We start from the raw sequence: 72,089 nt of genomic DNA, 5'->3' as shown, positions 1-72,089 counted from the left end.
CTTTCGTTGGGCAATCACTAGCAATTCGAAATGATGATTACAAAAGAACCGTACAGGGAATGCTAATGAAAACTGAAAACAAATACCGACAAAAAGGGAAAAGAACGGAGCGTAGTGTCGGAGCTTTGTTGGCGTCGCACTGAGCGTCGAGCAGCAAGACCAGCAGTAGAAGAGTTCTCAGCTTGATTGATTCTGAAGCTCCTGCCTAGGGCTTCTTTTATATGCTGTTCGCGCTGGATCCCTTCCCGGAATGTGACGTAATTGCTCAAACCAAGATGCTACACGTGGCGGCGACTTGGTGGATAGAATTCGACTTCCGGCGCCGGATCCTTCCGGACCTCCGCGGACCACCTAGTTCCGAAAACTCCCTTTTCCCGCAAAACAAAGTTAGTCCGAGGCAAATGTATATCCTGTAAAGCAGTTGTCAACACGGTTAAAGTTCAACAGATAAATAAAAGAGTATGACTTAGATTCCGTCTTTACGCCGAATCTAGTCACGATCTCGACTTAGACATCCGAAATGGATCTAAGCCGGATCGACGCCTAATGTCCCCTTCCCGGGAACGCGTCCTCACAGTCACTCCACTCCAGTGACTTACCTCACTTACCTGCTAGACGTCCGGTCAGCCCGTCGACCCGTCTGGACTTCTCGCCAAGCGTCCGGTCAGCCCGTCGACCCGCTTGGACTTCTCGCCAGCTATCCGGTCAGCCCGTCGACCTAGCTGGACTTCGTGCCAGACATCCAGTCAGCCCGTCGACCTGTCTGGACTTCTCCTGCACACTCGATCAAAGTGTCAGACAACAACAAAACTAACTTAACCTATTTGTCATTCATCAAAACCTGGGTTAAATCGTTAGTGCTAACCGCACCAACAGTGTGTACAGTCAGCTTTGGGCACGAAGTTAAAATTCAGCACAGCCTTCCATCCTCAGAAAGATGGTCAGACGGAGCGAGTAAATCAGGTACTCGAAGATATGCTCCGCGCATGTGCCCTAGATTTCAGAGGAAGTTGGTGCAAATATCTGAGTCTAGCGGAATTTGCATACAACAACAGCTATCAGGCCACCATCGGCATGGCACCTTACGAGGCTCTCTATGGGTGGAGGTGTAGATCTCCAATCTGCTGGTATGAGAGTGGTGAACAGAAAGAACTAGAACAGAAAGAACTAGAACTTCAGACAGATCTAGTGGCAGATACCACAGCAGGTATACAGCAGATCCGCTAGAGGATAGAGACAGCTCAGAGCCGCCATAAAAGCTATGTTGATACACGGCGCAGACCTTTAGGGTTTTCAGTTGGGGATTCAGTGTTCCTCAGAGTAGCTCCCATGAAGGGAGTAATGCGTTTTGGGAAGAAGGGAAAACTAAGTCCCAAATATGTGGGACCATACCCTATTAGCAGAAGAGTGGGCAAGGTAGCATATGAGTTAGAGATACCCCAGGAAATGTCAGTTGTCCACAACGTATTTCATGTCTCTATGCTGAAAAAGCATATCCCAGATGCCACCCAGGTGATTGAGCCCCAGCAGGTACAAGTCCGCGAAGACCTCAGCTATGACAGTCGGCCTATTCAGACAATAGACCGAGCAGTTAAGAAATTGCGGAACAAGGAAGTACCATTAGTGAAAGTAATTTGGCAAAGTCACACAGCAGAAAAGGCAACCTGGGAGATAGAAGTCAGTATGAGACAGAAGTACCCAGAGTTATTCTAAGTTCGAGGATGAACTTTTTATAAGGTATGGGGGATTGTAATGCCCGAAAATTCTCAAAATAAATTTTATAAATATTCTATGATTTTTCTGGAATTTTAGGATATTTTTACAGAATTTTTAGAGTAGCGGAAGTAACAAAAACAAATAGAAACCGAAAACGGCCTAAGCGGGAATTGAACCCGAGACCTATGGTTTACGGATAATTCTAGTAACCAGTTGAACCCAGCAGGGCCGTGCTGAAAGGAAAGGGAGGCAATTAAATTTATATTAGAGTTGGTCCGAATTAGATCACTTAGCATAAATAAGAAATAATTAAGTGAAGGGTTATTTGGATCGTGATTTTTCCTCTCCTCAAAACCTCACCGCCGCCCACCTCTCTTTTCTTCCTCTCTCGGCGCCAACCACAAGGAAGGCTAGGGTTCCGCCCAAGGGCACCTTCCGGCGATGACTTCGACACGAGGACGCTCCCCTCCGCGAGAGGAACGCGTGGACGCGAGAAGATCGTCGAAAGGATCGTCTCCTTCGGAGATCTAGCGATTAGAATCGTAAGAAAATCCGAACAGGAGGTAAGAAACCCCTCACCTGCAGTATAAGTAGCTTCCGTGTGAATTCCATGATTTAGATAGTAGTATATAGTTTTTTCGGCACAAAGGATGTGAATTAGCACATACCAAGTGTTCGATTAAATTACTAGCACAGCTAAAATACAACTTAGGCATTGTGATAGCTTAGTTAAATGCAATAGGAGCATTTCACAGCTCATATAGTCTTGCTACAGCTTTTACAGGACTAGACGTCCAATGGGTGGGCTCCCACAGTCGCCTCTAGGTTTAGATAACCTAGTTCGGGGTTTAGACAACCTAGTAAAAGTAAGACAAGAATTTATTAGCTTATGTTCAGTATTTTACTTTCTCAGTGGCACTGTACTGGATTAGATATCCATTGGGTTGGACTCCCATAGTCGTCCCTAGGTTCAGCTAACCAAGTAATCCTACTAAATTCGGGACTTGCAAACTCGGGTCTAGTTGGGGATGCGCGCACAGCAAAGTACAGTTGTCGGGCCCAAACAGCAACTTGATTATTATTTTAATCTACTTATGAATATAGTTTTCAAACATCACAAATTAGTCATGTGAGTTCAGTCAGCTTTAGCATCAGATTAGTATTAGCTTAGTTCAGTTTTATATCAGTTTAGTTTTCTGTTGATACAACATGATAGTTTATGATTAGTTCTATTGCTATGATCAGTTTCATTTCTATGTGTTGTATGTCATGCCATGTTTAGCATATTCAGTATGTTCTTTTCAAATAACATGTTTTCAAAGCATGATTTGCATCGATTGAATGTTTTAGTGAGGTACATGGTTTCTTACTAAGCGAAAGCTTACAGATACTTTCTTTTCCTTATACTGCAGATAAAGGTAAAGGAAAGATGGACTAGCGTAGGCTGGAGGTCAATGCAATGATGAAGATGTGTGTGGAAGGAACCTGGAGTAGAGATCTTGGAGAAACTAGCAAACTAAAACTTTAGTTTTATATAACGTTATTTCCGCATTTTTAGTTATTTTGATGCATGAATCATGAAAGACCTGTTTAGATTGTTAGTAATCATGCTTAGAATGCCAGTTAAATGTTGTTAGTATATTTATAGCCATGTTAGAACTCACATGTATGAATTTGGCATGAAACAGTGCTAAAATCAGAGTTCTGGTATGAAATCAGAAACCCCAATCGATCGGTCGATCGATTGGAGGCTTCTCAATCGATCAGCCGATCGTTTGGGGAGTTCGTACCGTGAACAGTAGGCTTCTGGATCGATCAGCCGATCGATCCAGCAAATTCTGTCGCGAACAGTAGGCTCTGGGATCGATCACTGGATCGATTGGCTAGTCTGGATCGATCAGCCGATCGATCCAGAATATTGGCCCGAGCACAGTAGCGTGCTGGATCGATCACTGGATCGATCCAACGTCCCACATAAAGTAGCCATCTGGATCGATTCATGGATCGATCCGGCCATTCCAATCGATCCGTGGATCGATTGGGAGGCCTGACATCAGCAAGAAACTCTTAGTTAAGTTCCTTGACCATTGGGGGATGTAATATATGTCATAAATAGTTTTGATTATACCCCTTAGCACATGTAGAACCAAGAAATGATGATAGTTTAGCAAAATTTTAAATAGTACAGTTCCGCAACTTAGATTTAATGATGGTCATGGAATAGTTAGCACAGCATAATGTGACGATTCGGCCTTACAGCTTAGTTAGTAGAAGGTGGGTCGTTACAATTTTATTTTCCATACTTAGTTCGTTTATTTTATTTTTAGACGTAGTTAATTTTTTATCTAAACATGCAGTGATTTTCAAAAATTTCTTGTCAAGAGTAGACTATACCTCATCGGAACCTTCGAAAACAAGTGCGGACTCGTGGCTTGATTCGGGTTCAGACCCATCTTTTGATTCACTTTCCGATTCTGGTTCGTAAGCCATCAGTGTGAGATAGTTGGTGTGCTTCGATTCGTCACTGTCTGATTCCTCTACGGATGCTTCGTCCCAAGTCATCTTGAGGGCTTTCTTCTTCTTAAGATTTGGACAGTCGTTCTGGTAATGCCCCTTCTTATTGCATCCAAAGCATGTAACGTGTGTCTTATTGTTGGGAGTAGATTTGATCTTCTGCAGATCTCTTTTAGTGAAGTCCTTTCTTTTAGAGAACATCTTTTTTACCAGGTTCACTAGGTGTTCTTCATCATCTGAGTCTGGGTCAGACTCATCTTCTGGTTCTGGTTTAGATCTAGATTTATCTTTTGGCAATCCTATAACAAGAGCAATACCTTTCTCGAGTTTGGTGTTAGTCTGTTCGTGCAGTTCTAATTCACAAAAAAGTTCATCTAACTTTAATTTAGATAAATTCCTAGAAATTTTGTAGGTATCCATGATGAATGCCTACATTGCATTTCATGGAAATGTTTTTAGAGCATACCTGACCAGATCTCGGTTCTCCATCTGATTGTCTGATTGTGTGGAGCACGTTGAGTATGTCTTTTATCCTCGCGTGCAATTGACTGGCGGATTCTCCTTCCTACATGTTAATGTTAAATAATTTATTTAAAAATAAGTCTCTTTTTGTCACCTTTGCATCGTTGGTTCTTTCATGTAGTTCTATGAGCTTGTCTCATAGCTCTTTTACGCGGTTCAAATCCTCCTTTGTTAATCTGCATTGAATTGTGTTGAGGGCCTTGAAGTCGATCTAGGTCCTTGTTGTTGGGGACCGTTGGTGGCCGGCTATCGAAGGGTTGACTAGCACTGCACAAATTAAAATAAATACCCTTCTCGAACTTTTAAAAGAACACTTACATATAATTAAATAAAGAAAGAAACTAAACGAAGAGGCTCACGGATTTGACTTGGTTACAACTGAGAAGGTTGTTAATCCAAGGAATGAATCATACACTAAATATCTCCTTCGGGCGGAGAAGACTTTTACAGTAATGACGTACAAAAAATGAGAAGCTAAACTAGACAAGAGAAGCGCACAAGTGTAGAATATGCAATTACTTGTTGTGTTCTAGCTTCTGGACCAAGGATGTATTTATAGTCTTGATCAGAGCGCTTGGAAGGTTCTAGGCGCCTGGAAGGGGGATAAAATTTTATCCCCTTTGCAACGGATCACGGTCAAACACGATCCGGTCAAAATCGGGTTCCGAGCGCCCGGAATCACTCCAAGCGCTCGGACTGGTCCGGGCGCTCGGACTGGTCCGGGCGCTCGGACTGGTCCGGGCGCCCGGACCACTAAAGTCAACTTAGTTGACTTTTGGTCCAGGCCCTCTGCTTCGATGTTGCTCGCCTCGGTCCGGGTCTTCCTCCACGGCTCTGCTCGCTTGGGTGATTTTAGCCAACCGAAATAAGGCTCACCCAAACCCAATTTCGACCTTCTCGAGCAACCTTCCGCTCTGGCTTCTCGTCCCTCTGAAATGTCGCGCGCTTCCTTCTCGTCCACCCACGTACTCTTCCGCAGCACCTCGTCCCTCGGATGCACAAAGCCTGTCGGCTCTTTCCTGTGTCGTCCTTCTCACTAGCTGCATCTTTCACTCGACTTCTTGTGCTCCTAAGCTCCTGCACACTTAGCCACAAGGTTAAAACACCACAGAACCTAACCTAACTTGGTTGATCACATCAAAACATCCTTGGGGTTCTATCAATCTCCCCCTTTTTGATATGAGCAATCCAGGTTAAGCTAGAGTAAAAAGACATAAAATTATAACAATAAATTATGCATTAAAGTGCAAATAAAAAAATTGAATCTACCTCCCTCTAGACTTAATATTTTCCTTCTCCCTCTTTGATCACATAAAAATAGGGTAACAAGAAAAATCTAAGGGTACCAAAAAAATTTGAAAATTACTTTGTTGTCACCTAAAATTTGCAATAATTCAAAAAAGATTTTTAAGATAAATTTTCTAACAGAAAATTTCTAAGTTAGACAACTTTACAAAAAAAAAATTGAGAAATTTTTCTGAGAAAAAAAAAATTCAACCAGCAAAATATTTTTGATTGACTATTAAAGAAATAATTTTGCTAAGTTTTTGCAAAAAAATATTTTTAAGAAAAATCTAAGTTTGACATTTCTAAGTAGAAAATATTTGAAAATTTTTCTAAAGCATTAACTTATCCTAATTTAATGTTTTATCAGTTAGTCAATTAAATATTTTATTTTAATATTTTGACTTCCAAGTTGTGACGAAGCACTAGACCTTCTTGGTTATTGGATCATCAACCACTTCTAGACAAAGCCTCATATAGAAATTAAATGTTTAATTTTCTTTGCTGAAAGCGCTAAATCTAAATTAAGGTTCAAGTTAAACACGACTTTGGAACCCAATATAAGTTCCAGCCAACTGGAAATAATTATGTATTTCTTAGGGACATATTTCTTTGAAATATTTCTAATTTGTCCTTTGTGATATCTAAAATATCAATTTATATTATTGAATTTTCTATAATTTGTATTAGATGAGCATGCAAGATTTTTTAAGTTATTTATTTCTTTTTACAAATTATCATTTTCTAATTTTACTTTATCAAGCTCTTCTAACAGGCAAGATTTAGCTAGAATTAATTTCAAATTTTTAATCTCTTTTTCTAATTTGCAACAATCTTTAGTTAATATTTTAACAAACTTAAATAATTTATTGGGCGGAAGAGATCGTACCTGGCTTATCTTGTCGATCTCGTTATCTGTGGCTCCCCCTAAACTGCTACTTTCTTCCGACATAGCTCCCTCTTTATCGATGCTCTCGATGCTCATTTCAAACAAGCTTGAATCATAGTCCTCGTCTTGATGACTTGCTATTAATGTAAGTCTAGAGAAGGCCTCGACTTCCGATTCGGACGATGTATCATCCCACATCGCTTTTAGTGTCTTGAACTTCTTTGTTTGAACATGCTTCTTTCCTTTGTCCTTGTCCTTGTTCCTTAGCTTGGGGCAGTTATCTTTGACGTGCCCTTCTTCGTTGCAGTGGTAGTATCTGATCATCCTTTTCTTTCTACCCTGCGGATGGTTAATTTTACTTGAATTAAATAACTTTTTAAATCGCCTTACCATTATAACCATTTCCTTGTCGTCAAGAGAAGATTTTGACTCATGTTCGTCTCTTGCTGCCTTGAGGGTGATGTTGTGCTTCGGCTCCTTCGTACTTGCTCATATCGATTCATGCACTTCAAACGTAGAAAATAATTCTTCTAAGGTAATATTTTCTAAGTCCTTAGAGATATAAAAAGCATCTACTAGTGAAGTCCATTTAGTATTCCTAGGAAATGTATTTAATGCGTACCTTAGCGAATCTCGATTACTTACCTTTTCTCCAAGATTCGATAGTCCAGTGATGAGCTCCTTAATCTCAAGTGGAGATGCGCAATTGTTTCATCTTCTTCAAGTTATAGGTTAGTTAGCTGGTTACAAAGTAAGTCCCGTCTCGCGATCTTGGCTTCGGACGTCCCTTCGTGTAGCTCAAGAAACTTCTCCTAAAGCTCCTTTGCTGAGTCGTAGTTGTCGATCCGGTTGACTTCTTGTGGTGGAAGGACACTCAGCAGATGGAACTCTACTTTGTCGTTTGCCACATAGTCGACCTGCTCCTTTTTCATCCACTAGTATTTTTCTTTCCCTTCCGGTGCTATAAAATTGAACTCGATTATCAAAAGTAAATCGAAATCCGTTTTGAAAAATACCTGTATTCGCTTTTTCCATCTATCGAACTCCCCCTCAAATTTTGGCGGGTATATGCTAGGTCCGGCCATCATCTTTGCTTCGATCGACGATTAGTCCTCCTAAAGCGTCCTGGCTTTGATACCACTTGTTGGGGACCAACTATCGAAGGGTTGACTAGCAATGCACAAATTAAAAGAAATACCCTTCTCGAACTTTTAAAAAAACACTTGCATATAATTAAATAAAGAAAGAAACTAAACGAAGAGGCTCACGGATTTGACTTGGTTACAACCGGGGAGGTTGTTAATCAAAGGAATGAATTGCACAGTAAAGATCTTCTTCAGACGAAGAAGTCTCTTATAGTAATGACGTACAAAAAATGAGAAGCTAAACTAGAGAAGAGAAGCGCACAAGTGTAGAATATGTAATTGCTTGTTGTGTTCTAGTTGCTGGACCAAGACTGTATTTATAGCCTTAGTCGGGACGCCTGGAGAGTTCCAAGCACCTTGAAGGGAGATAAAGTATCCCCTTCGCAACGGATCATGATCAAACGTGATCCAATCAAAATCGGGTTCCAGGTGCCCAAAATCGCTCCAGGAGCCCGGACCACTAAAGTCAACTTAGTTGACTTTTTGTCTGGGCCCTCTGCTCCGGTGCTGCTCACGTCGGTCTGGGCGATTTCAGCCAATCGAAATAAGGCTCACCCGAACCCAATTTCGGCCTTCTCGAGCAACCTTCCACTCCAGCTTCTCGTCCCTTGGAAACATCACGAGCTTCCTTCTTGTCCACCCGTGTACTCTTCCGCAACACCTCGTCCCTCGGATGCACCAAGCTCGTCGGCCCTCTCCCGTGCCGTCCTTCTCACTAGCTGCGTCTTTCGCTCAACTTCTTGTATTCTTAAGCTCCTGCACACTTAGACACAAGGTTAAAACACCATAGAACCTAACCTAACTTGGTTGATCACATCAAAATATCCTTGGGGTTCCAACACTTTTCTTCATTTCTGGATTCCAATTTTCTAGGTCCATTGAAATTCTGGCGTTGTTGATGGGCGCCTTGTATCCTTTGGTGAAGTTGAACCATTGGTCGAAGTCAGTCTTCAGGTATACCCTATCTGCTTCTTCTAATATGAAAAATCATCTTTGTTGAAAAGTGGTGGACGAACTGTAACGACCCGGCCCCTCGACCCCTTGGGCGGCCCATTTGGCGCCCCCTTGGTGGTCCCTTGGGCAGCCCAACTGGCAACCCCTTATGTCGTCGACCGACGATCATCGGTTGTGCCGTTACTCACTAGGTCTTCCCACCCCTGGCCAGTGGATTTTTGCCTTCCCCAGGATTTGAACTCTAGACCTCAAGCTAAGTACTAGAGTTTATGAATCCTGGTAGCCAAGTAAGTGCCAGGATTCATAAACTCTAGTACTTAGCCTGGAGGTCTAGAGTTCGAATCCTGGGAAAGGAAAAAATCCACTGGCCAGGGGTGGGAAGACCTAGTGAGTAATGGCACGGCCGAGGGTTGTCGGTCGACGACATAAGGGGTCGCCAGTTGGACCACCCAAGGGACCGCCAAGGAGCCACCAAATGGGCCGCCAGTTGGGTCGCCCAAGGGATCGGGTCGTTACAATAAAAAGGCGCCTTTTTATTGTAATGACCCGGCCCCTCGACCCCCTGGGCGGCCCAACTAGCGGTCCCTTGGGTGGCCCAACTGGCAACCCCTTATGTCGTCGACCGACGACCCTCGGCCATGCAGTTACTTACTAGGTCTTCCCACCCCTGGCCAGTGGATTTTTGCCTTCCCCACGATTCGAACTCTAGACCTCCAGGCTAAGTACTAGAGTTTATGAATCCTGGTAGCCAAGTGAGTCGGCTCACTTGGCGACCAAGATTCATAAACTCTAGTACTTAGCCTGGAGGTCTAGAGTTCGAATCTTGGGGAAGGTAAAAATCCACTAGCCAGGGGTGGGAAGACCTAGTGAGTAACGGTACAGCCGAGGGTCGTTGGTCGATGACATAAGGGGTCGCCAATTGGGCCACCAGTTGGGTCGCCCAAGGGACTGCCAGTTGGGCCGCCCAAGGGACCGAGGGGCCGGGTTGTTACAAAAATGATGTTGTATTCTTCGTTTTCGGCCATTTAGAACTGAAATAGAAAACTAGAAGAAGGTACCAAGACTTGGTCTTGGATTAGTAGAGTTTTAAGAAAGAGATATCGAGGAACTCGATTGGTGTTGCACCAACTTCAAGTAAAAACCTAACGAGAAGGAATTATTTGAAGAGATAAAATTTTACCAATTCAAATGAAATGCAAAAAACTGAAATCTAAAATTGAAATAATTTCCACCTGGCTTGATTGGTGGTTACACTAATTCAGAGCAGAACTTGCTCTGATACCACTTGTTGGATTGAGTTATACATGAGGGGGGGGGGGGAGGTGAATCACGTGATTTTAAAAAACTTATCTTTTCTTTTCAAATTTAAAAGCAAAGTACGCAGTGGAGAAAGGAAGTTAGAAAGCAAAGTAAAAGAACAAGCAAACAAATATGCAAACTCAGTCAATTTATTTGGTTTAGAGCCTTTGACGACTCTTACTCCAATATTCAGGTCCCACGAACCTATCGATGGGTAATTCACTAAAATACCTTTTCCGATACCTCCGGAAAAGGGAATCGAGTACACAGAAAGACGGAACAAGTGCAACACACTGCACTTATCCTTTTTCAAATAATTAAGTACACAAATTACAAGTTCCTTACCTAATACCTTCGAAGATTATCAGCTTATGCTCAGTGTCGGTAGACTCCTCGGCAGTAGTCGGGCGTAACAGTATCATAGCAGAGTCACATTAGGAAGCTGGAACAGTCAAAAACCTCAAATGGACGCGTAGAAGCTTGGTTGGAAGTTATTGTAGAAGCTTAGGTTGAGATGCCCTTATAAAGGCTATGGAAGGCGCCTTCAAAGACCTTGAAGGTGCCTCTAACCCCACAAATTTGATCTCAAACAAACTCTCCCTTATCAACGACGAAGTCTGATTCTTATCCTACAGAAGGCGCCTTCTATGAATTGTGCCAAGGCACCTTCCACTACTTGAAGGTGTAGGTGCAGCGGAGGCCGGCAAGAAGGGGGTGAATTGCTCCTAAAAAATTAAAACTATACCCTCCTCAGAATTTAACTAAAAAATAAAAGCAGCAGTAAAATAATAGCAACTAAATTAAGAAGACAGAAAATAAATCAGAAATAGAATTTAACCTGGTTACAACCAAGAGGGTTGTTAATCCAGGACGATGAAAAGCACACTAACAAAAATCTCCTTCTCTGAAGGCGGAGAAGCCTTTTACACTTTTGGAAGCTTACTAGTTGCTTAGGAATTGCTTATAGTATTGATTGCTTGAGTTGTATTGAATTCCTAACTCCAGGGGTCCTTTTATAGCCCCTGGAAATTCTATCTCGGAGGTCCAGGGCGCCTCCAAGGGGTGAGCGGATAAAACTTTATCCGCAACGCAAACGGTCAGTTTTGACCTGTTGAAGGCGCCTTCAACAAGGCTGAAGGCGCCTCCAAGCCTGATGGAGGCGCCTCCAAGCTGGCAGCTTGAATTCCAGCTTGCTTCTTTACTTCGCTTTGACTTCCGACGCTTCGATCTTTTGGGTGATTGTGGCCAACCGGAATAGGGCTCACCCGAACCCAATTCCCGACCTTCTCCTTGAGCAGGCTTCCGTCCAGCTTCTCGTCCCTTGAACGCCGCGCGCATTCTTCTCGCTCCACCGGAGTACTCTTCCGTAGTTCTCTCGTCCTTCGGACGCACCGAGCCCGTCGACTCCCTTCCCGTGCCGTCCTTCTTGCTAGCTGCGTCTTCCGATCGACTTCCTACGCTCCTAAGCTCCTGCACACTCAGACACAGGGATCAAACAAAGCAGGACCTAACCAACTTGGTTGATCACATCAAAACACTCATGGGGTCAACAATCTTCCCCTTTTTGATGTGTATCAACCCAAGTTCAAGTTAGGATAAAAATAGACAGAAAAGTAATTTTAAAAGAAAAATTACTAAACTCACATATTAAGCATTAGTTTGCAATAAATAAAATTGCAACTACAAAAAGAATATTTTTAATTTAAAAAAAAAAAAATTCTCCCCCTAAATATGTACTTCTCTAAGCTTGTACCTTTCTCTCCCCCTTTGATCACAGCAAAAACGGGGTAATAGAAATAAAAAATTTTAGCATAAATTTTTAAGTTAGAAAAATTTCTAATTTAAGATGAAATTAGAAAATTAGAAATTTCAAAGATATTTCTAAGTAAAATGAAGTTTTTTAGAAAAAAATTCTAAGTAAAATTGCTAAGTAAAATTTCTAAGTGAAAAAAAATTCTAACCACAATAATTTGTTTGGATTTTTCAAAATAATTTCTAAGTAAAAAATTGATTTTTAGAAAAGAAATTCTAAGCAAAGCTTTTAAGAGATATTTTTCTAAAAAAAAATGAATTTCTAAGAAAATGTTTAAAAACTTTTCAAAGCATTATTTAATTCTAATTTTAATGCTTTTATCAGAAAGTTAATTAAACATTTTCATTTTGATATTTCGGCTTCCAGGTCGTGGCGAGGCACTAGGCCTTCTTGGTTATTGGAGCAACAACCACTTCCTTAGACAAAACTTCCATAAAGAAATTCAAAGTTTAATTTTCTTACTGTAAGCTTTAAATGAATTAATTTAGCACAGATTTCGGAACCCAATAGAGATTCCTTCCTACAGGGTTAGTCAAAAATTTCGGGGATACATAGTTCTTGGGTACTCTTTTAAGTTGAACCTGATGGTTTCTAATGTACCAATTCAATTTTCCATAAATTTTTAATTTTGAGTTTAGAAATTTATTTGTATTTAAACATGCATCAGATTTCAATTTTTCAATTTCTAATTTTAATTTATCATTTTCTGATTTTATGCTATCGTACATCTCAAGTGGACATGCTTTTGCTAATTTCATTTTCAATTCTTTATTTTCTTTTTCTAATTAGAATAAGTCTTTAGAAAGAGATTTAATAAAGTGAAAAGACTAAGTCGGGGTTAGATTTAGTACCTGACTTACCTGACTCGGTGAGGCTCCCCCTTCACTGCAGCTTTCCTCTTCTGATGTTCCTCCCCCTTCATCGATACTCATCTCTGAGCTTGACTCTTCTTCCAGCTGATGGTTAGCTATTAGAGCTAACCTCGAGAATTCTTCGACGTCTGATTCGGAGGATGAGTCTGACCAAGTGGCCTTTAGGTTCTTGTGTTTGGAGGAATCTGGTTTCTTGTACTTGGTCTTTGCCTTCTCCTTTTGCTTGCTCTTCAATTTCGGGTAGTCATCCTTGATGTGCCCATCTTCGTTGCAGTTGTAGCAACGAGTCGTTCTTCTTTTTCTCTCATGCCTCTGCGATCTAAATTTGTTAGATTTAAAAAATTTATTGAAGCGTCTTACCAGTAGTGCCACTTCTGATTCGTCAACCGAGGCTTCGGAGTCAGAACTGTTCATTTTTGCCTTTAAGGCAATGTTTTGACTGGTCTTCTCTACTCCATTGGGCTCTGAAACTCGAGATTCGTGAAGTTCAAAAGCGGAAAACAGTTGTTCTAGAGTATTTACCTCGAAGTCCTTAGAGATGTAGTACGCATCTACTAAGGAGGCCCACTCTGGAGTTCTCTGGAAGGCGTTGAGCGCCACTACAAGAAAAAAGCCTAACAACAACGATTTTTCACCGTTGTCGTAGCCTCTTTCGGACTGTTGTTAAAGGCCGTGTTGTTAAAAGGGGTACCCAAAGACAACAGTTTTTCACCGTTGTCTTTGAAGGCAAAGACAACAGTTTTACAACGGTGAAAAACCGTTGTCTTTTCCTTCAAAGACAACAGTTTTTCACCGTTGTCTTTGAGCATCTACCTTTAATAACAGGGTCTTCAACAACAGTTTTAAACTATCTACGACAACGGTGAAAAACCGTTGTCTTTTTTAGATAAAAAATAAAAAAAATTAATATACAATTTTCCAATATTATAAATCATTCAAAATACTAAATTTCAAAATAAAATTTAATATACAATTTTCTAACATTCAAAAATAATATCTATAACATTCTGAAGAAATTTCATAAGCAACCAACAAAATTTCATAAGCAACCAACAAAATGATAACACTATTAAAACAAAGGTAGAACAATATAACACGAGATTTTCTAATCTGTTTTGACTGTTGAACTTTTGCTCCTAATAAGTTTCAAGGACTGCAGCGCTGCTACGGTGCTCTTCATGTATAAGCTCTGCATATATTTAATCTCCTCCAACTCCGTAACCCTCCCACCTGATTGTGCCGGCTTTGGCACTCCATTTTGTCCGTCGCATTCTGCTGAAATTGACAGGTTGTTGTTGGGGAAGAGGTGGTCGAGCATAGCCACACACTCCTTCACGAGTTTGTATAGGAGATCAGTTGTAAAGAATGGTTGCTGCAGCACCTTTTCGATGAAGGGCTGCCTGATAAGTGCTCCTGTTCTCTTGTCATACTTCTTCAGTTATTTCACTAGACCTGAATTCATCACAACAAGAATAATAAACCATCTAAATGAGTGCACAAATTTTTAAAAAAAAAAGAACCAGAAGAAAGGACAGAACAGTTAATCAATAACACTCAGATAATTGTAAACTATAATTAGGCTCTGATCATGACTATGCTAACATGAGTTTCCTTGTTAACAAATTGAGAAATAATGGTTTGGAGAAATTAACAAACAAGACATGTAATATCTAAAACAAATGGGAGAGTTTGATACCTAAATAAAATCAACCTTGTTCAGTCAATGTAAAATCAGTTAAACTGCATTGGTAGTAGGCAAATAACATAAAATTTTCTGTTGTGGAAGTTATAATGAGAGTGGATTGATTGTTTCACCAATGACAAGAGAAATATTACTGTGTGATTTGAAGAAGAAATTCAAACATCTATTCTGCTGAATGTTAATTTATCATAACCTAGCAAAACAAATTTACCAAGCTACTCCAACGCCCTTCTTAATCAATCTGATCAATTAGTAAACATGATTGTAGAATAAAACCCATAAATTGCCTCTGAAGCGAAAGTGCTAAGTTTATACTGGACTGAATGTAATTCATACACCATATGGATTGTTTGCAATGAAAATTACAAGCTCCAAAAAAAAAAAAAAACAAAGGTTTGGAACATAAAGGGATATCAATCCATCACAACTTAAATTGTTTGGAGGATCCACAGAAGTGTATTAATTTACATGTTAGAATACTGAAAATAAGCTACAGTGAAATATTTAATGTGTACCATGGACTACATAAGAATAGATCAAGAAAAAGTTGAATTCTTACGGAAACCTACCCGTGTAGTTAATTACGTGATCTTCTCCTTAGCCTTTACTTTCCTTTGAACATTCTTCCTTGATAGTGATCTTCAAAATTATATTAATTGTCAAGATGCATGCTATAAAACTCTTCAAACAATCACTTAGATAAAGCACAAACAATCACTTTGTTTGTGCTTCAAGATCCTACAAAGATTGAATTGCACATGGCAAAGATGTCGTCAGCCTGCAAACTTCTCGCTTAAATCAATTTCCAAACATGAAATACTAGTAGCGATATTGAACTATTTTTCTAGTTGTCAGTCTTTCTTGCAAAGGATGCAGTTTAATTTTCATTGACAGATAACATGTTGCATAAATACTTGACTAGCTGTAATATGAGTATGAAGTACTCGGGGATTAACTGTTGGAGTTATCTTTCAAATGTTGAATTAATGGAGAAGGACCTAACCTATCATAGTTTTCAAATAAAACATCTCAATAACCTGGGAAATGATGGTATAAAATGATTATCATGACAATTTATATTAAACAAAAAGATATTCCTACTTACATTGCAGGATAAGCCTATGAGTGTTTTGAATTAGATGATGATGCAGATTGACTGCCTTTTGTTTCCTTGACATTCTCTTTCATATCAGGACAATCTTCATTTTTTGGGTTCAAGGTACTTGAATCCATCTTCTGGACCTCCTCTTTTGTGTATATAAAAATCTGACGGACCATAGCACAAAATTCCCTGCAGAAAATTATACAACACCAGTTGTCAACATATCCACTTTATACATAGAAAATGGAAGATACATATACATAAGAGAAGAACATTAGGAATGTAGAAGCATGCTTACTGCCAAGGGTCATCTGCTGATCATGCCTACTTATTATCTAGGATTACCTAACTCAAAAATGCTAAAGGTTAAGGGCTGTTTATGCTCATCTATGTGGCCCAAAAAGGAAAACAACTTGCTGGAAAATATGAGCAGTAAGTAGATGTACACGGACACTACACTGAAATGCTACAGGCATGCTGGAAACATGAACAACATGCTGGAATTAAGGCTGCCCGGCTGTTCCCATTGATGCAGGCTTAAAATGTGAGCTAGGTGCCAGAATTGGAGGTTGTTCGGACTGATACAATCGAGGCATATTAATCACAGAAAACTCAGACTTTCCATGCCAATAGGTATAGCTATTCGGCTTGACAAAACCAAGCAAGGAAAGGAAAACTCTAGCATACAATCCTACCCGGCACAGGAAAATCCGAAAGCAAGGAAAGCAAATCGAAGCTAGCAACTCCTACCATAGGTGAGTAGTACTTACAATGCTTTCTTGGACTTACAACCGAAGGGAAAAAAAAACTCTAGGGCTTCGGTTAGTTCGGATCTTCAACCTCCCTTGCGCCCACAGACCCTCTTCGACGGGGAAAGCTCGAATCCATGAGGTTCGCCGGAGAAAAACCTTCACCGGCCATCGGAGGGAGGAAACTAGGGTTTCGGCTTTTCATTCGGGCAGAGTCGCGCACGCACGAAGAGGAAGAAGAGTAGCATTAGGGTTCGGGAAAGAAATTAACCCTTTATAACCAAGGTTTTATTTCTTCCCTTTACTATAACTTAAATACATCTCGCTACATACTTGGTTAACAAATCACGCGCAGCCCAGTTGGTTGGCTGCGTTCGGTTAAGTTGGGTTCGGCCGGGGGTCTTGGGTTCGAGTCTCACCTTCAACATTTTTGGTCAAAACTTCTTTCTTTTTGTAACATACTAAACGACCTCCAAAAGTTATGTAAAAATACTCTAAAAATTCCTAAAAATCTCTAGAATATTTTAAAAGTATTTCCAAATATTTTTATAGACTTTTAGAACTTAAAATGGGGGAAATTGGATCGTTGCATTCTTGATCTACTAAGGGACTGAATGGAGATGGACACTACACATTAAGTCAAATCTGAAAATGTGATTTAAAATCATTGGATCTTGCATATACACCAAACTTCAAAAAGCAAAGGAACTAGAAAGATATTAATCAGTCGGAAGCGAAGAACTAAATGGATGTTACTGCAAAAGGGAGAAATCATTTGATTTTAATGGAAGTTATCAGTTCTAGCATAGGCAGCATAAAGACTGTTGAAGAGTCACAGAGAAGTGGAGGGGATCGTCTTCGCCGTCGGCGGAGGAGGCGTCAGGGTGCTTCTCGGTGAGGGCACGGTGGGGGAGTTGCGGCTGGCGATTGAGAAGGCGCCATATGTTTTTTGGCCGGACGGATCTGTAATAAATGATCACACTGTTGGTGCGGGAAGCATCCGACGATCGAACTCGTGTTTTGATAACGGCAAAGAATTCAAAGTTAAGATGTTTTTTAGTCTAACAAGTCTACTTGAGGATTTCAGGAAAGTCCTAGCTGCGGTTAGGCAAAGGGAAAACCCTAGGGGGCGGTAACCCTAGGTCATAGGGGGTGGTAACCCTATGCGGAAAGTCTTGGCAGGTTGATGGCTTCAGGAAAAGTCCTAGGGGGTGGTAACCCTAGGTGAAAAGTCCTGGTGTCGCGAACCAGGTGAAAGACTGGACTAGCCGGGGAAGCGGATGTCCAGCAGAAAGTCCGGAAGCATCGAGTGCTGAGCAAAAGTCCAGTCGGGAGGATCGCGCAACAGTAAATCTCCTCAGTGGAGTAGGTGAGGACGCGTTCCCAGAAGGCAGTAGGCGTCAGGTCGACCTAGGGTTTCGGATGGAAATCAAAGTCGATTTCAGACGATCAGAAGGCATCAATTATTACCCTCGTGTCTTATGATTCTAACATTGTCTTGCGGGTATTTTGCTCGGACTAACCTTTGTTTGCGGTGAGGAACTGCTTGGAAAAAACTGTCCGGGCGCGATGGATCCAGGAGGATCAGCGCCAGGTCAGGCGCTGGAATAGGTCCGGCAGGACCAAATTCTATCCCTGCGACTCGCCACATGGAGCATCCTGGTTGGTTGCACGTGACCTCGACCGGAAGGGATCCAGGCGCCGGAACCGCATATAAAGGAGGGTTGAGGTGCGGCTTCAAGAAATACGAATTCTAAGTGATCTTTCATCAACACGCTGCTCCAAAAGACGCTCCAAGTGCTACTACAAGAGCCCGACGACCCAAGCTTCAGGATTAGCATTTCTTGTTGTCGGTATAATTTTTGATAGCTTTTATTTGTACTCATAATTGTAATCTTTTAACGAGCTTATAGTTGTTGCCCACCGGAAGCGATCAAGGATTGCGGGCCTTCGAGTAGGAGTCGACTTAGGCTCCGAACGAAGTAAAATCGACCTGTCTCTTTGTGTTGTCTCTTTATTTTATTTCCGCTTATTCCGCTGCACGTTTTAACTCCGATAGTTTTTCGATAATCGAACGAAATAGCCACGAGCGCTATTCACCCCCTCTAGCGCTTCTCGATCCAACAATTGGTATCAGAGCGGGGTCGTCTTGAATCAATGCAACCACTATTCGAGACAATTTTTTCGTGGTTTTTTGTTCGGAGTCGATTAGAATTTAGCCTCATAGCTATATTCTAATTCTTTTTCTTGAATCGATTTTTTTTTTACGCTCAAAGTTGGTTAATACCACTTGAGTCTGTTATTCTTTCTACTTCCTCCCAGACTACTAATCCAAGACTTAGTCTTGGAATAGATCTTATTGTTTTTTTTTAGATCTAAATGGCCCAACAAGAAGGATTAGCACCGTTTGTCCCCATTATTTTTCGGAGAAGACTTCGGATATTGGAAGGCGAATGGAAATTTATCTAAAGATCCATTCGACACCGGATGATCGTCAAACAGGACTGCAACTACCAACTGATACAGACGGTAAGCCTACATCCTGTGAGAACTGGGAGCCCGCATTTATCAAAAGGTGGAAGCCGACGCCAAGCTACCTGCACCATCCAGTGCGGTCTGACCAAAGAAGAGCTCAACAGAGTCGGTCCATTCTCCTCCGCAAAGGAACTATGGGAGAAACTGATCGAACTACACGAGGGCACCTCGGAAACCAAGGTAAGTAAGCGTGATTTGTTACTTAATAAACTATACAATTTGAAAATGCAGGAAGGCGAGACGGCAAGTTCTTTACACGCTCGAATTCAAGATATCCTGAATTCCCTTCATGGAATCGGCAGAAGGTAGAAAACAGAGATATAATAAGGTATGCACTTAACTCATTTCCTAGGAGTTCATTGTGGGCATCAATGGTAGATGCCTACAAAGTCTCTAAGGATTTGTCGTCCTTAAAATTAGACGAGTTATTTAGCGAATTTGAACTCCATGAACAAACTAATGCACTGCCATCCGAGAAAGGTATTGCTTTGATTGCAGGAACGAGTCGAACACGGGAATCAAGAGGACGGAGAAAAATTGAATCGGAATCAGAAGACGAACCTGACTCAGAAGATTCAGAAGATGAACTGACCAGCGAACTTGTGAATCTTGTAAAGAAGCTCTACAAGAAGAAGAAGGGCTTCAACAAGAAAGATCTAAAGAAGGCAGTCCAATCCAGGGAGGCCCAACAAAACTCAAAGGTAAAGTTCGAAGTCACATGTTACGGGTGCAACCAGAAAGGGCATATCAAGGCCAACTGTCCCAACCAAAAGGAGGCCAAAAAGCAAAGAAGAAAGAAGGCCCTAAAGGCAACCTGGGACGAATCTTCTTCGGAGGACGAAGACGACGAACTCGACCAAACGAGTTTACTCGCATTGATGGCCCGGGACCAGATCATCGAATCCGAGAGCGAGTCAGAAGCCGACTCCGAGCAAAGCCACGGATCCGCATCCGTTTCCGAAGGGCCAGACTCCGCTGTAAGTATTCCTAGGCTTAATAATTTAGTCAATTATTTACTTCGCAAATTAGCCAAGTCAAATTTGAAAATTAAGTCACTTTTAAAAGAAGTAACCATTCTTAAAGGAGTAACTAACTCAAAATCTTTAACTGAAGATTCAACTCAAGTACAACAACTTGAGAAAGAAAATTCAAATCTGAAAAATCAGTTAAATGATTTAAAAATTACTTTAGAAAAGTTCTCTCTGGGCTCCAAGAATTTGGATCTAATTCTTGGGACACAAAGAGCCGTCTACAATAGAACTGGGCTAGGATATAAAAGTAAAAAGAAATATAAATCTTATTTATCCTTAATAAACAAACAAAGTAGTAAATCAGTTCAAGCATGGGTTCCCAAGTCCAAATTGATAAATCAAATTGGACTTGGCCAATACTGGGTTCCGAAGGATCAAATATACTACCTCGACAGACCATATTGAGGTCGTGATCCAGGGAAAGCTAAAATGAAAACGATCGTAATTCAAAATTCGAAATTAAATTAAAAATTAAAAATTCGAAATTAAACTCTAAATTCAAAATTCGAAATTAATTTAAAAATTCAAAATTAAATTCTAAATTCTAAATTCGAAATTAATTTAAAAAATTATAAATTAAAAAAATCGAAATTATAAATGAAAAATAGATGGAGGGTCCAAACTAGCTGGCACCTCCAACTGAACTACTCGACAGGGTAACTGAACCTAATTTACCCGGAATGGGTAAAACAAGAATAGATTACCCGGCAGGGTAGTTAAGGTTAGATTAAAACGGGATAAGTTTAACTTGAACCACAGTACTTGTGAAGTTTTTGGATGATAGTACGTTAGGGAAACTTGGGCATCGCATGTCTAGGAAGATATGGCTTCGACCTGGTGCAGTTGGCCAAGTGGAACTGACCGAAGCTACCCTTAAATGGATCCTAACTAGTTAGACCAAGTTTTAGTATTAAGTTCAATGGGTAGGACTATTTGGAAAACCTCGAAGGCATGGTTACTTTAATGAGCTCCTTGTGACTCACCATAGCCCAGAAGTTTATCCAAAAAATGCTTACTTGTTGAATCCAAAGCTAAACCTGAATCTAACACAAGACTAAACAAAACCCTTAAATTGAATCTCAATTCATCTCACAAAAATTATAGGATTCCCTGATTGAGAAATTAGATCGGGTGAGATGACTAAGTAATTAAAATAAAACTTAAATTTCAAAATTATTTTAAAAACTTAAATTTCAAAATTATTTTTAAAAAAAAACTTAAATTTCAAAATTATTTTAAAAACTTAAATTTCAAAATTATTTTAAAAACTTAAATTTCAAAATTATTTTAAAAACTTAAATTTCAAAATTATTTTAAAAAACTTAAATTTCAAAATTATTTTTAAAACTTAAATTTCAAAATTATTTTAAAAACTTAAATTTCAAAATTATTTTAAAAACTTAAATTTCAAAATTATTTTAAAAACTTAAATTTCAAAATTATTTTAAAAACTTAAATTTCAAAAGTATTTTAAAAAAAAAACTTAAATTTCAAAATTATTTTAAACTTAAATTTCAAAATTATTTTAAACTTAAATTTCAAAATTATTTTAAACTTAAATTTCAAATTATTTAAAAATTATTTTAAACTCAATTTCAAAATTATTTTAAACTCAATTTCAAAATTTGAATTAATTCTCAATTAAACATGTTTAAGAATCAAGTTTAATTAAGCATCTTTAAGTTAATTAAAACATTAATAATAATAATAAAAATAATAATTATATATATACCAAGGTCAAAAACCGGGGACGGGCGCCCCCGGTATTCAGACCCCGGGCGCCTGGAACACGTCCGGGCGCCCAGACTCCCTTATATATAGGGGGCAGGAGGCGTCCCCTACCCTTGCACCCAAGTTTTCCTTAAAGCTTCTTGGCTTACCTGCGAAGACTTTCAAAATTTAAATTTTTCGCGGTTAATACGGAGTCGTGACTCAACCGAGGTCGTCAGTTCTAAAATTTCTATCAATGGCTCCTCGGTAAAATGTCTAACCCCCTCCTAAACTTTATTTCTTATAATGCTTGTTTATTTCTCAGTATAATATTAGTTTGAAATTTAGGAAGCGTACTAAGTCTGGTGCTGGACCCTCTACCCCTAGTATTGACCCTAGGTTTCCCACCGACGAACTTAGGATTAAGTTTATGTCAACAAATTACATGGCCATTAGAACCAAATGTATAGACAGATCGTTCTTTTTACGCTCTTGTATTCCAGTCTCCGAGACTATAAACCACTATAGGCTGCGAAACCTAGTTGAGTGCACCAGCGCAGTAAACATAAGTTTATGTGCCGAATTTTACAACAACCTATTGAAAGTAGATGACTACTCCTATACCACTAGGGCAGCTGGCACGGATATCACATTATCTCCCACCACCATTCGTGAGTTTCTAGGGTTACGAGAGTCACCCTGCACCTTTTTATGCTATCCTCCTAGGGAGCTACCTTTTGGAGATCCCTACTCACATATTACCCTCGATACGATCTATTCGTCCTTCTTTGAGGACCAGCGTGATCCCACTGAGACCCAGTTTAGGTCACTTAACCTTAGAATTCAGGACTACGCTCTTTATAGGGTTCTAGTACTTTGTATTCTACCGCTAACCACTCACGACATTGCGGTGATGCGTCCATTTCACTCCTTCCTGCTCTATGCCCTGTGTCAGAGGTTAGACATAGACATCAGTCTTCACATCTTTTCCACTATTATTTATGCAGCTGGATACGTGACCAGCAGACGAGTACATATGCCTTATTATCATATTCTGACAGCTTACATGTCCTCATTACACATTGATGTCACCAGAGGTGACATCCGCTACATGACCGAGTTTGACATCATAGGAGCTAGGAACTTTTCCCTAGCAAATATCCATATAGACGATGAGGGTACCATGTCCTGGCGTAGGGGGGCACAGCACCAGCAGGCGGAGGAGGCAGAGCATGATGAGTTCATGTTGGCACTATTTCCTGAGGAGGCTGCTCCTGCCCCACCACCACCTCGAGCACCACACGGCTCCCGCACTGATTCGAGTTTCCGGACTGAGAGGGCTATGTCGAGTCTCCAGCACGAGAACTCGAGTTTCATCAGTCCATGCGACGAGAGGTCTCCGATCTTCGACGAGAGGTCCGACAGGAGGTCTCCGACTTACGACGAGGCGTGAGCTCTCCGACTGCGCCGAGATCTCACGAGAGGACGACGGACTCATCACACCGAGATCTGACACTACTCGGTCATTGGGTTCCGGACCACCTCCTCATCATCTCGGTGGCTCCTCATTGCTCTATTATGACTCTAGTACAGCTTGTAGCAGCTCTATTATGACTCTTTTATCTATGTCGACTTTTTAGTCTAATGGACGGTTTCACTTCAGGCTTGATTGACTATACCTTAATCTAATAAATTAGTCTTTTAGTCACATTTTTTTATAACTTCTAGGCAAAACTGATTTCCCAAAATCCCCACTTTGCTAGACTTTCAAAAGTTGGGTTTAGTCTAGGATTTCCCCCTAGATATCATGTTCCCCTAGAATTAAGCCAGAGCATCTCACAAAACACCTAGGTTTACCTTGATTGTGATTGAAAAACATAGAATAGCGTGAGATGCATAGGGTATAGCCTGGACTCAAGAATGCTTATATCTGTGCATCAATATGAGTCTGGGCGTTAAATATGCAATAAACATTAATCAAGTTAAAGTTCTCCAGCTCTAGTCAAGTCTATCTGGACCCAAATAACTTAACTTGACTAACCTAGTAAAAGCTATTATCCTATAGACAATCAGCAAGTAACTAAAGGTTAGACAGTTGGCAAAAGATACTCAATTTCTTTTTCAAAAATGTTTTGTTCTCTATGGCTCTGATACCTAATATATAAACATGACTTGTGCTTGGACTTAAGGACCAACTGAACTTAAATGAATAATCTTGTCCTAAAAACTTAAATTCCAATTGACCTTAACTTCCAAACTCTGTTGAATATTGCTAACTTTAATCATGTACAACTCTTTATACATTGCCCATTTTTTGAGTTATGGCAAAGGGGGAGAGTAGCAAAAGTTAAGGGGGAGCCAAAGTTAAGGGGGAGTATATAGGGCAAAATTTACTTTAGTTACCTTGTTCATCTATACTTAGCAAATTTTGCCTGTGTTTAAAATGACTATCTATTCGCTTGTTTACTTAACTTCGAATTCGTGTTGCCATAATCAAAAAGGGGGAGATTGTTGGTGCGGGAAGCATCCGACGATCAAACTCGTGTTTTGATAACGGCAAAGAATTCAAAGTTAAGATGTTTTTTAGTCTAACAAGTCTACTTGAGGATTTCAGGAAAGTCTTAGCTGCGGTTAGGCAAAGGGAAAACCCTAGGGGGCGGTAACCCTAGGTCATAGGGGGTGGTAACCCTATGCGGAAAGTCTTGGCAGGTTGATGGCTTCAGGCAAAAGTCCTAGGGGGTGGTAACCCTAGGTGAAAAGTCCTGGTGTCGCGAACCAGGTGAAAGACTGGACTAGCCGGGGAAGCGGATGCCCAGCAGAAAGTCCGGAAGCATCGAGTGCTGAGCAAAAGTCCAGTCGATCTGGAGGATTGACTGGCAACAGGTAAATCTCCTGAGTGGAGTAGGTGAGGACGCGTTCCCCGCAGAGGGAACAGTAGGCGTCGGGTCGACCTAGGGTTTCGGATGGAAATCCAAAGTCAGACTCGGACAGTCCGAAGACTGTCAATTATTACCTACTGTGTTTTATCAGATTCTAACATTGTCTTGTAGGGTATTTTGCTTGGACTAACCTTTGTTTGCAGGTGAGGAACCTGCTGGAAAAAGGCTGTCCGGGCGCCCGTGATGGATCCGGGCGCCCGGAACAGGTCCGGGCGCCCGGGACCAAATTCTATCCCCTGCGCGACTTCACCACATGGAGCATCCTGGTTGGTTGGCCACATCACACTCCAGGCGCCCGAAACCGCATATAAAAGGAGGGTTGAGGTGCAGCTTCAAGAAATAACGAATTCTAAGTGATCTTTCATTAACACGCTGCTCCAAAAGACGCTCCGAAGTGCTACTACAAGAGCCCGACGACCCAAAGCTTCAGGATTAGCATTTCTTGTTGTCGATATAATTTTCGATAGCTTTTATTTGTACTCATAATTGTAATCTTTTAACGATCTTATAGTTGTTGCTCACCGGAAGCGATCAAGGATCGCGGGCCTTCAAGTAGGAGTCGACTTAGGCTCCGAACGAAGTAAAATCGACCTGCCTCTTTGTGTTGTCTCTTTATTTTATTTCCTCTTATTCCGCTGCACGTTTTAACTCCGATAGTTTTCCGATAATCGAACAAAATAGCCACGAGCGTTATTCACCCCCCCCCTCTAGCGCTTCTCGATCCAACACACACAACCAAACTCAACATCTCAAACAATGTATACAATCAAGTCCACACAAATCTAGCACTAAAAACAACTTACCCTCGAGCCATATCTGATATCTCTCTCGGAGGGCTCGGGAGGTTATTGTGGCGGTGAACTGGGACAGAGGAATAGGGCAATGCCAACACTAGAGTAAAGATCGGTTAGAGCAAACCTGGTTCGATCGTTGAAGCTGCGATGTGTAGAGAGGCGCCGCAGGAGGTTAGATCTAGGGTTCAAACCCCTCTTAACCGGAGATCCACCAATGCAGGGTCGGCGACTCTAGGAGAAGAGAAATCTCCGGATGGACTCCAGTGATCAGTGGAGAAGAGCCTTAGCCAGCGGTGGACGCTTGGTGCTAGCGCGATCGATTTCCTCGTGGCTCCGGCGTCGGGGAAGAGTTAGGGCTCGGCGACGACAGCTATGGCATTGATCGGAGCAAGGCACGACTCAATGAGGCTTCAACCGGCGTTGAGTAACTCTTGGCTGGTGGTTATGTATGCGGGGAGAAGAAGTATCGCGGCGTCGATAGGCGGCGAGGATCAGCGTCGGGTTGGGAAGGAGGGGAAAGGGGAATCGGCAGTGGTGACCTAGCCTCACGCGAACAAAAAAACTCTTTGTTCATGAGTTTTTTTTCGTGAAGTTAAAAAAACTATTATTTTTTTGGGATTCAACAGCATTCAATAGACAACATTTTAATAAAACTGTTGTATATTATCATGTAAGCAACGCTAAAAGACAACAGTTTTTTAAAATCGTTGTCTTTGACATACATTATACAACAGTTTTTTAAAAATCGTTGTCTTTGACATACATTAGACAACAGTTTTTTAAAAACCGTTGTCATTTAAAAAAAATTATGGTGAACAACAACGGTTTTCAATAAAACCATTGTTAAATGGCAAAAAGACAACAGTTTCTCGAAAAATTGTTGTCTATTAGGTGTGGTTAAATCTAAAATTTCTTGTAGCGCGCGTATCGGATCGAGTCCCGGTTTGTTACTTCTTCTCCAAGATTGGTTAGTTGCGTGATCAGTTTTTTGATCCTTGCTTGGAGTTGCGCTACCTTCTCGCCTTGGTTCATCTGGAGGTTCGTCAACTGGGTACGGAGGATGTCGCGCCTGGCTAGCTTCGCTTAAGAGGTACCTTCGTGAAGCTCCAGGAATTTCTCCCAGAGATCTTTCGCGGAGTCGTAGCTTCCGATCCAATTTACCTCCTGAGGTGGTAGTACACTGAGTAGATGGAACTCAGCCTTTCCGTTGGCGACGAAATCGGCTTGCTCCTTCTTGCTCCATGTGTTTTCTTCTTTATCTTTCGGCGCTGCAAAACCATATTTCATTGTAATAAGAATATCAAAATCCGTTTTAAAAATACCTCCATTTTTCGCTTCCATGTGGCGAAATCTTCGTCGAACTTTGGAGGATGAATATTTGCTCCGGCCATCGTCTTGATTGTTGTGCTTCAGTCGACGGTTAGTCCTTCTGAGGTGGTCTGGCTCTGATACCAATTGTAGGTGTAGCGGAGGCCGGCAAGAGGGGGGTGAATTGCTCCTGAAAAATTAAAACTATACCCTCCTCAGAATTTAACTCAAAAATAAAAGCAGCAGTAAAATAATAGCAACTAAATTAAGAAGACAGAAAATAAATCAGAAACAGAATTTAACCTGGTTACAACCAAGAGGGTTGTTAATCCAGGGCGATGAAAAGCGCACTAATAAAAATCTCCTTCTCTGAAGGCGGAGAAGCCTTTTACACTTTGGAAGTTCACTAGTTGCTTAGGAATTGCTTACAGTATTGATTGCTTGAGTTGTATTAAATTCCTAGCTCCAGGGGTCCTTTTATAGCCCCTAGAAATTCTATCTCGGAGGTCCAGGGCGCCTCCAACAGAGGTCCAAGGCGCCTCCATGGGGTGAGCGGATAAAACTTTATCCGCAGCGCAAATGGTCAGTTTTGACTTGTTGAAGGCGCCTTCAACAAGGCTGAAGGCACCTTCAAGCTGGAGGCGCCTCCAAGCTGGCAGCTTGAATTCCAGCTTACTTCTTTGCTTCGCTTTGACTTCCGACGCTTCGATCTTTTGGGTGATTTTGGCCAACCGAAATAGGGCTCATCCGAACCCAATTCCCGACCTTCTCCTCGAGCAGGCTTCCGTCCGGCTTCTCATCCCTCGAACGTCGCACACGTTCTTCTCGCTCCACCATAGTACTCTTCCGCAGCTCTCTCGTCCTTCGGACGCACCGAGCCCGTCGGCTCCCTTCCCGTGCCGTCCTTCTCACTAGCTGCGTCTTCCGCTCGACTTCCTGCGCTCCTAAGCTCCTGCACACTCAGACACAGGGATCAAATAAAGTAGGACCTAACCAACTTGGTTGATCACATCAAAACACCCACGGGGTCAACAGAAGGCATCTTCCTTAAAGGCGTCTTCCATCCCCTAGAAGGCACCTTGTGTACTATTCACCTGAGGCTTTTTGTGCTCTTCTTGCCCTGCAAAGCGTGTTAATCTAATAAATCAAATAATAGCCTACAAGACAAATGTTAGCACAATAATAGTATGTTGTAATTAGACTCTGTCTTTTCAAGATCAGGATCTAGTCAAAGTCTCAGTTTAGGGATCCAAAATGGACCTAAACTGGACCAATGCCTACTGTCCCATAATTGGGACGTGTTCTCACTGAGTCACTCTCCTCTAGTGACTTACCTTACTTACTAACATACAGTCGATTACAACCTCTTGACCCACCAGGTCTTCATGTAATTGTCAGGTCCGTAGATTCAACTGGACTTCTGCCAGTTGTCAGGTCCTGCAGACCCAATCGAACTTCCCGCCAGATATCAGGTCAGCTCTTTGATCTATCTGGGCTTTGCACCAACTATCAAGTCCTCAGACCTAGTTGGATTTCAGCCTGGTGTCAGGTCCTTTAGACCCGTCAACTCCTACACACTTGGTAAAGAGGTTAGACAAATACCACATCTAACTTTAACCTATTTGTCATACATTAAAATCTGATTATCAATGCAACCTACACCAATAGAATCACCGGTGGCAATTTGGCAGAAATTGGAAAGCCGATATATGTCCAAATCTCTGACAAACAAGTTTTATCTTAAACAAAAGTTATTTGGGCTTAAGATGTTAGAGGACACAGATCAGAGTCAACATATCAACATTTTCAATCAAATTGTAAGTGATCTAAAATGGATTGATGTGAAGATCAAAGACAAAGATAAGATATTGATGTTATTGAATTCTCTACCATCATCTCCTACATATGAGAATTTGGTTATTGATGTGGAAAAGGAAACCCTCAAGTTAGAGGAAGTTACAAGTGTTCTTTTGGAATTTCATCGGTGGGAGAAAGATAGTGATGAGACATCTCAAGGTAAAGGGCTCATGGTGAGAGGTTATCAAGAACGTGGTAGGAGCAAAGCTCGATATGGGCCAAGCAATGATAATAAAGTCTGATCTAAATTGTGAAAGAAGAAGGTGGTCATGTGCTATAAGTGTAAGTAAATGGTCACTTTAAGAGAGATTGTACAGGGAAAAAAAAGTCAATGCAGAGAGTAAAGATGATTCATCAAAGACTGCAAATATAGTGGAAGAAGAAAATTTAGAGAATGACAACATCAATGGTGATATGTTTTATGTTTCATCTAGTTCAAACCAATTAACATATTCTTGGATCTTAGATTCATGATGATGTGGATATGTTTAGAGGACTTAGAAGGAATTAGGAAAAGAAGGAGGGGCAATTTGGTCATATCACTATTTATGGCGTTAAGGGAAAAAGAGGACATTGTAGCAAAGGGGAGGGGGCTCGTTTTTTGCTCCATCGCCAGCAGGGGAGGCCAAGGCCAGCAACTGCTCTTCACGCCGCCACCGTCACCGCCTTCTCCCTCATCGTCGGCACAACTCTCCTCCCTTTTTCTCCTCTATCTCTCTCTCTGTCTCTCCTTTGCGTTTTTCACGCCGTCGCCGCCACCAAAGAGGAGATGTCTGGCTCATTTTTCCGCTGCCACCACAGCAACGCGTGGTCGTCAAGCTAGCGACACCGAGCTCACGCCGCCAAGCATGCACGACCATCTCCTTTGTCCACATTGACGCCACTAAGGAGGTTCTCCTTTCTCGGTTCGGCATTGCCTCACCAGAGGGTTCGCCGCAGCTTCACCGTGAGCCTCACAACGGACTCCCCCCTCACCGTAGCCTCACCAGGAAGCTTGCAGCCGACTCGCCCCTCTTCATCGCCGGCCAGCGGCTGCCCCAAGTCGGTTACCCCACATCTCGCGGCTAACCTCCTCACCCCTCTCTCGCACAGTCGCCTCCGGTCACCGCCGTCAAGGGTGCACGTGACTGCCGCCTTCTCTTCTCCTTGTTCACATACGGCAGCACCCCCCTCACCGGCGGGTGCCACAAGCCGTAGTCGGGTCCCATCGTCGTAGACGACCTCTGAGCCGCAGCCGCCCCCACATTGTCGCGCCTTCGATCCGCGCGGTCATACATCGCCTACGTTGATTTGGTATCCGATCCATGTTGACGTATGTTTTCAACATTGCTTAGACCCTTGGGCCATCGTTGTTCTGGCTCTGTGTCATGGTTGTGTTCCGGCCCTTGAGTCGTGGCTATGTTCCCGTCTTTGCACCGTCCAACCTGTGTGTTAGATCCTGGGTTGTGTGTCATATCTCGGCCTACGTGCTGATATCATGTTTCATCATTCCTGTCATCATTGTATCTCGATCTGTGTGCCGATGTAGTATCTTGGCCTACGTGCCGATGTCATAACTCAGACTACGTGCCAAGGTCACATCAGATTTTGTGTCACCGCGTTCGGCTCCTCGTGTAACGACCCGACCCCTTGGGTGGCCCAACTGGCGAGCCCTTATGTCGTCGACCAACGACCCTCAGCCGTGCCATTACTCATTAGGTCTTCCCACCCCTGGCCAGTGGATTTTTGCCTTCCCCAGGATTCGAACTCTAGACCTCCAGGCTAAGTACTAGAGTTTATGAATCCTGGTAGCCAAGTGAGCGGCACTCAAGGGGTCGCTAATTGGGCCACCCAAGGGACCGCCAAATGGGCCGCCAGTTGGGCCACCCAAGGGGCCGAGGGGTCGGGTCGTTACAATAAAAAGGCGCCTTTTTATTGTAACGACCCGACCCCTTGGGCGACCCAACTGGTGACCCATTTGGCGGCCCCTTGGCGGTCCCTTGGGCGGCCCAACTGGCGACCTCTTATGTCATCGACCGACAACCCTCGGCTGTGCCGTTACTCACTAGGTCTTCCCACGGCGTTGGTTTTTACCTTCCTAGGATTGAACTCTATACCGCTTGATCGCGTTGAGATCTGCATCCAAAGAAAATGTAACGACCCGACCCCTCGGCCCCTTGGGCGACCCAACTGGCGGCCCCTTGGGCGGCCACAATGGCGGCCCAACTGGTGACCCCTTATGTCGTCGACCGACGACCCTCGACCGTGCCGTTACTCACTAGGTCTTCCCACCCCTGGCCAGTGGATTTTTGCCTTCCCCAGGATTCGAACTCTAGACCTCCAGGCTAAGTACTAGAGTTTATGAATCCTGGTAGCCAAGTGAGCGCCACTCACTTGGCTACCAGGATTCATAAACTCTAATACTTAGTCTGGAGGTCTAGAGTTTGAATCCTGGGGAAGACAAAAATCCACTGGCCAGGGGTGAGAAGTCCTAGCGAGTAACGACACGACCGAGGGTCGTCGGCCGACGACATAAGGGGTCACCAGTTGGGTCGCCCAAGGGGTCGAGGGGCCGGGTCGTTACACCTCGTCGTTAGATCCAGCTCTTCATCCGGTTCAGCGTCATCTGCTCTTCCGGGTCACAACAACTCGAGCAGCATCCCATCCAAGGGTGCCCCCTGGGCCAGGGTACGTTTTCCATACTCACCCCTCATTTATTTCATTATTATATTATTAGCGTGTTACTCATATATTCGTTGGATCCACCTCGAGCCTCGGGGTACCAGGGACCGGGGGTGACCTGGTCACTGGTTGCAGGTAGCATTGACTAGAGGGCTTTTGACGACTTTGTCAACATAGAAGTCATCTCAACATACCCCCCCCCCCCTCCGGGACGTCGTGATTTGGTCAACATTCCATCCACCTCACCTGGCGGCCCATTTGACTCAGTTTCCGGACAGGATCACATGATATTCTTATCACATGACATCTAATAAGGATTGGTTCAACACTTATAGATTGGTAAATTCTGATTTAGTTCTGATGGATAATGATACATCCTGCAGAATCATTGGAATATGGAATGTTATAATTAAGATATTTGATGGTGAGATCAAAACATTGAGTGATGTTAGACATGTATCATATATATGGAATAACTTGATTTCATTGCGCACGTTGGATGGTAACAGTTGTTGTTACAAATATGTGAGCGGAGTAATGAAAGTCAATAAAGGTGCTGATAAAAGGACAAAAACTAGTAGAGAACATCTACAGGTTGTTGGGTACTACAGTTGTAGGTGGAGTTGTCATTGTAAAATCTAAATCAGATAAGACAGACTTGTGGCATATACGGCTGGGTCATATAAGTGAGCATGGGATGCTGGAGTTTCATAAAAGAAATATATTGAAGGGTGTCAAGATGTGCAAACTCAAGTTATGCAAGTATTAAGTTCTTAGAAAATAAAGCAGAGTGCAGTTCAAGATAGTCGCACACAAGACGGAGAAAATTTTGGACTATATTCATAAGGATCTTTGGGTGCTGACTAGTGTAGCATCATGTGGAGGATAAGTGTATTTTGTGAGTTTCATCAACGATTACTAACAGAAAGTCTAGGTGTACTTCATGTATCATAAGTCAGTAACTTTCTCAAAGTTTAAGATGTGAAAAATTGAAATAAAGAATCAGACTGGAAGAAAGATCAAATGTCATAGATCGGACAATGGTACTAAGTATACGGATTCAAAGTTCTAGAAATTTTGTGAGCATCATGGAATCAAGAGACATTTTATGATTCACAGGACACCATAACAAAATAGTGTAGTGGAAAGGATGAATATGACAATAATTGTGAGAGTTCGATGTCTTAGGTTGAATGTAGGGCTTGCAAAGAACTTCTGGACAAAGGCAGTAAACATGACATGTTTCTTGACCAATTGATCACCAAGGGCAACACTAAATGGCAAAATTGTAGAGGAGGTGTGGACAGGAAGTCTGGTTGATTACTTTAGTCTAAGAGTATTTGGATGTCCAACCTACATGCACATTCTAGTGAAGACAGATCAAAGCTGGATGTAAAGTCTAGATAGTGGATCTTTCTGGGTTATCAAAAAGGGGTGAAACGTTTTAAGCTTTGGGGTCTGAAGGCAAATAAGGTGGTGATAATTAGAGATGTGGTATTTGATGAAAGAGCCATATTACAACGTAGTTAGGAGGAAGAGATACAAATACCAGAAAATAATAACAACAAGGATATTGTACAAGTGGAGCTAGAAACTCATGATCTTGATGAAGCTAGTTCAAAAGCACATGGAGTATCATACTATAGCATAGAGAGGGCCAAACTTGCAATCAAACCACCTACTAGGTATGGTTTTGAGAACTTAGTATCTTATGCACTAATCACTAATATCGAAGATCCTACTACTTTTTAGGAGGCAGTACACAACTCAGAGAAGGATAAGTGGATGGGTGTTATGACAGAAGAGAAAGAGTCATTGCGTAAGAACCAAACATGGAATCTAGTGGAGTTTCTTGAAGGGAAGAGAGATATTGGATGCGAGTTGGTGTACAAGAAGAAAGAAGCCTTCTTAGGAAAGTAAGAGAAGTCCAAGGCTCGACTAGTAACAAAGGGTTACTCATAGAGAAAGAGAATTGACTATGATAAGATATTTCCTCTGGTGGTCATACATATATCTATCAGGGTGGTATTGGCCTTAGTAGCACATCATGGTTTGGAGTTGGAATAAATGGAAATGAAGACATCGTTTCTTCATGGTGATTTGGAGCAGATTTACATGTCCTAATCATAAGGTTTTAGTTAGCCTGGGTAGGAGCACTTAGTCGATAAATTGAAGAAATCATTTAATGGGCTAAAGTAATCTCCAAGATAGTGGTACAACTGTTTTGACTCCTACATGGTTTAGAACGTGTACATGAGATGTGAGTATGAATATTGCATTTATGTGATGAGCCTTGGTGATGATTCACTTATCTTCTTGCTACTTTATATTGATGATATGTTGATTGTTGTGAAGAGTTTGACTAAAATCAACAAGTTAAAGAAACTGCTGAGTAAGGAATTTAACATGAAGATTTTGGATGCAGCTAAGAATATTCTTAAGATGAAAATACATAGAGACCGTGTCTCTCGGAGATTATGACTATCTCAGCGGATTTATATTAAGAAGATGTTAGACAAATTCAACATGGGAAATGCAAAGTCTAAAAGTACACCTCTAGCGCATCATTTCAAATTATCTTTTGCACAGTGCCTAAAGATGGATTAGGAGATTCAAGACATGTCAAAGATTTCCTATGTCAATGCAGTTGGTTGTCTAATATAGATCATGGTGTGCACAAAATCTGATTTGGCGAAAGTATGGTGAGCAAGTTTCTTTCAAATCCAGATCGACAACATTGAGATGCAATCAAGTGGATTTTAATATACATAAGGAATACTGCAGATTATGACATTGAGTACATAACAGTAGCTGAAACAACCAAGGTAGTGTTGTGACTTACAAAGTTGGTCAGAGAATTGAGTGTTCAAAAATATGAAGTCAAGTTGTATTGCGACAACAAAGTGCTATCTATTTGGTGAACAATTAAATATATTATGCAATGACCAAGCATATTAACGTGAGATTTCATAAGATTATAGAGCTAATTTCTTTTGAGGAAGTAGTACTTAAGAAGGTCTGCGCTTATGAAAATGTTGCAGATATGTTGACAAAGATAATTATCACGTAGAAGTTCAAGCTGTTGGTTGCTACTCGGAAAGCCTAGAGGTTCCACTGTACAAAAATTTTGTACAAAGGTCTGAACCTTTTCCTAGCTACCATGTGTTCTTTTAAATTAAATTTTGGACCGCCTGCGGAACTTAACACGTTTGATCCAAAACTTAATCTATTTGTTCTTTTAGGTTTTGACTTGGATTTCCTGCGGAACTTAACACGTTCGACCCAAGTCACCTTAAGTTATTAATTCCATTAAATATTAATTTCCATAATTGGTTCCCAGTACTGACGTGGCGAGGCACATGGCCTTCTTGGATATGGGAGCAACCACCACCGACTAGACAAAACCTTTTATAGAAATCTAATATTTAATTTCCTAAAATAACTTTAGGTTAACCGAAAAGAACAATCAAATCACAAGGAAAAATAAAACAAAAGAACACAACTTCGAAAAACATATTCGAAATACTAGAATCGTAAGCCTCTTGTATTTGGTATTATTGTTGGAGTGTATACTGAAAGCCTAAGCTTTGTAAACATTCATTATGAATAAAGAATCACATTTGGTCTAATTATCTACATTTGTTTGTAGTTGTTCATTTAATTTATATTGTAGATAACATAGTATGTGGTGTCACATACAGAAGATGATGTTATCAGTACCTTATAAATTATAAACAGTAGCTCACGACCAGAATGGAAAGGAACAAACCATTAGAAAGTCGTAGTGTAATTAGGTATTAGTTTATCTTGACTATATAATTACACTAGTACACTCAGAGTGTATTGAGTAGGACCATTTGAGGTCGTTCCTTTTATACTGACTTTATAAAGGAACAAAGACCTCAGTTATTATGGAAGTGTGTGCTCTTAATCCTAATATAATAACAAGCACATATGTTTGATATTTATTTCTTTAATTTATCAATGGGTAAGATTTAGCTCGATGAATCAATAAACCCGATAAATTGGGAAATGATATCACTTATAGTGTGTGTTGTTGATTATAGAAGGAAACTGTGTCCTAGTGATACTAGGTTGATAATGTCCTCAAGAGGAGCTCATAAAGATTGTCATGTTAAACCCTGCAGGTGGACTTAGTCCGACATGATAATAAGGTTGAGTGGTACTACTCTTGGACTTAGATATTAATTAAATGAGTTGTCAGTAACTCACTTAATTAGTGGACATTCGATATCTTAAACACAGGGAGACTAACACACTCATAATAAGAAGGAGCCCAAAAATGTAATTTGGGATTGGTGCGGTAGTTCAATGATAGTTCTCTAGTGGAATGAATTATCATTGATAAAATTAAGTTGTGTGTTCGGGGCGAACATGGGATGCTTAATTTTATCGGGAGACCAAAACCAATTCCTCCTCTCGGTCCCTATCGTAGCCTCTTATTTATAGAGTATTATACCCACCTTCTATACCCACCTAAAGGGGGCCGGCCAAGCTAGCTTGGGAACCAAGCTAGGGCCGGCCTAAGCTTGGGTTTAAGGTGGCCGGCCCTAGCTTGAACCCAAGCTAGTAGGGCCGGCCATAATTAAATAAAAAAGAAATTTAATTTTAGATTTTATTATTATGTGGAAGATATAATTTAAAGAGAATTAAAATTAAAATATCTCTCTTGTAAAAAATTTACAAAAGATTAAAGAAAGAGATTAGATCTTTTTCCTTATTTGTAGATTGGAGAGATTTTTATTTTCTCTTTAAAATTATTCACATGTTAATAAAATTAAAATTATAGATATTTCCTTTTATTAACCATGAAGAGATTTTTAAAGAGAAATTTTATTTTTTAAAATTTCTGGAAACAAATAAGGAAAGTTTTAATTGTTGATTAAAACTTGTCCAAATTGCTTCCTCTTGATGTGGCCGGCCATTAGAGTTTGTTTGGGAAATTTTATTTTATTTTTCTCAAATAAATCATGTCAAGGAAATTAAGGAAATTTTATTGTAATTAAATTTCCTAATTTGCCTAGGCCAAGGAATATAAAAGAAGGGGTGAGGGTGCCTTCACAAGACACAACCTCTATTGTTTTCTCTCCCTTTCTCCTTGGTGTTGTGGCCGGCCATTACCCTCTCCTTTTCTTCCTCTTGTGGTGGCCGAATACTTCATCTCTCTTGGAGTTCTTGTGGTGGCCGGATACTACTTGGAGAAGAAGAAGAAGAAGGAGAGAAAGCTAGCATCTCTTGGAGCTTGGTTAGTATTTTGATTTTCTTCTTTGGTAAAGTTCTTCCTTTGTGGCCGAACCTTGCTTGGAGAAGAAGAAGGTGGTTGGTGATTTCTTATCTTGGAGCTTGATCGTTGCCCACACAACGTCCGAGGTTAGAAGAGGAATACGGTAGAAGATCAAGAGGTTTTTCTACAAGGTATAACTAGTAATTTCTATTTCCGCATTATGCTAGTTATTTATGGAAATAATACCAAATACAAGAGGCTTACGTTCTAGTATTTCGAATATGTTTTTTCGAAGTTGTGTTCTTTTGTTTCTTTCTTTTCCTTGTGATTTGATTGTTCTCTTTGGTTAACCTAAAGTTATTTTAGGAAATTAAATATTAGCTTTCTATTAAAGGTTTTGTCTAGTCGGTGGTGGTTGCTCCCATATCCAAGAAGGCCATGTGCCTCGCCACGTCAGTACTGGGAACCTTTTATGGAAATTAATATTTAATGGAGTTAATAACTTAAGGAGACTTGGGTCGAACGTGTTAAGTTCCGCAGGAGATCCAAGTCAAAACCTAAAAGAACAAATAGATTAAGCTTTGGATCAAACGTGTTAAGTTCCGCAGGAGATCCAAAATTTAATTTAAAAGAACACATGGTAGCTAGGAAAAGGTTCAGATCCTTGTACAAAATTTTTGTACAGTGGAGCCTATAGGCTTTCCGAGTAGCAACCAACAATTATTTCCAAAAATAACTAGTATGATGCGGAAAGAAAAAATACTAGTTATACCTTTTAGAAAGACCTCTTGATCTTCTACCGTATTCCTCTTCTAACCTCGGACGTTGTGTGGGCAACGATCTTCCGAGATGAGAATCCACCGAAGCACCTTCTTCTCCTTTCTTCAAGTTTCGGCCAAGCACAAAGCTTCCAAAAGATGAAGATCTTTTTCCACCAACCAAGCTCCAAGGGATACAAGCTTTGTCTCCTTCTTCTTCTTCTTCTCCAAGTAGCATCCGGCCACCACAAGAGCTCCAAGCAAATAGAGAAGGTTCGGCCACCACCAAGAGGAAGAGAGGAAGAGAGGTTGGCCGGCCACAACACCAAGGAAAAGAGGGAGAGAAATAATAGAGGTTGTTCACCATGAAGCCTTCTCTACCCCCTCTTTTATAATCCTTGGTCTTGGCAAATAAGGAAATTTAATTAAAACTTCCTTAATTCTTTTGCCATGAAAAGGAAAAATTTATTTAATTAAAAACAATTTTCCTTTTCTCAATTTACATGGCCGGCCACACCAAAGCTACAAACAAGGAGAGTTTTAATTAATTAAAACTTCCTAATTTGTCTCCAGAAATTTATAAAATTTCTCCAATAATTTAATCCCTTCATGATTGGTTTATAAAAAGGAAATTTAATAAATTAAAATCTTTCTTTTAAACATGTGGATAAAAAGAAAGTTATCTCTAAAAATTAAAATCTCTTTTAATCTACAAATAAGGAAAGATATCAAATCTTTCTCAATCTTATAAAAGAGAATTATTAATTTTTAAACTTTTCTTTTAAATCATGAACATGGTTAAAAAGGAAAGTTTTCTTAAAATTTAAAATCCTCCTTTAATCAACAAATAAGGAAAGATTTCAAATTTTAAACTCTCTTTTAAACATGTAGATGATTTACAAATAAGGAAAGTTTTTACCAAAAATTAAAACCATCCTTTTAAACTACAAATAAGGAAAGAGATTAATCTCTTCTCTTAATCTTTTGTAGAAAACTATAAAAGGAAATTTTTAATTTTTAAACTCTCTTTTAAAATCATGATATCCACATAAGAAATAATTTTAATAAAAATCCTTTTAATATTCTAGTGGTCGGCCACCTAAGCTTGGGACCCAAGCTTTGGCCGGCCACCTACATGTCTCATCCACTTGGTCTTGGCCGGCCCTAGCTTGGGTTCCAAGCTAGCTTGGCCGGCCCCATTGGATGGGTAAGAAGGTGGGTATGCGGTGGGTATAAATCTCTATATACTAGAGGCTACGATAGGGACCGAGAGGAGGAATTGGTTTTGGTCTCCCGATGAAATTAAGCATCCCGTGTTCGCCCCGAACACACAACTAAATTTCATCAATAATAATTCATTTCACTAAAGAACTATTATTGAACTACCGCACCAATCCCAAATTACATTTTGGGCTCCTTCTTATTATGAGTGTGTTAGTCTCCCTGTGTTTAAGATAACAAATGCCCACTAATTAAGTAAGTTACTGACAACTCACTTAATTAATATCTAGCTCCAAGAGTAGTACCACTCAACTTCATCGTCATGTCGGACTAAGTCCACCTGCAGGGTTTAACATGACAATCCTTATGAGCTCCTCTTGGGGACATTCTCAACCTAGATCACTAGGACACAGTTTCCTTCTATAGTCAACAACACACACTATAAGTGATATCATTTCCCAACTTATCGGGCTTATTGATTCATCGAACTAAATCTCACTCATTGATAAATTAAATAAATAAATATCAAATATATGTGTTTGTTATTATATTAGGATTAAGAGCACACACTTCCATAATAACTAAGGTCTAGTTCTTTTATCAAGTCAGTATAAAAAGAACTTATCTAAAATGGTCCAACTCAATACACTTAGAGTGTACTAGTGTAATTTATTAGTCAAGATAAACTAATACCTAATTACACTACGACTATTCCAATGGTTTGTTCCTTTCCATTATGGTCGTGAGCAACTGTTTATAATTTATAAGGTACTGATAACATGATCTTCTGTGTGTGACACCACACACCATGTTATCTACAATATAAATTAATTGAACAACTACATTTATCATAAATGTAGATATTTGACCAATGTGATTCTTATTTCTAGATAAATGTTTATACCAAAAGCTAGGCTTTTAGTATACACTCTAACAATCTCCCACTTATACTAAAAGACTAAGCTGCCATATCTGCTGCCATACATCTGATTCCCAACCCTTCAACATGTCCATCAAAAGCTCTCGCTTTAAGGACCTTAGTGAAAAGATCTATAGGTCATCATCTGATGCATTCTAGGCGGCAACAACTTCTCCTCGTTTATACGATCTCTCGTATTGGGTAGTACTTGCGCTCTTTTGTGTTTACTTGCCTTATAGACTCATGGTTTCTTCGAGTTTGTTACTGCACCATTATTATTACAATAAATTGTAATAATCTTTGGACAAACTAGAAATCATATCTAAGTCTATCTTGAGGTAATTAAGTCATTCAGCTTTTATGGTTTCCTCAGAGGCTTGCCATATACTAAGCTTCTATGGTGGAGTCCAGAAAAACACCTATGCTTATCACTCTTCCATAGTTATGACTTTACCTCCTAAAGTAAACACAAAACCCTGAGGTTGACTTATTATTGTCCCTATCCGATTGGAAGTCAAAATCCATGCAACCCACAAGGACCAAATTAACTGCCTTGTAAGCTAGCATATAATCTCTAGTTCCTCTAAGGTACTTTAATATATGCTTTACTGCAGTCCAATGTCCTTGTCTAGGGTTACTTTGATATCTGCTAACTATGCCCTTGGCAAAACAGATTTCTGATCTCGTGCATAGCATACATTAGGTTGTCTAACTGCCGAAGCATAAAGAACTGCCTACATGTCCTCAATCTCCTTTGATGTTATCGGAGACATCTCTTTAGATAAAGACACTCCATGCTTAAAAGGTAAGAAACCTTTCTAGGAGTTTTGCATGCTTAAAATGAGCAAGGATTTTTCCGATGTATCAAGCTTGGGATAAGTAAAATATATTTTTTTTTCTTGCGATCCCTTATTACTTTGATCTCAAGAATATATACATTCTCCCAAGTCCTTTATATCGAATTGTTTGGACAACCATACCCTTACTTCTGACAACATTTTGATATTGTTTCCAACTACCAAAAATGTTATCTACGTATAGTACAAGAAATACCACCACGCTTCCATCACACCTTTTGTATACACAAGACTTATCCGGTTACTAAATCCATAGATCTGGATTACTTTGATAAACCGGATGTTCCAAGACCTTGAAGCTTTACCTCAGTCCATAGACTGATTGAGCTTGCACACAAGATGCTCTTAGCCCTTTGCAATGAACCCTTCTGGTTGCTTTATATGGATGCTTTCTTCAAGACTTCCATTAAGGAATGCTGTCTTGACATCCACTTGCCAAATAGATAAAAGAATCCGGATAGAATTAAGCATGGCTACCGGTGAAAAGTTTCCTTTCTCATCAAGCCTTGCTTTGAAAGTTACCACCTTCCTGTCTATCCCTCTTTTCCTATTATATACCTTTTTACACCCAACGGCTTTTACACCATTTGGTGATTCTATAAGCTTCCAGATTTTATTAGAATACATATATTCTAATTCTGTTATTCATTACTCTTTGCCAAGATGCTGCATCTTTATCTTGGAGTACTTCATCATATGACCGGAGATCAGGTTCATGTCCTCCAGGGATCGAATCCAAAAACTCTCCCAAAACATGAACCTATTTAGGTTGCCTAACAACCCTCCCACTACGACAAGGTATTTTCTGCAATTGTGTATCATATGTGATACGTGTTGCAGTTTTCTTGTGGTATCTCATCTTGTACAGTTGGTACTAGGTTAGACATGTCCTTTATTATTTCTTTAAGAACAAATTTACTTATGAGCACGTGGTTTATTATATAGTCCTTTTCTAAAAATCAGTCATTGATGCTAACAATGACCTTCTGATTTTTAAGACTATAAACCTACTCTTTTTTTTTTATCTAGGATAACTTACAAACAAGTGAACTCCTATCCAACTTATCATTATCTCTCTTTAACATATGTGCTAGATTACCCGAATCCGAATATGCTTCAAAATAGGCTTACGCCTATTCAGCAATTCTATATGAGTAGAGAGTTATGACTTGGAAGGCACTATGTTCACTTTCATTTTCAGAGTTTATCCTTAAAACAAATTTGGTAATTTTCTGAATAATTCATCATCTATCTAATTATTCCATAAGAGTTCTTTACCTTCTTTCTACTACACCATTCTGTTGGGGTGTACCAGATGCAGTTAGTTGGGATTGAAATCCAACTTATGATAAGTGACTCCTAAAATCTCTCAAGAGGTACTTGCCACTACGATCTTCCATAGTGACTTTTTACTTTATTTCTCCGCATCAACCTTGTACTCTTTGAACTAATCAAAGTACTTAGTCTTGCGGTACATTAAGTAAATTTATTTGTATCTTGAATAGTTGTCTATAAATTAGACAAAATATTCAATACTACCTCTTGTCTGGATAGTCATAGGATCACACAAATCAGAATGAACCGATTTCAACATATCTTTGACTCCATACCCCTTGGACTTAAAAGCTTCTTGGTTATTTTTCTTCCAAGTAAGACTCGCAGGTTGGAAAGATTTCCACTACCAATGAACCCAAAAGTTCATCAGCTACCAATGAATCCTACTCAAGTATAACCTAGCTTTAGATGCCAAAGATATAATTGGTTCATTTCCGAAGGTTGCTTTCTCTTAAAATTAGAAGATGTGTTACTAATTTCCATTTGTTGCATCGTGGGAGTTATTGGATTATAAATTGTCAACCATCATACCAGAATAGATAACTTTCTTATTTTTCTTGATAACAACTTTGTTATCAAAATAGACATAATATCTATAATAGTTTAGAAACTGAAATCAGGTTCTTTCTAAACTTGGTACGTAAAGACAATTACTTATAATCCATGTTTTATTCTTATCAAAAGATAAACATCTCCCACTGCAACAGCTACCATTTTTACAGTAGTGCATGTGGACGGTGTTTTAATTTTCATTTAATTGCCGGATTTCCTGGAACCCTGTAATGAATTGCGGACATGATTAATGTCATCTGTATCTACATTCCAGGTTCTGGTAGATAACACCACTAAACAGGTTTCAACTAATGAATTAAATACACCTATGTTGTTCTTAGTTCTAAGAAGACAGTCTACCTTAATGTCCAAGTCCTATTTTCAATCATTACAATTGGGATTACTAAGTCTTTTCTATAGTATGACTACTAGGGATTGACAAACATCCTAAGAATCACAAAAATATTCGGTCAAGATCAACTCCTTAAAATCTCCATGAATTTTGTGTATACAAAATCGAAGAGGAGATTTTATTCATTAATTTTATTATCTCGTCAACTTTACTTTATGACGAATAAAATTAATAATTGATCTGTCTTTGATCAAATATTTGGTCAAAACTTTGAATTTAAAATAATATTGATTCCTCAAACAATATTATTTAAATTTACCAACACCTCAAACACCGTGAATTTTGCATGCCACGTTAGTGTGGACGTATACAAATTCAACATTTGTAAAAGGAGGGTTTTACCCATTAACTATCTTGTCAACGTATCTTTATGACAAATAAAATTATCTCAAACACCGTTAATTTTGTATGCAACGTTAGTGTGGACATATACAAAATCAATCATTTGTAAGAGGGTTTTTAATTTTATTATCTTGTCAACCTAGTTTTATGACAAATTAATAGTTGGTTTCATTTGGTCACACAAATAATAGCGGTGACTCCGATGGGAGGATACTATTAGATGTGTCTAAGTGTATACCATTACTTGACACTAAGTCCATTAATAAGATTATGCCCTTCCGTTGGGGAAGATCACACGCTCTTAATTAACTTCCTATAGTCATCCAAAATGGAAGTTTGTCTAGTGATCCACAAACAAGCTCATCCGTTATGGAGGAAGGCACTCGAGCCAACGCGCAAGCTTGTTTGCATCACTTACAAACCAGTAATGGAGACCATGGGATTTATTTAAAAATCCTCTCCCACTTAGTTATTTATAAGCGAGGAATTTTAACTATGCTAGCCTACTAGTCATGTATACTAACATGCACACAAAGACAATATAAAAGCAATAAATGGAAAATCTAATTTTCAACTATTATGGCTTTTATCTCTAGTTGTCCTCCGTGTGTTGTCATCCCAAGTTGCTGCCATATTTGGCCACCGCCACCGGGTCTAGTCATCCAACTTGCTCCTAGTTCCGCTGCGCCTCTGGTCCTTAGAAGGTTCTACGCTTTGCAAGATTCGATCCGTGACATAAATAGAATTTTACATTTTTGATCCTATATTCCATAAAAGGAATGTACATGTATCTAGATCAAAAATAAAATCCTAATAAAACTAAATACAGCTCCTGCTGTATTTTAATACAATCATGCACACACAGATAAATGCCCTTGACATGTCCAAGGGTCCAATCACACACATAATAACTAAAAGCCATAATAGTTGGATCCTGCATCCACAAAGTTAGCACATCCTACTATTAACCTGCCTAAATTATGTATGACATGTGCATAATTAAACTAATACCAAATACACAGAGGCAAAACCCTAGCTCTGATACCAATTGTTGGTTGCTACTCGGAAAGCCTAGAGGTTCCACTGTACAAAAATTTTGTACAAAGGTCTGAACCTTTTCCTAGCTACCATGTGTTCTTTTAAATTAAATTTTGGATCGCCTGCGGAACTTAACACGTTTGATCCAAAACTTAATCTATTTGTTCTTTTAGGTTTTGACTTGGATTTCCTGTGGAACTTAACACGTTCGACCCAAGTCACCTTAAGTTATTAATTCCATTAAATATTAATTTCCATAATTGGTTCCCAGTACTGATGTGGCGAGGCACATGGCCTTCTTGGATATGAGAGCAACCACCACCGACTAGACAAAACCTTTTATAGAAATCTAATATTTAATTTCCTAAAATAACTTTAGGTTAACCGAAAAGAACAATCAAATCACAAGGAAAAATAAAAAAAAAAGAACACAACTTCGAAAAACATATTCGAAATACTAGAATCGTAAGCCTCTTGTATTTGGTATTATTTCCAAAAATAACTAGTATGATGCGGAAAGAAAAAATACTAGTTATACCTTTTAGAAAGACCTCTTGATCTTCTACCGTATTCCTCTTCTAACCTCGGACGTTGTGTGGGCAACGATCTTCCGAGATGAGAATCCACCGAAGCACCTTCTTCTCCTTTCTTCAAGTTTCGGCCAAGCACAAAGCTTCCAAAAGATGAAGATCTTTTTCCACCAACCAAGCTCCAAGGGATACAAGCTTTGTCTCCTTCTTCTTCTTCTTCTCCAAGTAGTATCCGGCCACCACAAGAGCTCCAAGCAAATAGAGAAGGTTCGGCCACCACCAAGAGGAAGAGAGGAAGAGAGGTTGGCCGGCCACAACACCAAGGAAAAGAGGGAGAGAAATAATAGAGGTTGTTCACCATGAAGTCTTCTCTACCCCCTCTTTTATAATCCTTGGTCTTGGCAAATAAGGAAATTTAATTAAAAACTTCCTTAATTCTTTTGCCATGAAAAGGAAAAATTTATTTAATTAAAAACAATTTTCCTTTTCTCAATTTACATGGCCGGCCACACCAAAGCTACAAACAAGGAGAGTTTTAATTAATTAAAACTTCCTAATTTGTCTCCAGAAATTTATAAAATTTCTCCAATAATTTAATCCCTTCATGATTGGTTTATAAAAATGAAATTTAATAAATTAAAATCTTTCTTTTAAACATGTGGATAAAAAGAAAGTTATCTCTAAAAATTAAAATCTCTTTTAATCTACAAATAAGGAAAGATATCAAATCTTTTCTCAATCTTTTGTAGAAAGAGAATTATTAATTTTTAAACTTTTCTTTTAAATCATGAACATGGTTAAAAAGGAAAATTTTCTTAAAATTTAAAATCCTCCTTTAATCAACAAATAAGAAAAGATTTCAAATTTTAAACTCTCTTTTAAACATGTAGATGATTTACAAATAAGGAAAGTTTTAACCAAAAATTAAAACCATCCTTTTAAACTACAAATAAGGAAAGAGATTAATCTCTTCTCTTAATCTTTTGTAGAAAACTATAAAAGGAAATTTTTAATTTTTAAACTCTCTTTAAAATCATGATATCCACATAAGAAATAATTTTAATAAAATCCTTTTAATATTCTAGTGGTCGGCCACCAAGCTTGGGACCCAAGCTTTGGCCGCCACCTACATGTCTCATCCACTTGGTCTTGGCCGCCCTAGCTTGGGTTCCAAGCTAGCTTGGCCCCATTGGATGGGTAAGAAGGTGGGTATGGTGGGTATAAATCTCTATATACTAGAGGCTACGATAGGGACCGAGAGGAGGAATTGGTTTTGGTCTCCCGATGAAATTAAGCATCCCGTGTTCGCCCCGAACACACAACTAAATTTCATCAATAATAATTCATTCCACTAAAGAACTATTATTGAACTACCGCACCAATCCCAAATTACATTTTGGGCTCCTTCTTATTATGAGTGTGTTAGACTCCCTGTGTTTAAGATAACAAATGCCCACTAATTAAGTAAGTTACTGACAACTCACTTAATTAATATCTAGCTCCAAGAGTAGTACCACTCAACTTCATCGTCATGTCGGACTAAGTCCACCTGCAGGGTTTAACATGACAATCCTTATGAGCTCCTCTTGGGGACATTCTCAACCTAGATCACTATAACACAGTTTCCTTCTATAGTCAACAACACACACTATAAGTGATATCATTTCCCAACTTATCGGGCTTATTGATTCATCGAACTAAATCTCACTCATTGATAAATTAAAGAAATAAATATCAAATATATGTGTTTGTTATTATATTAGGATTAAGAGCACACACTTCCATAATAACTGAGGTCTTTGTTTCTTTATAAAGTCAGTATAAAAGAAACGACCTCTAATGGTCCTACTCAATACACTCTAAGTGTACTAGTGTAATTATATAGTTAAGATAAACTAATACCTAATTACACTACGACCTTCCAATGGTTTGTTCCTTTCCATTATGGTCGTGAGCTACTGTTTATAATTTATAAGGTACTGATAACATGATCCTCTGTGTGTGACACCACACACCATGTTATCTACAATATAAATTAATTGAACAACTACATTTATCATAAATGTAGATATTTGACCAATGTGATTCTTATTTCTAGATAAATGTTTATACCAAAAGCTAGGCTTTTAGTATACACTCTAACACAAGCATTATTTGAACTTGATTCATTTTAATAGTTCCTAGAGGGAGGCAGTCCAGACTCAGCATTCTAACAGGAGTTCTTCTCATATGCTCATAATTCTCTAAAGGAGTAGATACTCATCAAGGTAGAAATTTCTAGAGATGGTGCATATTTAGCAATCACAGAACACAGTCATGTTTGAAGGCATGGTCAGACCGTGCTGAAAGGCACGACTAGGCCATGCCAACTTCTAAGGTACGAAGCACGGTCATGTCCGAGTATCTTGAACGGGACTCTCGTTGTCAATGTCCGGGGTAAAGGAAGACGGAACGTGGCTTGGGTCCTTGAGGACGGCTATCCCGTAGGTGACCACGGCCATGAGGGCGAGCACCGCGAGCGCAGCGGTGTTGGCAAGCCCAGCCGCCGCAGACAAGCCAGCCACCCGTCAATCACCATGAACACGGTGGTGTAGTAGATGTACACCACAGTCGACAGAACGAATAGGATCGACGGCGTCATGTAGCCCCTCATCTGCTTCTAGGGATGAGCATTCGGTTAATTCGGTCTATAAATTAACCGAATTAACCGAAAACCGATTTAGTATTGGCTAACCGAATCAAATCAAAATTTTACTAAAATTAAATTAACCGAATTAGTTATTTAAGTTAACACAGAATTAACTAAATTTGTTTAAAATAACAATAAAAAAAATTATACAAAATTAATATCAAATTAACCAAATGTTCACCCCTATTTGTTTCCCTTCCCGCTAGGATTTGTTCCGCCCTCGCCTTCCCCTTCAACGGTGCGCCTTATGTCTAGCGCTGACCAAGGTTATACGAGAGGAGAGCAGGCCATCAGCTAAGACGACAAAGGCGCCGGTGGCGGGACAACAACGGCGACACCGTCACTTCTCGTCTACGGCGCAAAATAGACGGTGGATAATTTAGCAACAGACACTAAGGTTTCTCGACTTCTCTCTAGCTAGTACATTTCCAAATTCAACCTCAATATTTTCGCACCCAGGGTTTGTGTATGCATTCAATGTTTTGATATCTTAGAAGCAAAATTAGCAAATAGGTACAAGTGATAGTGATTACAACAATTAATTAAAACTTCAATGAGTGCAGGAAACATCCAGTAGGCAACCCAAAAGAACCAAACTAATTATTGCTATCGTTGTTTTCGTGTAATGAAAGATGGAGAATAACAGTATCTTCGAGATTTAACAACTCTCTTCATTGAGCAAGCATCTGCTTGATGGAGCTGTATGAGCCAATGAAAGAAGATGCCACTGCTACCATGATAATGAGAGTGCAAACTGAGACCTGAAATAATTTAAAATTACGATTAGGCAAGAAATTCTGCTAAATTTTGAAGATTACAGATGCAGACATTACCTGTAGATAAGTTGCAGATTTACGCTTGATGCTGAGATAACATGCACAGGGAAGAATGAGAGCCTACATCATTAGTGGAGGTGCCAATGAATGTCTCGAGTGAGATATATACTGTATTTAGATTGTCATTTCAAACAATATCGGTTCGATAGAAACTTACCAGAAGCATTGCAAAGACGGAACCAAGCAGTGCCATGACATATGCTACAGTCAGGAAGAAAAACATTTATGACTTGAATGTGCAAGAATTAGATATCAGAAGCAGTCTAAGTACTCAAAAAAGAACTTGAAATTCAAACTCATTTTAGAATTTTATGCAGGATTGTAAATTGATGACTGAAATATATGGCAGTTCAGAATTCCAGCCAAGCAATTGGAAGTTTATGTACAGTTGGATATAGTGAAACTTTTATATATCTCAAATTAACAGCTAGTGAAGCATTAATTTCAGTATATACTGTTCAAGGTTTATAAATAACTGATTCGGGGAAAATTGAAATGCCTCAGCGAAATATGAGTATAAAGATTTATTTTAAACTTGAGAATCCAGACAGATCACTATCTGTAATGTAATGTGGTCAAAACATTTGCATGTAGCACAATTGAAATTAAGATTCTGAAGGACCCTCACCGAAGTATGGAAATGTAAGTGCCACAACCAGCGTTGAAAGAACAAGAAGCGTTCTGATCAAGACCATAATAAAACATAAATTCCCAGATGAAGGCAGCAATTCTTCTATGCTAAGTGCAATTGGCGTTATAGTCAAAGCATATTTTGTCAACGGACTTATAACCTGCATTGAACATACTTGAGAATTAGTCGACTCGAAGGTACTTGCTAAATCTGATTGATCTAACAGAGCCGTAAACATTGAAAGGGGTCTTCCTAGTTATTGCAGAGAAAGATTCAGCATACGGTTTTGCATATACCGTAGTCCATACTGCAATCTGAGAAGAAAGATATTGATGGGGCATATTCAGCGTAAACTGAGACTTGAGAGAATCACCAAATATCAAATACCCCGCCGTAGCTACTCCGGAATACAGAATTGTAGATAGTATAAAGCTGAATAAACCAATTCTTTAGTTGAAGCATAAATATCAAAAAGACAATAGAGGAGAATCCTCTTTAATAATGTATCAGAATATACGAAGATAAAATCGCTAAGAAGGAAAAGGTTAATGCGCAGGAAATGAGTAGTATAGGAGATTATTTTGCATTCAGAAAAATGAATCACAAGAAGGTGCTATAAGTACAACAAATCCATAGGAGCCAGGAAACCTTCTTACTGCATCTCGAATCTATATGTTCTCAAGCTTATTCTCTGGTCAACTTTCATTAGTAGTTACTGAGCATGCCTCCATCCAAGAAATCAGTTCTAATGATTCAGGTCCATATCCATACATATTATTCGATTCAAACATAGTTGACATAAATTAGAAGTATGTAGATGTATAGTAAAAAATCATTATCCCGGAACTATTCTACCTTGGTTTTATAACAATCACATCTATTCTGGATTTATGTACTAGATCTTTTTAGTAACATTAAAGCACTTTTCTTGGTTCGTTCTGTGAGCATTAACATTTAGCTAATTTAACTTGTCTACCTCTGAAATTTATCATTCCGAATCCATACCATCTCAACATACTTTCTAAACAACCATAGTCAGAAAAGCAAGTACAGAATTATACAATGAAAAATATGAGTACCATATACAACTTCCATAGGCAACTAACCAGATTAGTAGGATGATTGGAAAGCGAGATGGGTTCTTCATGGAGGAATATATATTTGGAAAAACTGAATGTCCTGAATAGCAGAACCCATACAGCCCAATTGCAATCGGAAGATCGACGAGATTCAGTGCAGTTCCACCCGAATGGAAACCCACTTTATCCACCACACCGACCCAAAGTAAGCAGATTGTCACCAATATTGATAAAAACACCCCACCCGCTAACAAGAAAATAGGCACCTCAGGCTAAAGCTCGATCGGAATATGATTTTTAGAAAATTCAAAACTTTTTCAACAAGCATCACCTGAAATATATGATAGCAAACTGAGGTTTCTCAGCCAAACGGTAGGGAGAACCACAATGGCTGTTGCAACAGCAAAAGACTGTTGAGCACTTAAATCAAATCCCAAGAAATTTGTCCGGGCATTTGGGAAGATAGATTCCAAGTTGTCACCTACCATAGTTATGAACTCAACACAACATCCCTGTGGCAAAATGGAAGTCAGAGTAAAACTGCACAATAGATTAAAATATGATCTTAGATTTTTCAAATACTTACATAGAGTTCTAGGTAAAGCACTATCTGCATCAAATTGTTTTAAAAGTTAGCCATGGATGAAGCATGAAAGCATTAATATATATCGTTAAATATCAGTAAGGAGGCTCACTGATATAAATACACGTCCAGCCAATCCAAATGCAGCATGTCCGATATCAGGATAAGTCTTCAGTCCGGGAGAGCTATCTAAACATCGCTTTAGCAAGATTCCAGTGTAAAATGAGATGGAACCCATTCCAAACAGTAAAATCAAGCCTAACCATCCTCCTTCTTTAACTGCATAAGGAATTGAGAGGATTCCCACTCCACATAAAACATTCATTCCTAAAAAAAGGAGTTCCATTTTGTAATTAGCTTACAAAACAGAATATAATAGAATAAGTGGATGAACACAAAATGTAATTGTATCCAAGATTTTTGTACTTATTCCAAGTGATCCTACCATTTCATATGATTAAAATGTGATATAAGCTAAATGATGTCCTAAGAAGAGCAACATAAGGCAAGTAGACGAGCAGCTTGATACTTCAACTATCTGGGAGTTGCCATTTAGAACATTTAGTATGCACTGTTCCTAGCCTCATGTAATCTGTATTATCGTCACTAATCAATTAAACAAAATCGAAAAAGTATTTAATAGTACCATTGACCAATGCTTGAGCAGTAGAGCATTGCCGCGTAGGGGGCAAGTCATTGTAAGAAGAAAAGGTTTGTGAAATTTTTGGCGGAACAGTGTCTACGAAGGCTAGATCAGCTCCAACATGGTTCCGCTCTGAAGCACGAGGTAACAGGGATTGTGTTGGAGAATTCAATTCCTCCCGGTCGAAAGAAAATGAACTCCTGATGAATGAATTGCTAACGCGGGCGAAACCTGAATCTTTCAAGAGCTCAACTTTTTGACTCAACTCGCTGCTAAAAACATCAATCGACTGCCTGAAAATGCAATCAAGATCCATCATAACAGTGTACCCTAACCGGGAGATATCGTTTGCTTAATCTTTAGGGTAAATGGCTGAAAGACGCATAGCAGCGGCACCTGTAACTCTGGGGCCAGGTTGTCTGATAAGGATCGGGATCTTCGCCATTGCAGTCGCCACGGGACGACGACGACGAACAAGAAGAAGAAGAAGACCAGAAAATCACAGCGCCGTCATTGTGGTGGCCGAGGTTGCCCTCGTCGTCAATCTCTAACTTGATTGCACTGGCAAGATCGCTCTCGTCTTTCTTCATCTCTTCCTCCTCTCTCTATAATCTCAAATATTAGGTTTCTAGGTGATACATATCACCTATAAACTTAATATTTATCGTGGCACCAAGCAAATGAAGTTGAATTCCCGTCTTCTTCTCGTTTTAAGTTTTGTCTCTTTCGAAGGAGAACAACACTACGACAGGAGTCTGAACCACGTGCGTCGGCGAGTGGCGTACGACAAGCCACCTCGTTTTGTTTTCCAGGATTTTTCTTTTGGTTTGAAAGGGGAGACCGCCTCTATGGACCTACGGCTGTGGAGTAATTGCCATCAAGATAAACACGTGAGGATTAACTCAGGAATTTAGCATCATTGATTACGTTCTTTATTTTAAAAAAAAAATCAATAAATATATCATAATTAATGTTCTAATTATGAATACCTAAATGATAATTTAAATATTCTATCACGATATTATACCCCCGAGGACATGAAATAACTATTCATGATCCTATCATTAGAGATATATTAGATACAGTAGGTCTGTGATTGATCGGGAGAACGATTTTTGCTCCGTGGAGATGCTTTCCTTCTCTCATGTGTATATGGAGATGAGTCAATAAAATATTAACATCTAAAAATCAAGGAGAGTTCATTCGAACGGGTGAATGAAGAATAGTGAGAAACTTGCGTGAGAGTGGAGTTTAGATGTTCAAAGAACGTACTTTTCTAATGGAGATAACCCCCTTTATATACCACCTCTCATAACCTCCGTAATCATGAAGTAACAAAGTGTATCAAAGGTTGTTAGGTAAAGGAGAGTATACAACCTAGACAATGTGCTTTAATTGTTTGAGGAATCTTCTATTTACCCACATGTTTATCTTTTTTTGTCGTTTATAGCTTATGCTATTTCTGAGGTTGTTGAAGGAAATATGCTGTCATAAGTGGTCTGCTGATGGGAGACAAGATAATCCCTGAAGAAAGTTCTAGAAGAATATTCTCTGACACATAGTTGTTATTCTGACAGATTGTTAGGATTCTTTGCTCATGCTGTCCGCTAGTATACCCCGACCGACCCATAAGGTATGTCGTCTCTATGCATCTCCTCACATTAAGCTGCTTTATTATGCACCAAGGACTATTTGGAAATTCATTTAGGAAATAATAATATGATACACTAGGCGTACTAAAAATCCATCTGGGAAGCAACATGAAGTTAAGTATTGCAGGTTCGATCGAACTTTTGTCTGATCGGGCGTATAATGGGCCACCCAAAGAAATAAAGCTGTATTCTGAAAAATTCGGTCGGTATTTTGAGTCGAGATGCCTCGGGCCCGATCAACCTCTTGTCCGGCCTAGCATGTAAACCTGTCTAGTTCCATGACCAAATGGATACACAAACATAGTATAAGGTGGATCGGGCATCCGGTCGACTTGTAAGGTTAGCCATCCCTACACCCTGTCGGCTATTGAATGACCAGACACATTATCTTTCTAATTTCATACTAAAGCACTAAAAACTCCTTAGGTTAGATTGTCTTAAGGGTCGGCCGACCCTCTACGAACGGCCTGCAATCCGATCGGGCTGGACCGGCGAGCCTCAACACTAGGCAAAAACTCAAAGCCCGGTGAGGGATGCTTTTCTCCCTCGACTTTGACCTCCCTGTCACCTTGACTTTGACCACCACATCATTTTCTAGGTCCACCCCTTACATCCCATATCGCTAGCCTCCCCTTCAAGTATAGTCGAAGGAGGTGTAGCTGATTGACTGGACCCAAGTCTAACTCTCATCCGTTCATCTTTCTCGCTAAGGCCATCTGGAAATTCACGTTTCCCTTTGCGCCTTGAACACTTGGTAAAACATTTTCAAAAACTGCTTGTTAGAGGTGCTTTCTTTAGAAGAGACTACCAAGTACACGTGGAGAAGCGCAGTAGCAGTGGAATGATTTGGTTATTACCTCCATCATAAATGCTTATTTATGGATAGACGCCACGTGGCACGATTCCTTCTTTTTTGAAATGACTTCTAGCACATGCTTCTTCGTACGGACCAACGACTTCTCTCCTTTTGCATATCAACAGTCCGATGCTTGCCCCTTATTTTAATCGGACGACGATGATTAACTTATACTTAGTGAAAAATCCTAAATGATGCAAAATCTCAACACTTCGCCTTTCGTCTTTCCTGATCGACTTCTCCTTTGCAACCTTCTTCTCTTTTGCGCCCTAAGTGACCTAGTAAGTTTTTCATTTCTTGAGTCTGCGTTCTCTCATGGCTCAAGAATCCTTCACCCCCTAGTATACTTTTACCCGCTCTAATTTTGATAACTCCGATAGAACTTACATCTGCTTTTGGTATGAAATCCCTGGGAGTTATCACATCGTCATTCCTTCCTTTGATGCCCATCCTCATCGTCCTCCTAACAAATACATCACTTTTTTTAAGGACCAATTAGTAGTCGGTCTACGTTTTCCTATCCCTCCGTTCCTATCGGAGATGAGTCAATATTTCCATATCCCTTTATAATAATTTGCTCCAAACGTCTTCCGCTACATGTGTGGTACATTCATATTATTTCTCCTATATGGCATTCCTCCTACACCATGCAATCTTTTTCTGTTTGGTTACCCCAAAAAATTCAAACTAGGGAAGGGGTTTTTCTTTTTCAATTATGCCCTAAGTTTGTTTTTTTGAGGATATGCTTTCTTTGAACAAGGGATGGAAATCTAACTTCTTTTATCTTGAGATGTCGGAACCCGCTACTTGGTCTACCTAATGGCAATCTTCCCTTCCTCCTTTTCTTGTTCTTGGAAATCATAAGCGCGATCCAATTTTCATCTCAACTCCAATAAGTTAAGCGGCCAACGCTTTAAAATCCACAAATAGTTGTACGAAGGTCTTCTGTGCATGTTCAGCTTGAGCCTCCTTCGAAAGAAGCTTTCTTGCTCTTTTGGTAAGTTTTGTTAACTCGGTTATTGCATTGTCACTAACTAAGGTATTTTTATTTTATATAGTGGATGCTATTTATGAATCCTTGGTCAACGACAAGATTACCCTAGAGGAAAGGGAACTCCTTGCTACGGGGCAAGCACTGTTAGCTGAGCAGGCTGCCCAACCGGCAGTCCCTTTCAGCAGAGCGTCTGGCAGCCAATCGACCGAGTCTAGTGCGGCCACCGCCTTGGGGGAGATGTTTTTCGATCCTCTTGCCTTGCTTGAGGATTCTTCTACAGAAGCGAAGGACGTCCTGAAAAAGGGGCACAGGCTTGTCCACGCTCAAGTCCCTGAAAAACAGACACCCTCTATCGAAGTACCCTCCCCGTGTTTATCTCATGTCTAGGAAGATCCCACCCGTGAAATGACACAAGAGCAATCTTCCGAGCAATCCTTGTAAGCCTTCCTTCCACCAGTCCAATGCTGGGAGCTGCCCAAGTACAGGAGGTCACTTCTCCACCGGGCAATTCTTTGACTCCTGCACCTCTTGCTTCTTCGTCAGCAAGAACCCCTTCGGTCTCCTTCTCTACCACACCTGAGAGGCCTTACCAATTTTCAACTATCTTCGATTTATTGTCCGCCCAGACCATAGTTGCTCCATCGACCGCTCCTCACTCTACTGGTCAAATACCATTGAGGGGTCATTTAACAGATTCCTGGGAGGATGCTGGAAATTAGCTTAGTGAATTTACTCCTCAGGAGCTGGCTGATGAATACTCATATGAACTAACCAAGGTAATATGACTTTATTTACTTGTTTTTCATATTGGATGTTTCTAATGTTATTTGCCTTTTAGCACTGGGTGATGAGGATGAGCCTTGCGCAGTAATCGTCTTCCCTAGCTCAGGAAAATGAATCCCTGAGGCAACATGTTTCTGAGGCTAATTCTATACCCTCCAGTGATTGGCTAAGCAGGCTAGAGACTCAGCTTCAAGAAGCTCAAAGGTTGGTGAAAATTGAGCGCGAGAGCACAACCAAATTGAAGACTGCCCTGGAGACTTCTGAAGCTCAAGTTTGATTAGATGCAACTCTCCAAGCGAGCATGAAGGCAAAGCTAAACGGGAAAACTGTAGAGATAGAACAACTTTCCACTCAGCTGAAAGAATTAAAAGTTACATATGACACTGAGCTAGCTGCCAAGGATGCTGAACGAGAATCATTGAGCTCGGACTTAAAGACTGCCTAGACCACCTTATCTGATAAAGAATCTGAACTGGTGGGTCTTTCAATGACATTAACAGTTGCCCGAGCGAAGCTAGTGGCCTATCAAGCGGGAGAATATGAGCATTTTGAAACAAGGAAAAATGTCATCCTTCAAACACGCGAATTCAACGCACTCATCACCAGCTCCATCAACAAAACTCTTCTTTTTGGAGATGACGGTGCATTGGAGCAACAAAGAGAGGGAGGATATCTGGCCTCCGAGTCTCCTGCTCGCTTTTTCAACAGTAAAAAACTATTCAAGAATCGCCTGCCCAGTTTTTTTCCCAACTTGTTATGATTTTCTTTATTTTCCTTTCTTATTTTAGTTAATTGAAACAGAACTTGGTGTTTATATCCACTATATATACGGTTAAGTTTACGTTGAATTTGTCATCTATCTTTATTCTAATGTTTGGTTGTCTAGTATCTTTTGCTTTCTCTGAGTGTGTGCGATATACTAAGGATCACGAAAATCTGTTTGGACCGACGTTTGAATGGGATGTAATCGCATGGTTCTCTTTAGTTTAACAAGGTAGAACTTTAAAACCATTCAGGCTTAAACCCATTTGGATTTATCTCTGCTGGAAATTAAAACTGGTCAGAGATGAATTTGGATGGATGTTTGATTATTGTCCTTCTGAGCAAGTCATAAAAACTCAATCGAATCTAGGATCGATCAAGCTTCCCTAAGGGCTTATACAAAAATCAAAAGTCCACCTCGGTAAATCCGTCGATGCTTCATGCTAAATACCTATCACATTAGTTACCAACGTGCTCTTCCTATTGGTAACATGTGTGCACTCTCATTATGGTCAGTGTACACCTTTCCTTATACCCATCATTTTATCTTACCATCCTACAATCCAAAATTTAGCTTGTCTCTTTATTGTTATGATCCAATAGCTTTGCTCAATAAGACTCAAAAAGTGACTTTTAAGGGCTTTCGTAAGGAATTTTCCAGAACTTTAGCGCATTCTCTTCATCTTCTTCTTCGTTGTTCTCACAATCTTCGTCCTCTAATCCTTCATCTTCCTTCTCTTAATGGTTGAGGATAACGTGTGGTATGCACTCTGCTCCTCATTTCTTAGTAATATGGATGTTGATGACTTCAATTTTAACTACGGGCTCCCCACCTATGTAGTCATACTTCAGAACCAAGATCGTCTCCACTTTCCTCCTACGAAAGTGTCGCTATCTTTAGGGAGCAAGTTATAGTGGGGCTTTGCTTCCCTGTTCATCTTTTCTTTTCCGTCGTCAGCTAATACTTTCATATTCCACTCCACCAACTTATTCCAAGTTCCCTTTACATCCTAAGCGGGGCCAGTATTGCTTTTGGTCTACTTGGCATCCCCTTATTTCCTTGCTTATTTCATCATTGCTTTTACCCTGAACAAGTGACAGATGCCTTGTTCCATTTTCATGTTTGCCCTAAAGCGACTTTATTCGATAAGATTCCCCCTCAGGACAAGTGGAGAACCAAATACTTCTTCATTCGAGTTACACCTTCTCCATCTTAGCCAGTTGCGTGGCAACAACACCTTCCCTCTATCCCAGATTTGGGCAATATCTGCATGGATCAGGACCTACGCAAGGCCTTGGAGAGGTTGCGTGATCTAAAGTTTAGTCTGTCTGAGCTAACTATAGAGGGATTATTATACGTTTTTGGGCTTAGTCAAGTTGACCTTAGGGTAAGTGCCACTTTTAGTAAGGAATTTCTATCACCCCCTCTAAGTTATTTATGAAGACTTTTCTCATAACATATACTTGTTTTTATTGTAGAGGTTATTATCTTGTCATTTCCTTTTAAGAGGCCTTAGATAAAGGAGGACACTTTGAATTGCCTGGGTGATTCTTACCAAGTGGACAAGAAAAGGTTAGAAATCTTGCTACAAACTAGCGAATCCAAGCTCCAAGCAGAAACCCCAATGAAGGTCAGAGCTATTTCCGACCTGGCTCAAAAAATTGTCCTGCTAGAGGAGCTGAGACTTTCTCATATGTCTGGACCCTTTGAGCAAACCGACAAATTATCTTCAATGGACTTAGTGATACTAGAACAATGGAGTAAATTGGGCACACAAGAATCCCATTTGAAGTTGCTACAAACCTAATTGGACTCTGCAAAGATTGAACTAGAAATGTACAAAGTCAGGGAGGACAAGTGCTTTGAGGCCAGACAAAAAACTTATTTTGAGTCCAATAAATTCAATAAAAAATTCGCCAAGTGCATTTTGAGAACGCTCTCCCATACAGCCAGAGTGGTTACCCAACAATTATGGGAGAACATATATCTATCAATAGAACCTCCTCAACAATCCTTATATAGACGGTCACCAACTTCTCAAAGAGCTCCCAAAGGATCTCTTGAGTAGATTTGACTAAGTGTATTTTTCATATTGTATAATCGTTGAAGGGAGTAAACTTTAAATGCCAAAATATTTATAAAATATTATTAAATTGTACCTGTTTTCTCATGTATCTTCAAAACTACCAGTATCTCTTTGTAAAATAGGTTCCATATGAAATCCTCCAGAAATATTTATTACTCTGCCTGATAGACTGGGTGAGATAATAACACTGAGTAGAACCATCAAGTCAAGCTAAGGAGGTATCTTATAAGGGATCTCCGGGATGCATAATATGCTGGACGGGAAGCTAACACTAATAGAATGACCAGGGTGGATGACTATGATCCCTTGATATATTTATGATGTGACCTTTGAATGAATTATCATAATTGATTATCAGACTGAATATTAAATTGGATGAGATGATACCGAACAAAATGACCAGGCACGTAATTTTTCATCATTGATTGTCGGACTGAATAATAAATCAGACGAGCTGAAGATGCCGAGTGGAATAACCAGACCGACTAACACAATGAACGTCTTATAATTAGAACTCGTGTGAGAATTTAAGAGTCTGGAATGTAAAGGCGCGAGATCATGTTCACTTATAACCAGGCTGGTGGCTCAGGAGTCTAGAATATAGGCGCAAGAGCATGCTTGCTTATAACATGACTGGTGGTTCGAGAGTCTGAAATACAGGTGTGAGAGTATGCTCTCTTATAACCTGACCAGTGGCTCGGGAATTTGGAATAGGCACAAGAGTATGCTCACTTATAACTCGGCCGGTGGCTCAGGAGTTTGGAATATAAGTGCGAGAGCATGCTAGCTTATAACTCGGACGGTGGCTCGGGATTCTGGAATATAGGCGTGAGAGCATGCTCGTTTATGACTCGATCAGTGGCTCAGGAGTCTGGAATATAGGCACGAGAACATGATCGCTTATAACCCGATTGGTGGCTCGAAAGTCTGGAATATAGGCGCAAGTGCATGCTCGCTTATAACATGGTTGGTGGCTTGGGAGTCTGAAATATAGGCGCGAGAGCATGCTCACTTATAACACTGGCTCGAGAGTCTGGAATATAGATGTGGGAGCATGCTCACTTATAACCCGACCAGTGGCTCAAGAGTCTGAATATAAACGTGAGCACATGCTCTCTTATAACCTGGTCGATCGCTCGGGAGTTTAGAATATAGGCACGAGAGCATGTTTGCTTATAACCAGGCTGTTGGCTCGAGAGTTTGGAGTATAAGCACGAGAGCATGCTCTCTTATAATCCGACCGATGGCTGGGGAGTCTGGACTATAGGCACTAGAGTATGCTCACTTATAACCAGACCAGTGGCTCAGGAGTCTGGAATATAGGCACGAGAGTATGTTCGCTTATAACCGGGTCAATGGCTCGAAAATTTGGAATATAGGTGAGAGAGCATGCTCGCTTATAACCCGACCGGTGGCTCAGGAGTCTAGAATATAGGCGCGAGAGTATGCTCACTTATAACCTGGCTGGTAGCTCAGGAGTTTGGAATATAGACGCGAGAGCATACTCACTTATAACCAAACTGGTGGCTCGGGAGCCTGGAATACAGGCACGAGATCATACTTGCTTATAACCAAGCTGATGGCCCGGAAGCCTGGAATACAGGCGCGAGAGCATGCTCGCTTATAACCCGATCAGTGGCTCGGGAGTCTGAAATATAGGTAAGAGAGCATACTCGCTTATAACTTGGTCGGTGGCTCTGGAGTCTAGAATACAGGCACGAGAGCATGCTCGCTTATAACCCGGTAGGTGGTTCGAGAGTCTGGAGTATAGGTATGAGAGCATTCTCGCTTATAACTCGGCCGGTGGCTCGGGAGTCTGGAATATGCTAGGACCTTTTGAGATAGAATTACCTACATTTTCATTGAGTAAAAAATATTTAAAGTATTACATTAATGTATTACAAGCGTACTCTTAGGTCTATAAGGCTGCAAGTGATTAGCACTCCAAGGTCGCTCTAAATTTTTTCTCTCTGTGTCCTGGATATAATAGGAGCCTGAGACAAGCTTTTGCGCCACTTTGTATGGTCCTCTCCATTGCGGTTCCAGCTTGTTAACATCTTCGACCAGCTTAATCCTCTTTCAGACCAGATCGCTAACCTGAAAAAATTAGGGGATGACCCTTCTATTGTAATTTTGCCTCATCCTTTAGTGGTATGTCATTAGTCTAGCTGCCGCCTTATCTCTGACTTCTTCTATTAGATCAATCTCCATGAGGCATCGATCGACATTGTCCTCATCGTACAACTGCCTTCGATCGAACTCCATGCTAATCTTGACTGAACCACTACTTCACCACCATAAACTAGGTGAAAATGAGTTATACCTATTGCTCCTCGGAGGGTTGTGCGATATGCCCACAGTACATTGGGTAACTCGTCAATCCAACTTTCTTCGACATGGTCCAATTTGGTTTTAAGCTCTCTGATAATTTCTCTATTTGTTACTTCTACTTAACCATTGCTCTAGGGATAAGCCACAAATGTGAAGACCTGTGTGATACTATAGGTTGAACACCACTCACTGATTTTCCTGTCCTAGAATTGTCTTCCATTATCTGAAACTAGTTTATGTGAAATTTTGATCCTGCAAATAATATGTTGCCATAGGAATTTGATAACCATATGCTCAGTTATCTTAGCCAATGGCTCGACTTTCACCCATTTCAAAAAGTAGTCCACTGCCACTAGTTAAAATTTTTTCTGAACAGATGCCAAGGGAAAAGACCCCACTATATTCATACCACACTAATCGAATGAGCAAGAGACAACGAAAATTTTCAACAACTCCATGGGATGGTGTGAGATGTTTTGGTGCTTCTGATAGGATAAACAGATTCTTACTAACTAAGATGCCTCAACATGCAAAGTGTGTCAAAAATATCTAGCTAGTAATACTTTCAGAGCAAGGGACTGACTACCTGAATGACTGCCACAGGAACCCCAATACACTTCCTATAAGATGTATTGCACTTTGTCTGATCCAATACACTTGAGTAAAGAACATGAGAAAGCTCATTTATAAAAATGATCTCCAATCATAATGAATTAACCGACTCTTTTCTTGATCATGCACTCTTTCTCACCATCTACTGGTAGGGCATCCTGCTATAGAAATAAAATGATGAGTGCCCTCCAATCACTTTATAATTTTAAATCAGTCTATCGCTCAATACAAGCTCCTAATAGTGTTTTCTCTACAAGCTTATCTAGGATCCATGGGACTATAACAGGGGCCAATTTGGCCAAGTCATCTGTTGTTTGACTTTTTACTCGAGATATCTTTTGTATGATCACTTTTTGGAATCCAACTCTGAGCTTCTTGAATACTTCTACATAGAGCTTGAGTCGCTTATTATTGATCTTAAAATTTCTTGATAATTGCTGAGTATCTAATTGAGAATATGAATAAATTAACACTAGAGAAACTCCCACATGTCTGGTGGTTTGCAAGTCGACTATCAGCGCTTCGTATTTTGCTTCATTGTTAGTGGCCAGATAATTCAGCCAAACAGATAGCTACATTCTGTCTTCCCTGGGGGATATCATTAGAATACCTATTCTGCTACCTTACCGAGTAGAGGATCCATATATATATATATATATATATATATATATATATATATATATATATATATATATATATATATTTCAAGTTCCTTTAGGCTCAGGGTTTTGCACCTCTGTTATGAAATCAGCTAAGGCTTGAGCCTTGATGGTCACTCGGGGTTAATATTGTATGTCATATTCGCTGAGCTCCATGGTTCACTTAATCAATCTCCCTGAGGCTTCTGGGTTGATCAATACTCAACCCAAGGTACTATTAGTAAGTTCCATGATCTGATGAGAAAGAAAATAAGGACGCAATCTTCGAGCAGCTAAGACCAATCCATACACTAATTTCTCAAGTGTGGTGTAATGACACTTGGCTCCTTTTAATAAATAACTTAAAAAGTATACAAGTTGTTGATCTTTTCTCTCCTGCCTCACTAATACTAATCTGACTGCATGCTTATTGGTTGACAAATACACCCACAAAAGTTCGCCTGCCATCGGCTTAGCAAGTATAAGTAGGGTGGATGAATAATCTTTTAACTCCTCAAAAGCATTGTCGCAGTCAGCATCCCACTAGAATTTGGTCGTTTGGCGGAGGATCTTGAAAAAAGGTAATCTTTGATCAGTAGGCCAGGAGAAGAAGTGAGACAGAGCTATGATCTGACCAATCAATTTTTGTGCCTCCTTCAGATTGCGCAGGGGAGCCATGTTTCAGAGGGCTTAAACTTTACTTAGGTTGACTTCTATCCCTCACTCGGTCACAATGTATCCAAAGAACCTCCTGCTTTTTATTTCAAGCAAACATTTGCTGGGATTGAGCTTCAGATCATACTGCCTTAAAGTATGGTAGGTTTCTTCCTCATCGACACACAAGTCAGTCGCTTAGAGGGACTTGATAAGGATATTGTTCATATAAACTTCCATATTTTACCCGATCTTCTCTCAGAATATTTTATTCATAAGTCATTGGTAACTAGCGCCTGCATTCTTAAGTTCAAAGGGAATAACATTGTAACAGTAAGTGCCTTCAGCAGTTATAAAGCTAACATTCTCTTGGTCGTCGATACTTGATGGTACCCTTGATAGACGTTCAGCATGCAAATTAGCTCATAATCAGAAGTCAAATTTACTACCTAGTTAATTCTCGACAAGGGGTAATAATCCTTGGGGTATGCTTTATTGAGGTCCATACAAATCCTCCATTTGTTTCTTGGCTTGGACATTAGGACCATGTTAGCTAACTAGCTTGGAAACTGTACCTCTCGAATATAGTCGACCTCTAGCAGCTTGTCTACTTCCGCCCGGATGATTTTGTTTTGATCCACCCTGAAGTCTCTCTTTCTCTGCTTGACTGGTTGGGCTTCAGGGAAGACATGGAGTACGTGCTCCATGACTTTGGGTGAGACACCCGTGATCTCTTTGGGCTCCCAAGCAAAAACATCATTGTTACATGTTAAACATGTAACAAACTCTTCTTTAAGCTCCGGAGGTAAGTCGACCGCTATTTGCATAGTGGCTTCTGACTGGCCTGTTCAGATTTGAACCTACTCTTTCTCTTCATCGACTTGGGTGGGCGGTGCTTTTCGGATGGTCCTGACCTCCATTCATTACATTTTTCAGGCGGAGTTGACCTCTGTCTTGACAATTTCTACGTAGCACTTGCATGTTACTAGCTGATCTCTTTTAACTTCCTTAACTTGATTATTCATGGAAAATTTTATTTTTTGGTAGAAGAATGAGATGACTGATCAGAATTCATTTAAGGTCGGTCGGCCCAAAATAATGTTATAGGCCGAGGGTGCATCCATGACTATGAAAGTTGATCAGTGTGTCCTCATTAGGGGTTCCTCCTCCCCCAAGGATATGACCAGCTTTATTTGGCCAAGCGGTTGAACCTCATTGCCCATGAACCCATACAAAAGAGTCTCCATGGGTTGAAGTTCGCTCGGATCTATTTACAGTTGTTCAAATGCTTGTTTGAAGATGATATTGACAGAGTTGCTTGTGTCAATGAAAGTATGATAAATGTTATAATTGGTTATAACAACCATAATTATTAAAGCATCATCATGGAGTATCTCTATCTCTTTTAAATCTTTAGGCCCGAAACTGATTTCAGGCTCGACCGCCTACTGTGTACTGCAGCCGACTGTATGAATCTCATAGCGTCGAATGTGTGACTTTCTCACTCGGTTGGAGTCTCCATCAGTTAGACCCTTGACTATCATGCCAATATTGCCCTAAGCAACGTTATTGTGATTCTTCTCCTAACGGGTTGGGGAGCTCTTGTTGGACCCTAGCGGGAGCTTGTGCCCGTTCTGCTGGAGATAGGGGTGTTCTTTGGCGTCGCTCAGCCTCCCTTCGGTCTCTCCTTGGTGAGCCATTCAGCTGTTGATAAGGGTGGTGATTGGGTAACGGGGAGCATCAATGAAATCTTTGATTGTTATTCTGGAGATTTACCAGATTATAACAATCCTGGGTATCATGTGTTGTTGACCAGTGGTATGTGCACCACCATCGTGGGGCTCCCCGAGGGATCTCGGTATATCGTTCTCGCTCCGCCTCCACATGCTACACGTCCTGGGGCCATGGTTCTTGATGATGAGGCTGAGGACCCGTCCGGGTCCCCTAGGTGGAGGAGCGGGTAATGCTCGACGCTCGGGGCGCTGGAGCCATGGCTGGCGCGATGACCTCCTTCCTCTGGGTGACTTGCGCCTCTTCGACATTAATGAATTCGGAAGCTTGGTCTAGCAGGCGATCAAAGTTCCTTGGAAGTTTCCTAACCAAGGAGCGGAAGAAGTCATTATCGGCGAGCCTTTGGAAGAAGACACTCACTAGAATCTCAATGGTGGCTACAGGAACATCCATGGTCACTTGATCAAATTTTTTTATATAAGCCCTAAGCGTCTCTTTGGGCCCATGCTTGAGCGAGAAAAGGCTCAGGGTTGTCTTCTGATAACGACAACTACTAGCGAAGTGATGAAGGAAAACCTTGCCAAAATCCTTAAAACTGAGAATAGATTCTGCCGGTAGACACTTAACCCATCTTTATTTCGAGCCGGCAAGTGTGGTGAGGAATACTCGACACTTCACACCATCAGTATATTAATACAGGAGGGTGGCGTGCTAAAATTTGAGGAGATGATCCTCAGGGCTAGTTGACCCTGAGTACTCCCCTATCGCCAGGGATTGATAATGTTTCGACAATTTGTCTTCTAACACCTTCTAAGAGAATGTGGTACTAATTTGTTCAGGGGAGTTACAAGTTGCTAGAGCTTGTCCCCTGAGTCCGTCTTGGACAGACGCTTCTCCAGAGGATTCTTGGTGTAGTCCTTCTTGGCCCATGTGCTTGGGTGGCGTGCGGAAGAGCGCTCGATGGTGTGCAACTGGTGAGTGAGACGTCGGTAGCAAATGAGCTAGGCCTTCCTCCCTAGCTCCTTTCTCCCTCTGATGGGTTGTTGTTGATACGACGGGATTGGGTGGCGGCAAAGTACCACTAGTAACTACTTGTTACTGTTGAAATAATTTTTGTGCTCAGGCGTTGATGAGCAGATCTAAATCTTCTTGTGTTAAGGTAACAGTGGTGAGTCATCCAGCTTCTTCCATCTCCGATCTTCAAATTCAAGAGAAAGTTTCCACAGACGACGTCAAATTTGATACTGTCTGAAAACTACAGAGATGGCTCGCTGGGCACGGTGGATCTGTGGTTGATCGAGAGAAGACTTTTTACTCAACGGAGATGCTTTCCCTTCAATCCTGTGCACACGGAGACGAGCCAACAAAACATCAACGCCGAGAAACCAGAGGGAGTCCTTGGCGAAGGCCGTCTGACGCTCAAGTCAGTCCCGGTCCAGACAGGTGAATGAAGAACAGTGAAAAACGTGCGCGAGAATGGAGTTCAGATGTTAAGAGAACGTACCTTTCTAATGGAGAGGACCCCCTTTATATACCACCTGTCATAACCTCCGTAATCATGAGATGGAAAAATGTGTCAGAGGTTGTTAGGTAAAGGAGAGTGTACAATCTAAGCAATGTGTTTTAATTGTCTGGGGAATCTTCCATTTACCCATATGTATATTTTTTTTGTCGTTTATAGCTTATGCTATTGTTGAGGTTGTTGAAGGAAAAATGTTGTCATAAGTGGTCTGCTGATGGGACATAAGATAATCCCTGAAAAAGTTCCAAAAGAATATTCTCTAACACATAGTTGTTATTCTGACAGATTGTTAGGATTCTTTGTTCATATTGTCGCCTGAGTATACTTCGACCGACCCATAAGGCCTGCCGTCTCTATGCATGTCCTCGCATTAAGCTACTTTGTTATGTACTAAGGGCTATTTGGAAATCCGTTCAGGAAATAATAATACGATGAACCGAGTGTACTGGAAATCCATCTAGGAAGCAACATGAAATTAAGTATTACAGATCCAGCCGGACTTTTGTTCGACCGGGCGTATAATGGGCCAACCAGAGAAATGAAGCTGTGTTCTGAAAAATTTGGTCGGTATTTTGAGTCGAGATGTCTCGGGCCCGGTCAACCTCTTGTCCGACCGGGCGTGTAACCTGTTTAGTTCCATGACCAAATGGATACACAAACATAGTGTAAGGTGGCTCAGCCATTCCGACCGGCTTGTAAGGTCGGTCATCCCTACACCGGTCAACTATTGAATGACCAGATACATTGTATTCCTAATTTCATAGTAAAGTACTAAAAACTCCTTGGATTCGATTGGCTTAAGGGCCGGCCAACCCTATCCGAACGGCCTGCCATCTCATCAGGATGAACCAGTGAACCTCAGCACTATGCAAACACTCAGAGTCCGGTGAGAGATGCTTTCTTTCCTTGATTTTAACCATCTCATCATTTTAACTTTAATCATCATATCATTCATTTTGTAGGTCCGCCCCTTACCTCCCTTATCAATCCACACACAAAAATGAAATCTCTTTTGTGACGGTGTTTGCTAACTTTTATTATCAAACTGGCAAATTTAATTAACCCAACTAAATCATTGACCCATGTGCAAACAAAATCTTCCTTCGGATGTCACGCCGTTCGGGACAAAAATCCAGGCACGTCAATCAATTATTTGTCGCATAAATTAATTTTCATATGTGTTTTAAGAATGTAACGGATAATTGCCAACCTAAAACTGACGTTGATGGCCTATCTCTAATTGTTCGAACGGTAACGATCGACTTGATGTTCAGTTGTTGACATTTTGAGCTAATTGATAGAGGAAAATGATGATCATAATTAAATCGGCAGAGTTAAACGGCAGCTAAACCTTCCTGTAGCCCCATCGGATGGTAAAAGATAGGGCTTATTTCTAAGCCAAGCAATAAGTAAAATTTAATATATTTCTATGCCAAGCAATAAGTAAAATTTAATATATTTCTATGCCAAGCAATCAGTAAAATTTAATTCCCACGTTGGACATACCTAGGGTAATAAAACTACTAATGATTGCTGGATCACAACATTTGGAGTCTCCTTACGATGGTACGATAGTTACAATATAATATTACCAAATAAAATTTTGAAATCGAAATTCGACACGTCTGAGTATGTCTTCTTCATATCTTAACCATCTATATTAATGATTAATAATCATCCATGATTTACCTTCTCCACATTTACCTAAGGACTAATTATCTAGTGGGAGCGTTAGAGACGAACAAATCATTTTTTTTACCATATGAATCATCACATTTGGAACCACCATATTTCTTAAATTTGCTTGATAGACAAACCACCAGATTTAATCATCTCGCAAGAACTGCATACCCAATTAAAAAAAATCCAATCGGGAAACAATTCCTCCACATACATGATTAAGCTGTTGTGTTGTATAAACATGCATCCTACAAAACCTTTAAATACTATTGTAGGAGATGAAATTATCACATGTACCGGCAGTGCTAACATTCCTCCCCAGTCACTAGCTCAGCACTCGACCTTCTCGGATCGACATCTCGGCACTCTCTGTTTGGCCTACTCAAATTGTTCAGCACTCGGTCTGCTCGACAACTTAACCGACTCATACAGTCAATAGCTCGACCCACTCAGCACTCGATCCACTCAAACACTCGACAGCTCAACCTATTCAAATACTCGACCGTTTGGCCCACTTCACACTCAACTAGTTCGGACAGCAGTTTAGCTTTCCATAGCAGCTCAGCCTTCTCAATTTGACAGCGTTGAGTTGAAGGCGTCAAGGTCATCACGGGAGATCAAATAAATCTGAATTGTAAATTTAATAATTTTGTATTTATATTCAATAAGATTGTCCAATGAGTTTAAAAGAGCCTGTCGTGTTAAATTGTCTAACAAAATAAGTGAACGAATTAGACAAAATATAATTGTTGTACTTATCCCATATAATCCTATCATTTTATACGACGGAAATGTAATGATGCAGTCAGAATCGGTCTCAAAGGCTTCGGACCTCCTATTATATTGCACCACTTAACTCGAGTTTGCACTGATAGAGTTCTTTTTTTTTTAAGCCTAAGGTTGGCCTCCGATATGAGATGTCAATACAAATCGGTGGTGGTTGGCAGTACCAATTTTACCCCTCCGATGTTTAAATCGGCACTAGTTAAAAATTAAAATTTATCTTCTCTTAGAGGACTTATGCTGGAAAAGAAAATGTCATTCTGTTGAGAAAGAGTGGTAAAGTGTGGTAGCAAGCTGTGTGAAAGTAGGTGTCTTTCTTAAATAATAGCTTTTTGGTGGAGGATGAAGAAGAGCAACAGTGGAGTCGGCCAACTGCTGTGTTGGCTGAAAAATACTCATACAAATTGAATGCGGGAGAGCACCTTCCTATTAGTGAACTTTCTTTACCTTATATAGACCTGAAGCTTCCTCCTCCGGTAACTCCCTATGTCTTGATGACCAACTCATCTGTCAGCCGTTGTCAACTTCCTATTGGGGGAGGTTGTCCTCTCTTCTTTGAGAGGACCTCTGATAGGGATAGGTTTGACAAATATTGATAAGGGCATCCACAACGCCTTTAACACTCAAACACGTTAATATATTTTTTTTAATTTATTTTATAATTAAATCTGTTCATTAGCGCATTCAAAGAATTGAACGCATTAATGCTACAGTAACAATAAAAGTGTACCATATTAACATTAACGTTTCACATTAACGTCCATTGTAGAAGTCCTAATAAGGATAACCTTTCCTTGCCACAACTCTTGTTTATCCATTTTGCTACTATTATTTTCATCACCTCGGTTAACCTTCGCTTTGCTCATTCGTCCATGCCTCATTGTTTAGTTCCTGGTTTAAGAATTGTTAGTAGTGACAATTAAGTAAAGTAATTGGCATACTGGGAATTAACGAAAGATATCCGCGTGTGGGGATATTTTTACAGAGATATGGTGCTCCTTGTTAGCCTATTAGGCAAAGGATATTAATGAGAGTATCACAGTAAAATAATTGGAGAAGTTATAATCACGTCCATGAGTAGGGAGGTTCTCACAACTTGAGATAGTTAGAATCTAGAAGAGATCTCCACAAATAAGGAGACTCTCACAATCTAGAGGAGATCTCGACAAGTAGGGAGGCTCTTGTAACCAGAGATAGTTAGACTCCAAGGGAGATAGTGTTGGAATCCCGTGGTAGTTTTGATGTGATCAACCAGGTTAAGTTAGGTCCTGTTGTGTTTAACCCTTGTATTTAAGTGTATAGGAGCTTAGGAATACAAGAAATCGAGCGGAAAACGCAGCTAATGAGAAGGATGGCACGAGAAGGGAGCCGACGAGTTCGGTGCATTCGAGGGACGAGAAGGACGTGCACTACGTTCCGAGAGATGAGAAGTTGGAGCGGAAGCCTACCCGAGGAGAAGGCCAAAAAAAGGATCCGGGTGAGGCCTATTTCGGATGACCACGATCACCCAGGCGATTAGAGCAGCAGAAGAACGAAAGGAGGCTAAAATTATTACTGGAGGCACCTTCAAAGTGAATTGAAGGCGCCCCCGCACCTTCACTGTGGAAGGCGCCTTCCATGGATGGAAAGGGCCTACGATGAACAGTACGAAGGAACCTTCCAGCCCTATGGAAGATGCCTTCGACCAGACTAATTTTACCATTGCCAAGGGAAAAAGTTTTATCCTTTGGCATCTCACTGGAGGCACCTTCCAACCTGTTGGAGGCGCCTTCCACCCACGGATAGGATTTTCCAGGAGCTATAAAAAGATCCCTGGAGCTAGGAAATAGACAACAACTTTATTATCAACTCTTGTAATTATTTCCTAGCAACTGTCTAAGCTTTTCAACGAGTGTAAGAGGCTTCTCCACCTTCAACGAAGGAGATTTTTATTGCGCTTTCACTTGTCTTGGATTAACAACCATCTAGGTTGTAACCAAGTGAACCTTGTGCCTCTTCTTTCTAGTTGTTATTTTAATTTATCATTATTATTGCTTTTAATTAGAGTTGAAAGAATAGAAAAGGTATTATTTTCTTTATAAGGCAATTCACTCCCTCAAGTCAGCCACCAAGGGTCCCAACAAGTGGTATCAGAATCAAGACGCCTCAGAAGGACTAACCGTCGACTGAAGCAACGAGACGATGGCCGGTGCAAGCATTCACCCACCAAAATTTGAGGGAGACTTCGCACAATGGAAATGTTGGATGGAGGTATTCTTTAAAATGAATTTTGAAATTTTGTTAATCATGAAATATAGTTTCACAGTTCTGAAAAACAAAGAAGAATATTAGTAGACGAAGAAGTAGTAAGCCGACTTCGTGGCGAATGGTAAAGCAGAATTCTATCTGCTCAACGTTCTTCCGTCCCAGGAAGTCAATCAAATCGGTAGCTATGACTCTGCTAAAAAGCTCTGGAAGAAGTTCCTAGGACTCCACGAAGGCACTTCTAAAGCAAAATTGACAAGGTGAGATATCCTCCGAACCAAGCTGACAAACCTGCAAATGAACAATGGATAAAAGGTAGCGTAACTCCAAGAACGGATCAAAGAGCTCATCACTCAGCTCAACAATCTCGAGAAATGGTAACGAGTCAAGATTCAATTCGGTACGCCCTCAACGCCTTCCCAAGAACTCCAGTGTGGTCATCCTTAGTAGATGCATACTACATTTCTAAGGACTTCGAGGTAAGTACACTAGATAATTTGTTTTCTACCTTTGAACTTCACGAAACTCGATGTGCAGATTCTAAAGAAATTGAAAAGTTGAACAACGATCTTTCCTTGAAAGCCAAGATGGAAGATCCTGACTCCGAAGCGTCGATCGACGAAGATGAAGCGACACTACTGGTAAGAAAGTTTAATAAATTTAAATCGCAATCAAGAAAGCATTATCGGAATAAAACGAAGATCCGATGTTACAACTACAACGAAGAAAGACATATCAATGATGACTACCCAAAATTGAAGAATAGGGACAAGGAGAAAGACAAGGGAAACGAACCAAAGTACTAGAACTTGAAGGTCACATGGGATGAATCATCATTCTCTGAGTTCGAGATCAAGGCCTTCTTCGGACTAGCCCTAATGGCAAACCATCAAGAAGATGAAAGCAGCTCAAAATGAGCATCGATGAAGGGGGAGGATCCTCAGAGAAAAGCTGCGACGAAGGGGGAGTGACAGATCACGAGGTAAGTGAGGTACGTGTACTATCTCTCGAGCAGTCTTTTAATTTTATCAAAATACTTTCTAAAAATTTATGCAAATTAGAAATATAAAATGCTAAGTTAAAATTAAACTTAGCAAATTCATGCCCCTTAGAAATGTATGATAATTTGAAATTAGAAAATGATGAATTGAAAACTTAAGTTAAAAGTTTCAAGAATGACCATGCATGCTTGAATTTGAATAATTGTCAGTGATCCGGTGGTAAGAGGAGGGGGCCCGCTTGGCAGAAGGTCAAAGTGGTCAACACTCGGCAGACGTTCAATCCGGGCAGGGGGGGGGGTACCTTCCTGATCAACAGAAGGATTAGCCGACCCGACACCTCGACAGCTCGGCCTGACGCCGAGTTTCCGACGCTCATAAGGCAAAGCAAGAAAAAATGGAGGTCGAGCGGCCATCCTGCTCGGCCAACAGTAGCCACGGCGTTTGGCCGACCAGGCATCCGCCTGAAGGCCGTCAGCCGACGGGCCTCCGCTTGGCCCGAGAAAGGCGCTAGCCGAGTAGTTCCTCCGCTCGGATCGAGAAAAGTGCTAGTCGAGCGACCCCTCCGCTCGGCCTGGTAAAAGACAGAGGGAGCAAGTGGCGAGATCTTCCTAGGAACCAGTGTCGCTGACAAGAGGCATGGCCAGCGCCTTGGTCGAATAGAGAATCATACGGTGGAAAGTTCCACTGTCGCAT

At 40.4% G+C, this 72,089-nt stretch overlaps 1 protein-coding gene across 1 annotated transcript; it reads right to left on the bottom strand.

Annotated features, from left to right (window-relative positions):
• Positions 1–47,755: 47,755 nt before the first annotated feature.
• On the bottom strand, positions 47,756–51,761 carry LOC122005264 (amino acid transporter AVT1C-like). Its single transcript, XM_042560242.1, has 11 exons — positions 51,463–51,761; positions 51,070–51,359; positions 50,536–50,750; positions 50,427–50,450; positions 50,172–50,352; positions 49,868–50,087; positions 49,058–49,193; positions 48,759–48,921; positions 48,288–48,331; positions 48,128–48,190; positions 47,756–48,055 (listed from the first exon to the last, which is right to left on the bottom strand). The coding sequence occupies exons 1-11, from the start codon at positions 51,654–51,656 to the stop codon at positions 47,966–47,968; spliced, it is 1,620 nt and encodes a 539-aa protein (XP_042416176.1). The 5' UTR covers positions 51,657–51,761; the 3' UTR covers positions 47,756–47,965.
• Between the last annotated feature and the right edge of the window lie 20,328 nt (positions 51,762–72,089).

Source organism: Zingiber officinale, chromosome 7B, assembly GCF_018446385.1.
Source record: "Zingiber officinale cultivar Zhangliang chromosome 7B, Zo_v1.1, whole genome shotgun sequence".
NCBI lineage: Eukaryota > Viridiplantae > Streptophyta > Magnoliopsida > Zingiberales > Zingiberaceae > Zingiber > Zingiber officinale.
Note: the sequence above shows the minus strand (reverse complement) of the source record. Positions and strands in the feature narration are given on the sequence as shown.

Coding starts and splice junctions, on each gene's coding strand:
- LOC122005264 (XM_042560242.1), bottom strand. CDS start 51,656: ATGAAGAAAGACGAGAGCGATCTTGCCAGTGCAATCAAGTTAGAGATT. Junction 50,751..51,069: donor TGCTCAAGCATTGGTCAATG/GTACTATTAAAT, acceptor TCCTTTTTTTAG/GAATGAATGTTTTATGTGGA. Junction 48,332..48,758: donor ACTTACATTTCCATACTTCG/GTGAGGGTCCTT, acceptor TCCTGACTGTAG/CATATGTCATGGCACTGCTT.